A 72,089-nucleotide genomic window follows, 5' to 3' on the forward strand; every position below is an offset into this window, starting at 1 on the left:
ATGTTCTATATTATTTTCCAATATATTCTAGACTTTCATATTCATCAATGAGACCTAGAATGATTTACTGGATGGTGGTAGCATTAGACATCGACATGGAATCACTTGAGTAGAGTTTAGAGACACCTTACTTCATCCTTCTCCCATTATATTCATTTCAAGAATGGGAATACATCCTGCATACCATCTTGGTTTTGTCTCTTCCTAAGGGTGAGAACATTGTTTGATAAGATTGGATCATCTTCAACATTTAGTTTCAAAAATCTAACATTATCTCAAGAGACTTGACATTGAGGAGAGTGCATGATCCCTCTTCTACTCTATATGGGTGAACTTTTTTTCTTACATGGGACTTTTTCCATCTCATAGTTCATTGAGAGCATTTTGTTTTTGTCTCTCTTATGAGGATGATTTTGTCACATTGGGTTTTCTCCTTTTCTCTATCTGTGAGAGATTATATTGCATTGCATGTGTACATGGGTACCTAACATGGCCTAGTAGTCGGGAACCATCCTGCATTATTTGCATTTGTGTAAGTTCTTACTAAGTTTTACTTAAGTGGGGGGTATCGATGTTAAATGGGTGTTTTCCCTAGCTAGTTCGTCAGTTAGGTCCTCTTTGTTAGTGTAAACAGAGTTGCTATATAACTAACTAGCTAATAACATTTCTAGGATCAACCATACTTAGTTTAATTTTACTTAGTATTTTTCATGATTTTTAGTCACTTCATATCATGGAGACATGTATCCTCATCACTTGAGACACCTATTATATGCATACTTTCCACATTCTCACACACTTGTCAAGTGAGCTCACAAGTGTTGCATTATAGGAGGGGTAGTCAAAGTTTCACTCCTACCTTATCACCTCTGCATGATTGCCTATATATACATTGTTGATCATTGTATCATATGCTCTTCATTTTTAAATGATATACATATTATTGTGCTTATTTTTCTTCATTTGCAAAACGTTATCAATTCATGCTTTAAGATCTTGGCTAATCCCAACATGGTATCAAAGTCATGAACACACATTCCTTCCCATATTGTGACTATTACACATACTCTAGCATTTAAGCATCAAGGAACCAAATGAACTATGTCATTGTGTCCATAAGGCTCAAGAAACGAAAAAATACCTTCTATTTTATTAAATTTAATTTTTTTTTTTCAATTTTTTTATCACTCACCTATGTATGGAAAAGAATAATTTATGAAAATTGGTTTGAATCACCCTCTATCCATCTTTCATTTTTGGTGGACAAATTGTTTCTATGTATATTGGGCCTACATTGGCCTATTTTCAAGGTATAACAATATTGATTTGTTCAACTTTTGGCCCTAATCTAGTTGTTGTCAACACTTCCCCACCATGATAATTTCACCAGAAGGGAAGGTTCACAACTAGTTGATTGTCACTCCCACCAACAATGGCTCCTTTGGAATTTTTTGCAAGAATGGTTGTTGAAGAAGAAGAAATGCTACCTTGACTCCACCAACGACATAGTCAAGGCAAGGAAAAGCACAAGAGGACAATTGAAATAGCAATGCACCTCCTCCTCTCGGCCTTGTGCAATGAGTTCATGGTTGGTTATTTTTAAATGAATACCAAAGGTGGATTTGCATTTGTGGCTTGAAATTTTTATTAATCTCTATAGAATGTGTTTCACGGGTAGCAACCAACACATAGAAGGTCTTGGGTTTTTCATCCTACAGAAAAATTAAAGCACTAGTTTAATCCCATCATAAGATTTGTTGGTGTTGAGTTTTTCACATACCTATTTGACAAGGTGGCCTCTTTCTCCAAAACCTTTCTTGGTTATTTTGCATGCCCCATACCCCCTATTGAACTAGTCTATATTTTTTCACATTTATTTCCACATGGCCTTATCCTATAGTGAATTCCCCTATGTTGTCACTCAACTCCCGTGCCTAAGTCCACAACACCATTTTGGTAAATAGGCACCAACTCTTGTTGGACCAAGTCAATACAAATCTACAAGTGGACTTTGAATAGGCATCTTAAAATTTGTACCATTATTATCAACTACCATTTTTATGTAGAAATTTATGTAACTTGTTAACTAGCTAGTAGTTTAGTCTAACCATCTAAATTTTGTAAAAGTGTTTGCAAGGGGGATGTGGGGTTCTTTTGTTGGCATTTTTGATGTTTATGTTGTGATTGTTATTGATGGACACACACTTGCATTGAGATCTCCTTTATATGTATGAGTTAGAGCACAACCAATATTTGTTCCAACCGGTATGTTGTATTATAGTCTTTAGACTATTGGTGTTTTGCAGAATGTGTTTCCCGATCTAAAGCGGCATGTTGACCCCAAGCGGTTCATGGATCCCAAGTGGTACAAAGGATTAAAGCAGCATAACACATTTTTACTAGTCTTCATTTTTGTCAAACCGGCAACTGGCATTTTATATGAACCGGTAATACTCTGTGATGAGTTACCAACCGGCATTTTGTGATGAGTTACCATCCACCGATTGTTTGACGATGCCGACACCTAAACGGTGCTTTTTGTGTCATGGTACCAAGTATGTTCGGGCTCATTGAACCTAGGAAATTGTTATATAATCCTATTCGACCGACATGAAATCAGATTCCTTTATAAGGACATCATGTCTAGGGTTTTAGGTTGTTGATGTGGTTGTAGAAAAATTTTATGTTTTTGCTAGGGTTTAAGGTGGTTGAGGAGTTGGAGAGAATATGAATGTGTATAAGACTGAAGTAATGTTGGAGTGCATTAGGAATGAGCTATCAAGGATCTAACCAAGCACTCTGTGCTACTAGCTAGATCAAACACTTGTTGATTACTCACATCTTTGACAAGTCTGTAACCCTTAACAGAGTAGGCCCAAAAGCCTTTTGTAAATCCTCTAACAAGGTGGTTCACATCTGTGGATCTAAAATCCTCTAGTAAGGTAGTCTTTAATTGGACTTATCTCCTAATACAGATTGAGATTCCTAACAGGGTTTGTTCTGGTAAAGAACATTGTAAGACCTTAACCGGTCTAACCTTAACTGATCTGGTTCCTATTCTGCAGAATGTTACTTGTGAGTTCCATCTCACCGTGGTTTTTCCCATTTGGGTTTCAACATCAAAATCTCTTGTGTTATGGTGTTTTTGCTTCTATGGGTGAATGCATTATTAGCTATCTGGTTTGCATGTGTGTTAACCGGTTTGTCTGCTAAACTGTTTTATCGGTTTACTATCAGTCTTGCAAAGTGTTTAAGTGCAGAGATTTTTGGCATACTAATTCACCCCTCCCCCTCTTAGTATTCATCAATTACTATCAAATCCTGCCTTTCTATAAGTTTAACCACTTGAAAAGAGATATGGGGGAATAATCTATAAGGGAACTTACACATCGGCTCACTCAGTCTGAGCAAGCCTATGATGATCTTATGGTCAAATACAAGGCATCTCAAGCAAAAAGGAGAGAATATGCTGAAAAGCTGATGGAGCTATCTGAAAATAGTTCTTTAGATGAAGGAGACATGGAAGCCCTAATTGCAGAAGTAAATAAATTGAATGAATCAAACTCCAACCTGAGAAAGGAGCTGGAAGGACTGACTATCTAAATGTGTCAAGAGCTTGAGAAATGGAGGAAAGCTGAAGATCTGGTGAAAGAAAGAGATCATGAGATCTCCAAGCTAAAACAAGAGATCAGTGCCCTAACTGCTCAACTCCATGCGAGCAAAGTGGAAAAGGAAGATATGCAAGGAGAACTGAACATTACCATCTCTTAGAATGAAAACCTATTGGAAACAAATGCTGCTATTTCCAAAGAACTCTCTGAGTCAAAGGAAATACTTGCTAAGTTTAACAAGAGTACTATCAAGCTAGAGCAAAAGCTTGAATCTGCCAAACCAGTCAAGAATACCAATGGACTTGGTTATTCCGGTCATGAGGAAGGTGAGACCTCTAGTACAAATGTTGGAACGTCAAAGAAACAACTGGCATCAAAGGATAAAGATAAGCAAAAGTTTAAACCTGTTTGCTTCAACTGTCTTAAAGAAGGACATACTGCAAATGTGTGTAGGAGTAAGGCTTACAACAATTTTCCTTATTTCCTAAATGATAAGCCTAGATCCTATAGATTCAATGGTAATTATTATGCATGCAACAAGTATGGGCATAGAGCATCTGAATGCAGGTCAGTTATGAACAACATTGATAGATATCCTCAGAGGACCCAAGGATCTGGTCCTGAACCTTTTGTGAATCGGAATCACAACTGGTTTAATGCCTTCAATCATCAGCAAAGAAGCAGTGGCTATCAAGCGGCAACCGGATGGCGATCAAACTATATGGTCTATCATGGTCATGGTCACACTACTGCAACATGCAGAAGGAAGAATGGAAACATGAACAATGGATCTTGGAGAGCACCTGGATTGGTTTGCTATCACTGCAACAAACCAGGTCACATTGCCAAATTTTGTAGATCAAGAAAGAACATATCTAATGATATACCAGTCACTCCGGAATGAAACATTGATGTTGACACTGTTCAAGCGAACATGAACAAAACCTGGAAGAAGAAACCAGCAGTGTTACAAGAGGAACCGGTTTCTGCACCTAGTGTGGAAATCATAGAACCGGCAAACTAAGCTTGAGAAAAAGCTTAAGGGGAGCAAACGGTGAAATGTTTCAAATTCCCAGTTTATATCGATAAAAGACCTTAACCAGTATGTGATACCTTTCGTTTGGCAGAAGACTGGAAACGGTAAAAAAGTAAATTAGGGTTTACGCCCTAATGGAGGAGCATTAATGATGGTAGGTGAGGAATATGCTTAAAAGCATTTTTCAAATCATTTCTCACTATTAGTTTTTGAGTGAAGAAAATTTTTCAAAGAGAAGAGCGACGAAAAGGCAATTTGAGCTGAGATTTTGAGAAATTGAGAAACCATGAAGGAGATTCAAATTCAAACTGCAAATGGTCAAGTAGAGAACACAAAGCAATGATTTAGCAACTGATGGAGTGTGAAGTGAAGGAGAATCTACAAGCCCTAAATTCATGTGTTTCAAAAGGTATTTCTTGAGTTCTTAAAATTTCTATCATGGCTTCCGCATCTCATACCAGTTCTAGTGCATCTATCGAGTCTGCAAGTTTTATTCAATGAAAGTCTACGTGTAATGCCCTATCACAAGTTCCAGATGGTGTGATAGTAGAAGAGGGAATTTCTAACTACATAGATTGCAAGATTGAAGACCTAGGGTCTCTAGCTATCCACTCCCAGTTAGGTTTATTTTGTGGAAAGGATAAGAAGATCAAACTGGAGTATAATATTTTGGAGAAGAAGAAGCTCCACAATGTTGTTTACTTCCTAGAGGATTTCACATAGGATCATATAAGGATCATTCTGAGCAGAGTCCATGGTAACAAGATGTACCTGGAAAGAACACATGATATCACGCCGCAGGCAATTCATGCAGTCATCGGTTTCTACAACACAAGGGAAGTGCCAACCCTAAGGACAGTAAGCAAAACTGAAATGTCCAAGCTCATCAGTTTAGTGAGCGACTCACGAGGCATGATAATCAATTCTATCAAGGATGATCTAGTTAAGTATGCCTGCATGGTGATAGGCTACCGGGCATTCTCTGCCAGCAGAATTAACTTTGTATCTGCTACAGCAGTAAATGCCACTTACCAGATGATAAAGGAGGATGCATCATTTGACCTATGCACCGGTATGCAGAGACAACTTTTGTTGAATCTGAAGTTGATCAAACAAGATAATGCACTAAGGTTCAAGTTTGGACAACTACTGGTTGGGTTGTTCTTCTATTTCCAAGGCTACTTTCCAAAAGTAGGAGATGTCTAGTGGTCTTCTGACCAGCCGGTGACCAAGCGAATCAAGAAAAGCATTCAAGCAATTAGAATCGGTTACCCTGATGTTCTAAACAAGTATTTTGATGAGTTTAGACAAAAAATGAGCCAAATAATGAGGATATCAAGTGACATTATCAAGAAACATGAAGACGATATCTATTTCACCATCCAAGTGGATAAATGCATAATGGAGGTTGTTGAGCCCAGATAGGAAGAAGTGGAGCCAATGGGCTATGAGGTGATGTATGATATGCTGGAAGGGTATGCATCTACCCTTATTGTCTCACCTCTTGACCCTAAGGCAAAGAGGACTGGAACCTATTTGGAAAGGGTTACACCGGTCAAGGAACCCTCTACAAAGAAAGGAAAAGAACATGCAGTGAAGATGCCAAAGGCAGTGCCTGCAGCATCAGCATCGGTTACAACAGCAAGTCCAAAAAAGACCAAATGGTCACCGGCCAAGAAGAAACCATAAGCAGCACCGGCTAAGGTCTTTGAGAGGAAAAGGAAGACAAAAAGAAATACACTGGACTTAGAGGAAACTATGTCTGAGGAGCAGCCCAAGAAGGCGAGACAGACAAGAAAGAAGACAAAGAATGAACCGGCATCATCTGCACCGGCAAATATTGATATCTCCTCCTATAAACCTTTGACACATTGTCAAAGAACAATAAAGAATATTAGGAGAAAATTGCTACATTATTTAATTAAGTATTTTGATGACTTTAATGATGATGAAAAGGAAGCAGTAAAAAAGGAAATAATTCAGTATTTATGTGTTAATGACCAGTCGCCTTCACAAATTAGATCTAAAATACTGGATTCTTTGTATAAATCCTTAGACAATAAATGGCACATTTCCATAGAGCAAGAATAGGAAATGAGAGAAAAAAAAATTTGCTGAACATTTTCCTGATGTATCAAATTCGGAACTGTTCGATGTAATGAACAAATACAAAGGTCTTTTCTTCATGAGAAGAAGAAGACTCCTATTACTGGAAGGGAAGGGTAAGGAAGTTCTCAAGGAAACACACACTTGTGCTCTTGAAGCTCTGAAGATGCATCAAGTGGCTAAAGCCAACCAGCAAGCTGGAAAAGAACCGGTTATATCCAAACTGAATGAAGTACTTGATGATGAAGGAAATCTGGTTGATGAATTGGTCGACACTATTGATGTCGATGCCTTGGACATAGAAGATGTTACTCAGGAAACACCATCTGAGGAAACAGGACAGGAGCAACAGGCTGAACAGGTTGATAAACAAGCCGAGGACAGACAGGAAGCAGCAAAGGAACAGGCCGAGCAGAGGAAAAAGGATGAAGAAGAGAAGAAGAAAAAGGATGAAGAAGAGAAGAAGAAAAAGAATGAAGATGAGAAGAAGAAGAAGAAAGATGAAGAGGAGAAGAAGAAGGATGAAGAAGAGAAAAAGAAGCAAGAAGATGAAAAGAAAAGGAAAGAAGAGGAAGACAAGGAAGAGGAGAAGAGGAAGGAAGTAGAGAAGAAGAAGAAGATGGAAGAGGAAGAAAAAGAAGAGGAGAAGAGGAGAGAAGCAGAGAAAAGGAAGAAGGAAGAGGAGGACAAAGAAGAGGAGAAAAGGAAAGAAGCAGAGAAGAAAAAATCAGAGGAGGATAAGGAAGTGGAGAAGAGGAGAGAAGCAGAGAAGAAGAAAGCGAAAGAGGACAAGGTAGGAGAAGCAGAAAAGAGCACCCAGATGGAGACTCCAAAGGCAACCGGGAGTCAAGCCAAACCAGTTGATCTCACCAGTCCTATCGATCTCCAGTCTGCAAGTGAAATGGAGCTAATGCAGAGCATCAAGGTTTCTCAAGAGCTTGAAATTATTCAAAGGAAGAAGGAGAAGGACGTAATTCAAGCAGCTATGGACACTCTTACCGGTTTGATACCCGGTACAAATCTTCCAAACACCGATTCATCACTAGCTAAACTTAAGCTCCTATGCACAGTAGTGGATGATCAAGTGCAGAGCCTAGAAGAGGTAGCAGAGGCAAATGTCAAGAAGGAGCATCAAAAAGCTCTTAATATAGCTCTGGTGAAGAAGTTGAATGAGCTCCGATCTGAACTGAAGAAAGAACAAAAGGATATAAGGGACGCTCTAGATGAGGGGAATCTACTACTCAGCAAGATTTGCCAACCCCATTTATTTTATGATGATGTGCTTGTTGGTATTTTGGTATGGTTTTGTCATTGTTGTCAAAACCTACTTAATACACCTACTTTGGAGATCCAGCAACATTCATCGGCAAGCAATAATCTGTGCAACAGTTACTAGTATATGGTTAACCGGTAGAATATAATGTTCACTGGTACCTAGAATGACATGGAAGACACTTGGTAATATCGAAGACATCATGTGGACACTTTATTTTGAATAAATAATCATTGGTATATTCATATTTGTATATTTTCTTTTACCGGCTAATAGGTCCAAGATTATCTAGGGTTACACCGGCAGGTTTATCTTTTCCAGATCAGCATGGCATGCTATAGAGATGATTTATTATTGTTGTAAATGAATTAAGTTGACATGTTTAATCAGTTATTGCATCGGATATTATATTATTTGTAAAATGTTTTTATTGTAATATCTTGTAGAGCTGACCTACTAAAATTGGTCTTAGGGTATGGTATAAATGTAAGATCTTATTTGTAAGATCAAGTGTGGAATGAGAAAAAGATTTGAGTAAAGGTATATGTGAGATCAAGCAGAGGCATACATGAAGACATCATTTGAAGGTGAAGTTAGGTTTTTGTAGAAGCATATCAGCATTACACCGGTACTGAATCCAACATATGAAGATGATATTTTGAGTAGTACATTCTTATTGGATTTAACCATTCAACTGTAGTCAGTGTGACTCCCATTTATGATTGAGCAGTGAGCTCTAGGCTGTTGGCCTTTCTGCATGTGCAGACCCCTCTTTATACACTTACTATTTGCAGTAGTATCATCTGATTGTGGGTAAGGTTTCCCGCCGTGGTTTTTCCCCTTACAAGGTTTCCACGTACAAATATTGGTGTCATGAGTTGTGGATGAGTTTATGTTTATGTTTCATGCATTAAATATTACTGGTATAGCAATTTACTGTAAACATTGTCTACCGGCATACTTAACTAGTTTACCGGTATTAAGCATTAAGTTGGTTAATAAGTTTTTGGTTTGAATTTATTATACAACTGATTCACCCTCCCCCTCTCAGTTGTATCCAGGACCTAACAATTGGTATCAGAGCTTAGTCCTCTTTTGCAGAAGTTTAACAACTTGAGGAGATCCAATGACTACTAATTATTTTAGGAAGGACAATCCTAAACTTGATGGAACCAACTATGGGATATGGAAGATCAAAATGGAGACACATCTGAATTGCATCGGTAAAGACAACTGGGAAGTTACTAAGAATGGTTATACTGTTGTTGTAGCTAGTCAAACTGCTCCAACTACCTTATCCAAAGATGAAGAAAATGATTGCAAAGTAAGAGAAGCACTCTTGAGCGCATTATCAGATCAACAAATCATGGGATTATCTGATAGGTCTACTGCTAAAGCTATTTGGGATCATTTGGAAACACTAAATGAAGGAGATTCCACAATCAAAATTGCAAAACTTGAAAGCTTCCGAGTCAGGTATGAACATATGAAAATGGAAGAAGATGAAAGGATTTCTGCTTTTATGGAAAGAGTAAATGAAATTGTTTTAGGTATCAAATGTTATGGAGGAACCTTGAGTGAGGATGAAATTGTTTCAAAAATCTTAAGAGGTTTGCCACAGGCATATAAAATGAAGGTTACTGCTATAAATGAGTTGAGAGCAATGCCTAATGCATTAGTAACTAGGGATACATTGATTGGAAAACTTTCAGCTTTTGAAATTGAGGAATTTGGTCTTGTTGCTACTATAAAGACTAATTTGGCCTTTAAAGCATCAACATCATCTACTCCATCATTTGACAAATCAGACTGGAGAGCCTTTTATGCAAAAGAACTTGAAGAAACCAGAAAGGAGAATGAAGAGCTTGAAGAACTTAAAGCACTATTTGCAAGGAAAATGCCAAAAGGTCCAATTGGAAGTAAGTATGAAGGTAAAGCACCCTTTAAATGTTTTAACTGAAATAAGATTGGTCATATGGCTTCAAGATGCCCTGATAGACATGCTAGACTAAGAGAAGAAGCTAGAAGAACATACAAGCCTAATCCTGAATATCAGAGATACAGATTTAAGAAGAACAAAGATAAATCTTGTTACATTGTGGACGAAGGTGTGACTGATGATTCTGATGAGGATCCAGTAGACAATGGATGGATTATTGTTGCTATAACAGAAGATCAACCGACACCTATTGCTCAATCGATAGAACAAGCCCTAGCAGCTAAAGTTGAATCAAAGGATGAATGGATTATTGACTCAGGATGTTCACATCACATGACTGGAGACAAAGGTAAATTCTTGAACTTTCAAGAATACAATGGAGGTTTAGTAAGATTTGGAGATGACAAAGCCTATTCAATCAAAGGTAAGGGTTCAATATCTCTTGATGGTAAACATAACATTGACAATGTCTACTATGTTGAAGGATTAAAACATAATCTTCTAAGTGTTGGTCAATTAGTTGAGAAGGGTTTTCAGTTACAATTTAAAAATGGAAAATGCAAAATCATGAATAGAACTAGTTTGGAAATTGCAAACGGTAATCAGACTAGAGGTAATATCTTTCATTTGAATAACAGTGAAAAGGCATGCTTAATTGCACATATAGATGAAAGTTGGTTATGGCATAAAAGACTATGTCATGTAAATTTTGATTGCATGGTAAAAATCAGTACTTCTAAGGCAGTTAGAGATCTACCTAAAATTGTGAAACCCCAAAATACAATTTGCAAGGAATGTCAATTTGGAAAACAAGTTGGAGCTAGTTTCAAAAGTATTCCAGAAAAATCCAATAATGCTCTTGATTTAATTCACACTGATTTATGTGGTCCAGTTAGAACTAAAAGCTTACAAGGTGATAGATATTTCATGCTAATTATTGATGATTATTGTAGAATGTGTTGGGTTACTTTTCTCAGAGAAAAATCAGAAGCACTTGGGAAGTTCAAACTATTCAAAGCAATGGTTGAAAATGAAACCGGTAAGAAAATTAAATGTTTAAGATCAGATCAAGGAAGAGAATTCACATCTAAAGATTTTAATACATTCTGTGAAGTGAATGGAATCAAAAGACAATTATCAGCACCTCGGACACCACAGCAGAATGGAGTTGTTGAAAGGAAAAATAGAACTATCTTGGATGCAGCAAGAAGTATGTTATCAGAAGCAAATCTACCACATGTATATTGGAGAGAGGCAGTAAGCACTGCTGTCTATACATTCAACAAAGTTCACATCAAAGGTGAAACCGGTAAGACCCCTCATGAACTATGGTTTGGTAATATTCCTACTCTTAAGTATTTTAGATTTTTTGGAAGTAAATGTTATATCAAAAGAGATGAGTATATTGGCAAATTTGATCCTAGAAGTGATGAAGGAATATTTCTTGGTTATTCATCTAAGAGCAAGGCATATAGATGTTTTAATAAAAGATTGCAGAAAATTGTTGAGAGTACAAATGTAAAGATTGATGAACAATTCAGAGGAACTTCAAGGTATATAGACTCTAAACTGGCAACAAAAATTGTGACAAATGAACCTACACTGAACCCATTGGTACAAAATGAAGATCCAGTTACCCCAGTATCATCAGAGGATTCCACAGTAATTGAAGAACAATAGCAAACTAAGACACCTCGATATGTAAGACTGAATCATTCTGAAGATCAAATAATTGGAAACAAATTTAAAGGAGTTATGACAAGAGGAAGATTGGAAAATGAAGAGGTATGTCTTATTTCTCAAATTGAACCATTATCTATCAATGAGGCATGTGAAGATAAATTTTGGATTAAAGCTATGGAAGAAGAATTAGGACAAATTGAGAAAAATAATACTTGGACATTAGTTCCCCGGCCTAAAGATAAAAATGTAATTGGAACCAAATGGGTATTTAGAAACAAACCTAATGAAGATGGTAAGGTTGTCAGAAATAAAGCAAGACTAGTGTGTAAGGGATATTCTCAGAAAGAAGGAGTTGATTACAATGAAACCTTTGCACCAGTAGCCAGAATTAAGGCAGTTAGATTATTCTTGGCCTTTGCAGCTCACAAGGATTACAAAGTTTATCAAATGGATATTAAATGTGCATTTTTGAATGGAGATCTTGAAGAGGAAGTTTATATTGAACAACCTGATGGATTTTCTTTGACAGATGACAATGACATGGTTTGCAGGTTAAGAAAAGCACTGTATGGATTAAAACAAGCCCCTAGAGCTTGGTATGCAAGATTGGATAAGTATCTTTTAAAGATTGGTTTTACTAAAAGAAATGCAGATAGCAATTTATATTACAAAGTAACTAATGATGACATCTTGATTATTGAAGTATTTGTTGATGATATAATCTTTGGAGGAGAAGATGGATTATGTAAAGAATTTTCTCTTGAAATGCAGCAAGAATTTGAAATGTCTATGATTGGAGAAATAAAATTCTTTTTAGGATTATAGATTTTACAGACTGACAAAGGTATATTTTTTAGTCAATCTAAGTACTTGAAAGAACTACTAAAGAAATTTGGGATGGAGAACTCTAAACCGGTAAGCACACCTATGACTACAAATGACAAATTATCTCAAAGGGATGAATCTACACCTGTTAATCCAACTAGATAAAAATCTATGATAGGAGGTTTACTGTATTTGACACAAACCAGACCTGATATTATGAATGTAGTATGTATAGTTTCTAGATTTCAGAGTAATCCTAGGGAAAATCATGAATCAGCAGTGAAAAGGATTTTTTGGTACTTACAAGGCACAACAAATCTTGGATTATGGTATCCTAAAGATGAAAATTTTGATCTATGTGCATACACAGATGCAAATTGGGTAGGAGATGTGGATGATAGAAAAAGCACCACTGGAGGAGCATTTTTTCTTGGAAAGAGATTAGTTTCTTGGTTGAGTAAGAAACAGAGTTGTACATCCTTATCAACAGCAGAATCAGAATATGTTGCAGCAGCAACAAACTATACACAGGTACTTTGGCTTAAGCAAATGTTGAAAGACATAAAGGTAAAATGCAAGGAACCTATTACTATATACTGTGATAACACTGCAGCAATTGATATATCTAAAAATCCAGTATTACATTCTAAAACAAAACATGTTTCTATCAAACTAAATTTTCTAAGGGAAAAAGTTGAAGAAAAAGAGATAAAATTGGCTTATGTGAATACTAAAGAACAACTTGCAGATATTTTCACAAAACCTTTGCCTAAGGAGACTTTTGAGTATCTCAGAGATCAGCTTGGAGTCATACCATCACCGGTAGAGACTTAGACAATTGTCATCAACCGAAAAAATTAAATGGACAAATCTTTTATCCCGATATTTGATGAGGAAGCTACTTCTCAGGGGGAGTAGTTGGTATATTGAATTGGTTGGTATTTTGTATGAACTTGACCTTTTGTGACTTTGGCATTTGATGTCAAAGGGGGAGAGATATATGGAAAAACACATTATCTTTTTGGTAAGAAAAAGAGATTTTAAGGGAGAGATTTTGAAAAACACATTTAAAAAAAATTGGTATGAGAAATTGGTATTGTTACTCCCAGGGGGAGAAATGAAGATTGTTGGTTTTTGTATTTGGCATTTCTATTTTGGCACTTTGATGGTTTTTCCATCTTGTGTTGCCATCAATGCCAAAGGGGGAGATTGTTGGTATTTTGGTATGGTTTTTTCATTTATGTCAAGACCTACTGAATACACCTACTTTGGAGATCCAACAACATTCACCAGCAAGCAGTAATCTGTGCAACAGTTACTGGTATATGGTTAACCAGCAGGATATAATGTTCATCAATACCTGGAATGACATGGAAGACACTTGGTAATATCGAAGACATCATGTGGACACTTTATTTTGAATAAATAATCATTGGTATATTCATATTTGTATATTTGCTTTTACCGACAAATAGGTCCAGGATTATCTACGATTACACCGGTAGGTTTATCTTTTCCAGATCAGCATGGCACGCTATAGAGATGATTTATTATTGTTGTAAATGCATTAAGCCAACATGTTTAATCGATTATTGCATCGGATATTATATTATTTGTAAAATGTTTTTATTGTAATATCTTGTAGAGCCAACCTACTAAAATTGGTCTTAGGGTATGGTATAAATGTAAGATCTTATTTGTAAGATCAAGTGTGGAATGTGAAAAAGATTTGAGTAAAGGTATATGCGAGATCAAGCAGATGCATACACGAAGACATCATTTGAAGGTGAAGTTAGGTTTTTGTAGAAGCATATCAGCATTACACCGGTACTGAATCCAGCATATGAAGATGCTATTTTGAGCAGTACATTCTTATTGGATTTAACCATCCAACTATAATCAGTGTGACTCCCATTTGTGATTGAGTAGTGAGCTCTAGGCTATTGGCCTTTCTGCATGTGCAGACCCCTCTTTGTACACTTACTATCTACAGTAGTATCATCTGATTGTGGGTAAGGTTTCCCACCGTGGTTTTTCCCCTTACAAGGTTTCCACGTACAAATATTGGTGTCATGAGTTGTGGATGAGTTTATGTTTATGTTTCATGCATTAAATATTACCGGTATAGCAATTTACTATTAACACTGTCTACCAGCATACTTAACTAGTTTACCGGTATTAAGCATTAAGTTGGTTAATAAGTTTTTGGTTTGAATTTATTATACAACTGATTCACCCCCCCCCCCTCTCAATTGTATTTGGGACCTAACAGTGCTAGCTCAGAAGCAAAAGCTTCAAACAGACTTGCAGTCCTACATGAGCACATTCAAGCCACCTTATGATTCCTTTACAACTTATGGGCAAACCGTTCACTAGTTTCACATCCAGTCAGCAAAAATGGAACAAGAGATCAGCACTCGGTCTAGAGATTTGCAGGAGCTACAACTGGTTCTACTCCCATGATTGCAAATTCTTTAGAAGTGCTATCTAAACCTGGATGCCTTAACATTTACATAGGAGATGAGCACAATTGATGCCATGGAAGAACAGGTCTCCCAGATGCAGACAGAAAAAGAAGTAGCCACCTCCCTACTTGAGTCCTGGTCTTTGTCGATGAAACAATTCTTGCGGGACTTTAAATCTATTTTTGACAAGTATTATTCCTTATTGTCATAAACTTTTATTATTTTAATATCAAATGAAAACAGGGTTGGTCAGCTATACTTTGTCATTGTTGGCAAAGGGGGAGAAGAATTATATTTGGGAGAAGTATCTGGTAATCAAAATTTTGATATATGCTCTAAATATCTCAATGTTTATGCTCTATATGCAAAAGTGTTATACATTGTATTGTTGAAGGGATAGTGTATATGCTTAGGGGGAGCAATTTTGCTAATGGCATGATTTTGTTGTAAAACACTTAGATGTCAAAATTTTATTTTCCTAAGTGTTTCCATCAATGCCAAAGGGGGAGATTGTTGGCATTTTTTATGTTTATGTTGTGATTGCCATTGATGGAAAAACACTTGCATTGAGATCTCCTTTATATGTATGAGTTAGAGCACAACCGTTATTTGTTCCAACCAGTATATTGTATTATAGTCTTTAGACTATTAGTGTTTTTCAGAATGTGTTTCTTGATCTGAAGCAGCATGTTGACCCCAAGGGGTTCGTGGATCCCAAGCGGTACGAGGGATTAAAGCAGCATAACATATTTTTACCAGTCTTCATTTTTGTCAAACCGGCAACTGGCATTTTATATGAACCGGTAATACTCTGTGATGAGTTACCAACCGGCATTTTGTGATGAGTTACCATCCACCGATTGTTTGACGGTGCGGACACCTAAACGATGCTTTTTGTGTCGTGGTACCAAGTATGTCCAGGTTTCTTTGAACCTAGGAAATTGTTATGTAATCCTATTGGACCGACATGAAATTAGATTCCTTTATAAGGACATCATATCTAGGTTTTTAGGTTGTTGATGTGGTTGTAGAAAAAGTTTATGTTGTTGCTAGGGTTTAAGGTGGTTGAGGAGTTGGAGAGAATATGAATGTGTATAAGACTGAAGTAATGTTGGAGTGCATTAGGAACGAGCTATCAAGGATCTAACCGAGTAGTTTGTGCTACTAGCTAGATCAAACACTTGTTGATTACTCACATCTTTGACAAGTTTGTAGCCCTTAACCGGGTAGGCCCAAAAGCCTTTTGTAAATCCTCTAACAAGGTGGTTCACATCTGTGGATCTAAAATCCTCTAGCAAGGTAGTCTTTAATCGGACTTATCTCCTAATAGAGACTAAGATTCCTAATAGGATCTATTCTGGTAAACAACATTATAAGACCTTAACTGGTCTAACCTTAACCAGTCCGGTTCCTATTATGTAGATAGTTACTTGTGAGTTCCATCTCATCATGGTTTTTCCCATTTGGGTTTCCACGTCAAAATCTCTTGTGTTATGGTGTTTTTGCTTCTGTGGGTGAATGCATTATTAGCTATTTGGTTTGCATGTGTGTTAACTGGTTTGTCTGCTAAACTGTTTTACCGGTTTACTATTAGTCTTGCAAAGTGTTTAAGTGAAGAGATTTTTGGCATACGAATTCACCCCCCCCCCCTCCTCTTAGTATTCATCATCTTTGGTACAGGAGCACCTAGGACTTAGAATATTTAGTTTTCTCAATTTTGGCTTGTACTAACCCTAGCCAAGTTATAAGTGAATAAGGACTCTAGGAGGGTTCAAGAGTTAGTGTTTTGAGTCATTGTAGGCCTAGGTTGAGTTCATTCTTCTTAGGTTTGCATTTTGTTCATAAATTGTGGTTTTAGGTCGTTGACCTTCTTGATGGTCAAAAGTGTCAAAACTTGGTATAGGAATTAGGGAGGGTTAAATTAGTCTTAGACATGTTTTAAAATTCATATGTGATGACTTAGAATAGGTCTCATAGGTTCGGAATACCAAAAAGTGAAAAAGTGCAAAGTTGCAAAAAGTTGCATGACAACTTTTGAAAGTTGTCATGATAACTTTTGTCCTGAATTGGTTAGCGATGGAGTTAGGGATTGTCCAATGCCCTAGGATGACTCCAAAAATGGTAAAAGCTATAAGTACCCTCTCTTTCATGGTTACCAAGGTTGGAGAATGTGCTTTGTAAGTTCAACAAACTGAAACTACTCATTTTCAGACTTGTTGGCAACATTTTGGTTTGATTTCACTCATTTTGTAATTGAAAGTGGTTTGAATCCATTGATCCATAAATGGATTGAGTTTCTCTAGTGTGTTATAGTATTTTTGGTTCAATTTCAAGCTTTGTAGATAGTTTGTATTAGTGTTTTCTTGTTTTCGTTTGCAAACAGCCAATTTTGGCTTGTATATAACAATTTTATGTAAAAATGGTTGCCCCATGAATTCCACATGTGCTACCATCACGGCCTATTGGTACATAAAGTGAAACCACTTCTCTAGTGTACATACACAGGGACAAGTTTTGGAGGTGACATTCAATGTGACCGTCACCTTGTTCTAGGCGAATCTAGGAGCAACCCAACTAGAGGAAATAAGGTGAAATTGAAGTGCTAAGTGCAGGGGTGTATGCCAAACTGCCATCTAAGATTTTGGAGGGGTCCATGGAGTTAGAAAAAATTTTACAATGCAAGGAGGAGCCTTGACTAAGTCATTTATTTCCCAAACCCGAACTTGACCAGTCATTGTCGGCTAGAAGGCCTAAAAACCCTTCAAAACCCTCATTTTGGGGTTAACATATTGTACGGTGGAGTAAGGAGCCAAAACCACAAAAATCACTTGAGGTTAGATGAACCATTGAAGTAAATTAGAACTTTTTAAGGGGTATTTTGGACCGTTTTCACTCAAGCCCTAAAAAAGTGAATTTTGGAGGCCTAATTGGGGCTCATTCCTTATAGCCCTTTTCTAGGCAAGCTTTTGAAATCGGTAAGAAATCTAATGATTGCTAACCTCAAATGGACCCTAAATGCATAAAAAACATGTTATAAGACACCTCCACACCTTTGCATCAACTCATGACAGTAGGAGGTCAATTTGACAAGATGAAGCCAAGAAGCCATAATTGAGCACATGGGAAGGAATGTGAATTGGTAGGGTTCCTAGCCAAAACACTTGAATAAAACACCTTGGAATTGTCAAGAGTCAAGCCCTAGAAGAGACTGAGAAGGACTTGGAGGTTTAGAGAGAAACTAGGCTGGTGAGTTGGTGGAATTGAGCAACACCAACTAGGTGAAGTGTTAAGCAAACTAGGTGATCCCCATCAAATTGGTATCAGAGCCTATAAGATTTGAGCTAGAAGAGTTGATGTCCTTAGTGGAATCTGTAGGAGAGAATAGCATGGTGACCAATGCAGAATTGGCAAGGAAAGTGCATGATCGGGAGGAAGAGAGTAGACTCCTAAAAGAAAAGTTGGTTGAATTGGAGAGTAAGCTCGGTGCAGTTGAAACCAAGGCAAATGAAGTGTTGGTAAAGGTTGAAGGAGAAGAAGGGAAGGGTAAAGAAGTGTTAGCGATAGAAAAATTTCCTAAACCTGATCCTGTCCTAGAGAAAGAACCTTTCCTAAAGGCATTGAAAGCATTGACTGGTAAATCACTAGAAGGGTTGTCATTGTTCACTGGTAAGATGGAGGCAGAAGTGGTCCTAGAATGGATAGAAGGAATGGAGAAACATTTTGAATGTGAAGGCATAACTGAGGCCCAAAGAGTCAAGGTAGCCAAGTCTAGGATGAGAGGAGTTTCTCTCACATGGTGGAAATTTGTGCAAGATGAGAGGAAGAAAATGGGCAAAGCACCCATCTCTTCTTGTAAAGGGATGTTAGTCAAAATCAAAGAAGTCTATCTCCCTGATGACTATGAAGTGCAAATTCATAGGAATAGGCAAAACTTAAGACAAAAAGACCTTGATGTCAGTAGCTATATAGAGGAGTTTCATAAACTTAGCCTTAGATCTCATGTGGTGGAAGAAGAGAGTCTCAAGGTTGCTAGGTACCTAAATGGTCTACGGTGGAACTTCCAAGAAGAAATCATTTTAATGAGCCCAAAAATAGTCCATCAAACCTATCAACTTGCCCTTAAGGTGGAGGAAAAATTGAAAAGAAGACATTACTCAAGCAGTAATAGGGGTGGGGGTAGAGGAAAAGACAATAGAGGCCATAGGGGAGGCTTTGGAGGAAGAAGTTTTGAACAAAGAACACAAGGAGATTCTAAACTCACTAAGCAGCAAGAGAGTGGCATTAATAGAGGAGGATTCAAAAGAGGAAGAGGATCAAACAGCAGTTTCAGAGGAAGATCTAGTGGCCAAGGTAGAGTTTCCTCATATTTTGCAACAATGAAGTGTTACCATTGTAACCAACTTGGTCATCTAGCATATAGGTGTCAAATTTGCCATTAGATAGAAAGAGCAGCATGATTTTCCATTAGAGGTGCAAGATTTTTTGAAGAAATTCAAAGGCATAGTAAGTGAAGGAAAGCCGGCCACCTTACCTCCTAAAAGAACCATAAGCCATCAAATAGACTTCATTCTCGGAGCATCCTTACCTAATAAGGAAGCTTATAAAATGACTCCCCAACAAAATGTTGAGATTGCCAAGCAAATCCAAGAGCTCTTAGACCAAGGCCTAATTAGGAAAAGAATTAGCCCTTGTGTTGTCCCTGTCGTGCTAGCACCAAAGAAAGGTGGTACTTGGAGATTGTGTACTAATTATAGAGCTATAAATAGGATCACCATTAGATATAGGCTCCCTATTCCTAGAATAGAAGACCTAATGGATTGTTTAGGAGAAGCAAAGTAGTTTACCGAGATTGACCTTAAAAGTGGATATCACCAAATTAGGATTAAGGAGGGTGATGAATGGAAAACTGTCTTTAAGACAACAATTTGGCTTATCCAATGCTCCAAGAACCTTCATGAGACTCATGAATGAGGTGATGAAGGACTTCATAGGTAAATTTGTGGTGGCATATCTAGATGAGATTCTCATTTTTAGTAAGGATAGGGCAGACCATATTAATCATTTACAAGATGTATTACAAAGATTGTATGATGAAAAGCTAACCATGAACTTGGATAAGTGTGAATTTTTTAAGTAGGAGTTGGTTTACCTTGGGTTTGTGTTATCTCAATGAAACGTCAAGATGGATCCCAGCAAAGTTGAAGCCATTGTAAATTGGCCTAATCCTAAGTCAACAACCGAGGTGAGAAGCTTCCATGAACTAGCTCAGTACTATAGGAAGTTCATTAGGCAATTTAGTGAAATATGTGCACCAATGTTAGACATCATTAGAGGTGTAATAAAGGCAAATTTTTAGTGGAATGAACAAGCAAACAAAGGTTTTGAAACTTTGAAGGAGAAGATAGCTACTCAATCGGTGCTAGTGTTGCCTAGTTTTGAGAAACTTTTCATAGTGAAATGTGATGCAAGCAATGTTGTAGTAGGTGTTGTCCTAAGCCAAGAAGAAATACCAGTAGCCTTCTATAGTGAGAAGCTAAGTGATGCCAAGAGGAAATACTCCTCTTATGATCTTGAGTTATATGCTTTAGTGCAGGCTTTGAGGAAGTGGAGACACTATCTCCTTCCTAGGAAATTTGTAGTCTATATAGACAACCAAGCATTAAGTTTCTTAAAATCACAAGACAAACTCAGTCATAAACACATGAAATGGGCGAAGTACATGCAAGCCTACACATTCACCATTAAACACAAGAAAGGGCAGTTAAACCGGGTAGTTGATGCATTAAGTAGGAGACTTTTGACAGTCTAAGAAATCCAATTGAGGAACATAGGTGTTGACAGTTTTAAAGTCTTGTACCCAGAGGATGAAGACTTCTCAAATGCCTACCAGGTGTGTAAGGAGTATCAAAATCACTTTCATTGTGAGTATTCTGATTTTACTTTGCAAAATGGACTATTGTTTAGAGGTGGACAGCTTTGTGTGCCTAGAGGCTCAATGAGAGAAAACCTCATTCAAGAGAAGCATAACAGCAGCCTTGGTGGACATTTTGGAGTCAATAAGACTCAAGAGTCAGTTCAAAGGTATTACTATTGGCCAAAGATGAATCAAGATGTGAAAAAGTATGTGGAGACTTGCATAGTTTGCCAAAAGGCCAAGGGTACTTTGTCAGTTTATACCAACCTCTTCCCATACCAAATAGACCTTGGGAATGCATTAGTTTGGACTTTGTAGTAGGTTTACCAAGGACAAAGCAAAGATGTGACAGCATTTATGTCATTGTTGTGAGGCCCTACCCCAACCCATCATAGCATTTCAGTGATTTCCATGTTGGAACTATTATGGATGCTTTATTTTTATGCATTATGGATATAGAACTTTATATGATCCCAAGATGGGATAACATTGATATATTGATGCTTCATTTCTATGAATTATGGATATATAATTTTATATGATTCTAGGATAGGATAACATTGAGATGGCGTATGTAATTATTTGAATTGCAGGACTTTATTATGATGGTAGAAATATGATTGCATATCTTATGAATGGATTAAATTTATGAGGATTATGATAAATTGCTTATGTGAATTGCTTTGATATATGGTATATTGATGTGTATGATGTAAATTCTATGCAAAGTGATTGATTTGTATTCTCATTTATGTGTTTAATATTATATGAGGCTATTTGGGAATTACTAATGTGTAATTGAGATGCGCAGGAAAATTATCCATGTGACCATGGAAACATTATGGAGAATCAAGCCTAGACCTATGTACGTTCGTAAAACCAGGGGTTGTCTATTTGGAGAGACAACACCCCATATGTATCATATTTTATTCATAAACGTAAATGTTTGCATGTGTGTTAAATTGTATTTATTAATTTGTTTAAATCATACATGAGACAATTGCCTTGTGTGTATTTGTGATGTGGAATTCCTTTTGTAGTGTCACTTGACACATATGTTGTATGTTAAGTTAGCATTGTCATGTCACCTTTTGTGAAATTTTTTTTTTACCAATGATATATATTTCCAAATTATCCTTAAGGTCCCAAGTAAATCTAGGATAGTGAGCCATTAGGAGGGTCAACTCAGAGTTGACCCGTAGGTAAACTTTAGGTGGACTTTCAAAGGGTTAACCAACTCCTAGAGTCAGTTTTGGAGCATTTTAAATGGGCCTCATGGGGTACCTATGGGTGAAGGCCAAATTTGGCCATGTGTCCACCCCCTAGGACTTGTTTAACCTCCCCAAAAATTGGATTTCCCATGATGGCCGAATTTCATCTTTAGGAGTGTCATCCTTGGTTAGATAACCTTCTTGGTATGTGTCATTCCTCTTCCCCATTCCATTCCTCTTCTTGAGGTGCCTTGGTTAGGGAGTGTGTAAAACCTAAGGAAGACCAACCAATGGGAGCCTCTCACTCTATCCAAGAAGTTGGAAATAGTGAGAGAAGCCTTCTTAGGCAAGAGATTAAGACTTAAGAAGGGAATTGCCCACTCTCCATCTTTGGAGATAAGATCTTGCAGTTTTGAAACCGGTTTAGAATAAAATTTTGGCTAAGTGTTGAAGAAAAGAAGTGTGGATTTGAGCTACTCTTCTCCAACTATCCCTAGTAAACCCTTGGCAGATTCAAGGTTGGTTCATTTCCTTTCTTTGCATGTTGAAAATTTGTTTTTAAAAGATTGCTTGAATGTAGATGCTTCCTTCCCTTGTATTTTATTTTATGAAAATATTTATGAGATTCTTCTCCCATTTTTTGTTATTCATTTTCTTCTGTTTTGGGAGTATCCAAGGCCATCTTACCCTTGGGAGGGTAGAATGGTCTTGGAGGTGGAAGGTTGTTTGAGAGCCTTAGAGTGAGAGGCTCTCTTCAAGAGAGTGGTCTCAAGGGTTTGTTTATGTGACACTTGTTGTATAGTTCTATTTATGCATTTGGGGGTCATAAGGGGAGATATATGGCATGTATGCCTTGGGGGTCACAAGGATGTTGGGTCAAGATGGATTTTGTGATGTGTTCTTGGTTGCCATGAGATGGCTTGTGATCTACTATCTTGCAGTTTTCCTCAAGGTACTTGGTCCACTTCCACCCATGTAAAAATTACGTTATGTGATGAAGTTCAGCCTTGGGTTGGGAATGTGTTTGTTTTGAGTTTTTCCTTGCTTGTTTGTGTATTGTTTGAGTGTAACCCATCTAGGTCTTGGCTCTCCAAGCTCGGGGGTGGCTTCTAGTAAGCCTAGGCTGGGAGGTGAGCTCTCCATGGTCAGAGCCTTAAGATTTTGTATTGCAAGTTGCTTTAGGAAGGGATTGAAGGAAAAGATTGGATATGGTCTTGCTGATTCTATTTTAGTTGCAGAAAAAGAATAGGGAAAATAATATTGTATTTCAGTTGCAGAAATGAAAGAGAAGAGTTTTATGTTGTATTTATTTTGAAAAAGAAATGTATTTATTTATTAAAGTCCTCATTTATTAGGAATGAGAGACTAGTTGGGTATTTCACCCATTTGTAAAAGTTGACAAATTGTATTCAAATTATTCTTATAAGAAATGCATCTTTTTAAGTTGATATTGCAAAAGATGGTTAAATGGATATTAGAGGAATAATAGTTTTGCATTTTTTTAAATATTTCTAAGTGTTTTTCTGGACTATATTAGACTGTTGTCATTTATTTATCTCAGTCATTTATTCAAAAAAAAAATGCAGAAAGTATAATGGAAATATTATGAAGTAGAAAAGCAAAAATGTTAGTAAAATGAAAATAATTATTTGGCTCCTAGTTATTTATTTATTCCAATTGCAAATATGGTTAAATAGACTTTAGAAGAATAATAGTTCTACATTGTACAAAATGATAATGTAATTAAGTGCTTTCTAGACTATATAAATGTTGTTGTAATTTTATTTATTTCTATCATTTATCTATTTCAAAAAAAAATGTACAAAGTTAAGGTAGACAAATTGATCTTTTCGTATAGTTAACTATTAGAAGTTTAAAATGAAAAGAAATGCAATTAGTTAATTATGTTAGTTTTAGAAAGTTTGTTGTTATGCGATAAAAGAAAAATATTCAGGTTCAGACTTAGTAGAGAAATCTAGAAATACAGGTAGATAAGAAATGAAAGAAAAAGATAACTATTGTGTTTTTGTTCTATTTTTGCTTTCTGTCAGTCATTTTGCTTAGGTTATAAATCTGAAAATAGAAATAGATTATGCCCTAAGTGAAAACAAAATAAAAGATTTACTCCTATTTCTGTTAATAGAAAATAGTTTGCTAAAACTATTGTAGTCCATATTTTTTTTACCTTAGAAAGTCATTATATATATATATATATATATATATATATATATATATATATATATATATATATATATATATATATATATTTGATGCATTAAAAAAAAATCAATACATATGCATTGATAGAATATGGGTAAACTGGAAAACTTTTTAAAAAAAGAATCTTACATTGTATTCTGGTTGTTTTTCAAAAAAATAATGCATGTATTATAAGATCTCTCTCTCTCTCTCTCTCTCTCTCTCTCTCTCTCTCTCTCTCTCTCTATATATATATATATATATATTTCATAAAAATAAATAAATAAACTATTAAAGGAGGGGTATACCGTGATACGGCGGGGGCCGAGCCACTATGTTTAAACACAATGGACGACACGGGGGGTGTCGCCACTGTGGGTATCCACAATGGTGCCCGGGCAGCCTCCCCGCCCTACGAATTCGGTCTCTCTCTTCACCCTCTTTCCTTTGGCCGCCGCCATGGTATTGGTCGCTACCGCCTCCATCAAAACCTTGCACACACAAAACACACTCACAAAAAAAACCCTAACAAAAAAAAGGAAAGAAAGAATTAAGTTTGATGAAAATATGCAACCCTAACCCAATTTCGGGTTAGGGTTAGCATTTAAGTAATAGAAGTAAATTAGTTATGCAACCCTAGCCAATATTCGGGTTAGGGTTAGCAATTAGAAAAGAAATGAATTAATAACATTGTTTTTAAAATAGAGTAAAAAGGGGTGACTCAAACCTAATTAGGACTCACGATTAAATTATTAATTAAAATAAGAAGAGGGGGGAAATTCTTTTTAAAATTTGAAAAAGAATCCCCCCATTTAATATTGCTAAATGTGAAATTAATTTTAAACTCCTAATTTTGGACCAGGGAGAAAATTAATTTTAATATAGACTTTTATCCAGGCATAATTAAATTGGGGGATTAATTTTATATAGATTTATTATTGCAATTATTGACATAGTTTTATTAATCAAGGATTATTAATGAGGATATTTTTTAGATAATTTTCATAATTAAATTAAATGTGGATGTTAGGTTAAATTTAATTTGGGGAATTTTATTAATAAAAATTATTAAAAAAATTATGCAAATTCTAGCCTATGAGGTCAATATTGGCCAAATTAATTAATAGTCGAAATTTGAAGGTTTTGGGAATTTAAAATTAACCATATTATAAAATATGTTTATTTGGCAAATATCGTTATTGAATTGTTAACCTTATTGGTTATATTTAAAGAAAGTGAAATTGCATGCACCCAATTAATTAACTTTAAATTAAGATAACATTATCATTATTTTAATTAGCCTAAAATAATTTTAATACAATCGAGACATTTAAATATCTCTCGACTTTAATTAGCAACAAATTAATTAGGTTGATTAAATTAACTAATTAAATTGTGATGACCCTCCTAGTGAATAATTAGTCTTCATTAATTATTGTCGTGTTATTGATTGAGTTAATTCTTCCAACTTTAGTAAACAATTTTATTTACATCTTAGTTAAGACAAAACTTAATTGATTTCATTCTAAATGTAGATTATTTTATGAGTTTATGCTGTCAAAAAAAAATTGTTGTTCCATTTTTTGCCCAAAAGTTTGGGCACAACAATTGTGGACAGATTTAGCAAAATGGCTCATTTTGTGCCTTGCAAGACTACTCATGATGCATGCCAAATAGCTCAATTGTTCTTCAAAGAGGTAGTGAGGATACATGTTTTACCCATGAGCATAGTTTCAGATAGGGACTCAAAGTTCATGAGTCATTTTTGGAAGACACTTTGGCAAAATCTTGGCAGTAACCTCTCTTTTGGATCAGCCTACCATCCTCAAACAGATGGGCAGACCAAAGTGGTGAATAGAGCTTGGGAAACTTATTAAGGTGTCTTACTAAGGAATATGGTCAGAGTACTCTCACAAGCTGAATATGCATATAATGACACCATGAATTGGACTACCAGTAAGAGCCCTTTTGAAGTGGTCTATGGTGTGCACCCAAGAGGCATTTTGGAGTTGAGAGACTTAGGAAGTGTAGCAGTAAGAAGTGGATATGCAGAAGACTGTTCTCAATCAATGAAGGAGGTCCATGAATCAATCAAGCAAGCATTAATAGAAAACACAAGCAAAATCAAGCAAAAAGTTGATGAAAAGAGAAAAAAACCTACAATTTCAAGTGGGAGATCTTATCATGGTGCACCTAAACAAAGAAAGGCTACAGCAAGGAGTTCCCAACAAGTTGCAAATGAGAAGGATAGGTCCATGTGCCATTCTAGCCAACTATGGAGAAAATGCTTACAAGGTGGATCTACCTAGTGACATAGGATTGTCACCGGTTTTGAACATAGAAGACTTAGTTGCATACAAGGGACCATTTCAAGGTTCGGATTGTAGTCACTCAGAGGTATCAGAAGATGTGAACAACCTTCAGTTACCAGCCAAACCAAATCCAAAGGCCAAGAAGACAAGGCATCAAACCTATTTGGAGCACCTAATAAAATGGAAGGGTATGGATGATTCTGAAGATACATGGGTTCTTGAGACAGAGTTTAAGAAGCTTGGAATTTATCAAAATCTGATTCCCAAGGAGGTGACATGATTTTCTTTTGTTTGGGAGAATGGTGCAGGAGCACCTAGGACTTAGAATATTTAGTTTTCTCAATTTTGGCTTGTACTAACCCTAGCCAAGTCAGTAGTGAATAAGGACTCTAGGAGGGTCAAAGAGTTATTTTTTTGATTCAATGTAAGCCTAGGTTGAGTTCATTCTTCTTAGGTTTGCATTTTGTGCATAAATTGTGGTTTGAGTAGGTAGTTGACCTTCTTGATGGTCAAAAGTGTCAAAAATTGGTATAGGAATTAGGGAGGGTTAAATTAGTCTTTGACATGTTTTAAAAGTCATATGTGATGACTTATAATAGGTCTCATAGGTTGGGAAGACCAAAAATTGAAAAAGTGCAAAGTTGCAAAAAGCTGCATGACAGCTTTTGAAAGTTGTCATGACAACTTTTGTCCTGAATTGGTTAGCGATGGAGTTAGGGATTCTCCAACACCCTAGGATGAATCCACACATGGGAAAAGATATAATTAACCTCTCTTTCATGGTTACCAAGGTTGGAGAATGTTTTTTGTAAGTTCGACAAACAGAAACTAATCATTTTCAGACTTCTTGGCAGCATTTTGGTTTGATTTCACTCATTTTGTAATCGAAAATGTATTGAATCCAGTGATCCAGAAATGGATTGAGTTTATATAGTGTGTTATATTATTATTGGTTCCATTTCAAGATTTTTAGAAATTTTGTATTAGTGTTTTCTTGTTTTTGTTTGCAAACAGCCAATTTTGGCTTGTATATAGCAGTTTTATGTAAAAATGGTTGCCCCATGAATTCCACAAATGTTACCATCATGGCCTATAGGGAAATGAAGTGAAACTACTTGTAAAATGTACATATGTAGGGACAAGTTCTGGAGATGACACGTAATGTGATTGTCACCTTGTTCTAGGCGAGTCTAGGAGCAACCCGGCTAGAGGAAATAAGGTGAAATTGAAGTGCTAAGTGCAGGGGTGTATGCCAAACTGCCATCTAAGATTTTGGATGGGTCCATGGAGTTGGGAGAAAGTTTACAATGCAATTAGGAGCCTTGAATAAGTCATTTATTTCCCAAACCCCAACTTGACCAATCATTGCAGACTAGAAGGCCTAAAAACCCTTCAAAACCCTCATTTTGGGGTTAACATATTGTATGATGGAGTAAGGAGCCAAAACCACAAAAATAACTTGATTTTAGATGAACCATTGAAGGAAATCCAAAATTTTTAGGGGGTCTTTTGGACCGTTTTCACTCAAGCCCTAAAAAATCAGATTTTGGAGGCCTAATTGGGGCTCATTCCTTGTAGCCCTTTTCTAGGCAAGATTTTGAAATCGGTAAGAAACCTAATGATTGCTAACCTCAAATAGACCCTAAATGCATTAAAAAAATTTAGAAGTCACCTCCACACCTCTGCATCAACTCATGATAGTAGGAGGTCAATTTGACGAGATGAAGCCAAGAAGCCATAATTGAGCACATGGGAAGCACTGTGAATTGGTAGGGTTCCTAGCCAAAACACTTGAAGAAAACACCTATGAATGGTCAAGAGTCAAACCCTATAAGAGACTGAGAAGGACTTGGAGGTCTAGAGAGCAACTAGGCCTGGTGAGTTGGTGGAACTAAGCAATACCAACTAGGTGAAATGTTAAGCAAACTAGGTGATCCCCATCATTCTTATACTATAAATTGCAAATAGAGAATTATAATTTCAAGTGTGAATAGTTGACAAGAACTTGGTTCCATGTCCAACACTTTGGCATCGATAAATTTTGAAAATTGTGTTGTTTTGAAGTACTTTTTGGCGTCTAAAGTCATTTTTATAAGTGAATTTTGATGGGGCATAAATTTCACCCTATTCTTATCAAAATTTTATAAACTTTTTTTCATGAATATCGAAATTTCGCAAGGAATTCATTTTTTCTCTTGATTTTCAAATTTGGACTGTATGTTTTCAAATAATCATAAAAATCACCATGTATTCATTATAAATGGTTGATTTGACATCCAATCTTTAAATAACTTGTAATTTATCTTGCACATCTTTTTAAAGGTGCTACAATCAACACTAATAATTTTGGTGTGAATCTCTAATGAACGAGGAAATCTCGATGTTTCTGCTTTTAAGTTTGTTGGTTAATGTAATCATATCTCTTACACAAAATCCCATCCACTTGAGTATTATTTGTAGTACTCATAATAAAAGAAAATTCAAGTGTGAACATTGTGGGAAGAAAAGGCATACAATAGAAGACTATATCTGATGTAAAATTGAAGAAATTGAGAAAATTCTTCTCAATAATGATATTGCCTTACTTGATCCTCTAGTTCCAACACCTACATAACATCATCCAATCTCACTTTGACATCTTGTGAGAAACATAATTTTGGAGATGAACAATGTTGTCGCATGGTTTACATTGAAGAATCATCTCCTATATCACTTGTTCCTACATCTCAATCTAGTGATAAAGCATTCATGAGTTACAATGATTATATGCACTAGAACATTGTTATAATTTTTCTAGGTTTTCCATATCAATATGTGTATCTAACAAAAATTATATCTTTGTTTGTAGATTCTCACTTTGCTATTTCCGATGACAGTATTGAGGACATTCATCTTCTATTTTATGTTTCACCATTTTTATATTTGGATCTTACTCTTGCCTTGCCTACATCAGCTTGTATAGTGACAAATTATGTATATATTGATGAGTTGACCAATCTGGCTCGAACATCATCTATATTGATATCATCAACAATAGTATTTGATTTAAGTCAATCTAGTTATCACCATACATCCATGGTACTTGTTCTTGAATATTCTATGGTACCCGATCATAACAGTATTTTTCATAGTCTAGCATTGGCTTGAAGATCTTTGAGTATCCATATTGGCTATCATATCAGTCTTTATATTGTATGCAAAATTCAAAGACATTCATCTTACTTCCAAAATGCTCCTATTAAGAATGATAATTTATTTTTAATAAATTTGTGGTGTTGTTTCTTCACATGGCGAGAAATATTTTTCATTTTTTGTGGATCATCTTTAGCATCTAGTGTCAAGCATCAACCAACACTACAAGCATTATCTTGAAAGGTTTTATGGTTTCTCTTCCCATTTCAATTTTGTGTGGAAGTATATATTTGCATGGAATTTACTCCTCACTTTGTGGTCAGTTCACATGACCTTCTCTTATTTTTCTCCTATGGAGGAAACATTATTGTATATTATTCTAGAAGTGGTCCTTAGGGGATCAATGTGAGTCCTTATATCAATTATCTTCTTCAGACATTGATTTCATTGCATTACATCATTTCTCTTTTGGAGATAATTTTTGTTATCATTGGGTTTCTTTTTTTCCACTTTATGAGAAACTTGTACATGAGTACCTAACATGGGCTAGTAGTAGAGGCTCATCATATTCCATACATTACTCCCTAAGTTTCACTTAAGTCGGTTGCTAGTTTAAATAGAGTCATTATACAACTAATCAACTAATCACCTTTCTAGGATTGACCGCACTTAGCTTAATTTTACTTAATATTTTTCATGATTTTGTCTCACTTCATAGAAATCAGATATGTGTCCTCATCACCTAAGATACCCATTGCATGCATACTTGTCACTTGCTTACACACTTGTCAAGTGAGCTCACAAGTGTTGAACCTTTAGATTGGTAGTCAATGTTTCACTCTCACCTCCTCATCCTTTCCTACATATGCAAGTTTGATCATCATATTATATTGTCTTCATTTTTGTTGGATTTTGCCAAGATCAAGGGCACAATGAAAAGCATAAAAGAGACAATAGAATGACAAGAACAAACTGTATTCTCATCAATATAAAAATGATCAACTGGATTAACCAATACAATGAATAGAGGCCTGCTTATATAGGCAAGGCCATATGGATGTATGAGCACACAAATATGACAAGTGGCTCAATGAGAAACAAGGGTAGGTAGGAAATAGGTGTGGGTAGGTAGGAGAAATAATATAATATTCCACATGAGGTGGATCACCCACCGAAGGTGGAATTATCACTCCACAATAAGTGGATATGATAGTGTAATAACAAGATCAACACCATAAGAGGTGGAATTTCTCCTACACACTATCCCAATGTGGCACAAACACCCAAGTGTCCCATATCCAAACTACTATGAAATGCATTATCCTAAGTAAACTTAAGTAAGTGTAATAATATCCATGATGAATAATTATTTACACCAACACCCCCCCTTAAGTGCAACTTAGGGGAAGGCACTTAAGTCTACAATGCAACTAAGCAATGCAAGATGGGTCCCGGCTACGAGGCCATGTTAGGTACCCATGCACAAATGCAAATGCATGCAAACCAATGCAATGCAATCTCTCACAAATGGAGAAAGGGAGAAAACCCAATGGGAAAAAAACTCCCCCCCAAAAGAGAGATGAATGTACAAAAGAATCTCAAAGAAGAAGGACAAAACCTCAAGGAGGAAAAAGTCCCCCCCCATAAGAGAGGAAGGAGAAGTCAACTGACCCCCCCTAATGACACATCCCGCACCCCCAAGAGAGCTCGCAACTGCTGGAACTTACTCTCAGTGAAAGGTTTGGTGAATATGTCAGCAACCTGCTCTGTTGTAGAACAATACTGCAAATCAATGACCTGCTCCTGGATGAGCTCTCGGATATAGTGCATATGAATCTCGATGTGTTTGGTCCGCTGGTGCTAGACCGGGTTCTTCGAGATGGCAATGGCACTCTGATTGTCACAATGTAGGACTGTCAGCCATGGAGTAGGGAATCCAAACTCTGTGAGAATCTGCTGGAGCCAAATGGTCTCAGTCGCTGCGTTAACAGCGCCTCGATACTCAGCCTCAGTCGAAGAGAGAGCAATAGCATGTTGCTTCTTGCTCTGCCAACAAATGGGGCCCGAACCAAGGTGAAAACTGTAACCAGAAGTAGATTTACGATCAACTAGAACGCCAGCCCAATCAGAGTCTGTGTAACCAACCAAGCGAAGTCCTGTGCCTGCTGCATAGTGAATCCCATAGTGATGTGTACCCTGGATGTAATGTAGAATGCGTTTGGCAGCTTTCCAATGAAGCTCATGTGGGTCTTGCATGAAGCGGGAAACCATGCCAACTGCAAATGAAATATCAGGGCGTGTATGAGTCAAGTAGATGAGACTACCCACAAGTTGACGATACAAAGTGGCATCAACTAGTGGAGAAGAACACTGAGCCTCAAGCTTGACTCCTGAAAGAAAGGGAGTCGGGGCAGGCTTACAATCAGCCATATGAAAGCGTGCAAGTAGATCAAGAGCATACTTGGGCTGCGATAGAGTAATCCTGGAAGGTGACTGTGAAATCTCTATCCCAAGAAAGTAGTGCAAAAGACCCAAGTCAGTCATAGAAAATCTGTCATGCAAAGCAGATTTGACCCTGCTAATGATGGATGAAGTACTCCCTGTAATGATCAAGTCATCAACATAGAGCACAAGTATCAAGTGAGAGTCATCCTGTCGCAAAATGTAGACATTCGGATCGGAATGACACCTGGTGAAACCTGCGGAGAGAAGAAAGGAATCCATCTTGGCATACCAAGCCCTGGGGGCCTGCTTAAGGCCATAGATAGATTTCCTTAGTCGGCAAACCAAGGAAGTATCCTGGATGAAACCCTGTGGCTGCTCCATATAAATCTCCTCATCAAGGTCACTATGAAGAAAAGCACTCTTCACATCCATCTGATGTACAGCCCAACCATGAGCTACAGCAATAGCAAGTGTCAAATGAATGGAGTTCATCTTAGCTATGGGTGCAAAGGTCTCAGTATAGTCAACACCTGCAACCTGCGAGAAACCTTTTGCAACAAGCCGAGCCTTATACTTATCCACACTACCATCTGCTGCAAACTTGGTCCGATAGATCCACTTACATCGAACCATCTTTCTCCCCTTAGGGAGATGGACTAGATCCCATGTGTTGTTCCTCATCAAGGAACTATACTCTTCCTCCATAGCTTGGTCCCACTCAGGAACCCATGATGCTTCCCTAAATGTCTGTGGATCGGAAGCGATAGCAATAAATGCATGTGGAAGATCCTGATGTTGTGATCGAGTTCTCCGTGTATCCGAAGGATCCCCAACAAGAGAACCTGCGGACTCAAGTGTCTGTCGAGCCCAACGAGGTCTAGGTGGAGGTGGAGAATGAGGCACCTCAACTGCAAGTGGACCCTGCGGAGGTGTAACCCTGCGAGTCGGAGTTGAGGGAGTCTCATCATCTGAATCACTAACATCACTATCCATAATGGAGGAAGGTGGAGGAGGTAGAGAGGCTAAGCTAGGAGAGCTTTCCTCAAAGTGAACACTCCTCTCAATGAATACCTCATGTGTCTCTGGATCCATCAATATGTATGCTTTAACACCCTCAGGATATCCAACAAATATGCAAGGCCGACTCTGTGGTTCCAATGCCTTGCGTTTCTGTGAAGGTATGCGAGCCCATGCTGGACACCCAAAGACTCTGAAATGTCTCAAAATCGGTTTCCTACCAGCCCAAGCTTCAAAAGGAGTAATACCTTGTAAAGCTTTGTGAGGAACCCGATTTTGGATGTGTGTGGCACAACTGATAGCCTCTGCCCAAAAGGCGGGATCAAGAGAACGTGCATGAATCATACAGCTAGCCATTTCTTTGAGAGTTCGATTCTTGCGTTCTGCAACCCCGTTCTGCTATGGAGTGTATGCAACAGAATTCTGAAGATCAATCCCCTCAAATGTACAAAAATCCTCAAGTCTCTTGTTCACATATTCCCTACCATTATCTGTATGAAGAATCTTGACCACTTTCCCTGATTGCTTCTCCACACGAGTCTTGAAGTCCTGAAATCTGTCAAATACTTCACTCTTATGAATGAGAAAGTAGACCCAAGTGAAGCGGGAGTAGTCATCAATGAAGGTAAGAACATAGCGGGCCTTACTAAATGAAGGTGCTGGAAATGGACCTGCTACATCACTGTGAACAAGTTGAAGAACTTCCAAAGCTCTCCAAGTTTTCTCTTTATCAAATTTCTCTTCGGGATGCTTGCCCATGGAACAACCTGAACATACACCCTCTGAAAAGCTGATTCGAGGAAGACCTGTGACCATGTCTTTAGTGCTGAGCTGCTGAAGATAGCGGTAGTTGAGGTGACCAAACCGCTCATGCCATAGCTTACTTTCTGAATTTGAATGAGTAAGCAAGGCCCTAGAAGGTGAACGTGGCACAAAGTGGGAAAATGAATAAAGCCTTGAGTTGTCATTGACTTGTCCCACTGCTACCAAGGCATCATCATCAAGTTCCTTTACCACAATTGAATCTGGTGTAAACTCAACCTTTTTCCCATTCCCATAGTGAGTGATTTGGTAGATGGAGAGAAGGTTGGTAGACAAGTTAGGAACATAGAGAACATTCTCAAATGTTCCATCATCCATGTCAACTGAACCTTTCCCTTCAACCTCTACTTGTGTATCATCACCTATGTAAATGTGAGGTACCTTAGATGGCTCTAATGAAGAAAACTGCTCCTTTGTAGAACCCATGTGATATGAGGCACCCGAGTCAAGTATCCTTTGCTGTGAAGAACCTGTTGTAGCCACAAATGCTTGCCCTTTTCCCTTAGACTGTGAGGAAGAAGAAGAAGATGAATCCTTATTTGTTTAGGCGGATGGCAAGTTGATGTTGTTTTTCTTGAGAAGATTGGTTAACTCATCAACTTGCTCTGCGTGGCATCGATGCTCATCATGACCATACTTTTTGCAATATGCACAAGTTGGTTTATCCTTCTTAGGTGGTGTCCCCTTCTTGGAAGAGGATTGAAGATTGCCTTGTGATGGAGAGGATGATTGTCCTTTTTCCTATTGTGGTTGAGACTTAGATTGCTTCTTCTTCTTGTTGGAATTTTTGCCTTGACTTCCTTGATTTCCTTGATTTGCTACCAAAGCCTTGGACTTTGAAGACTTGAGAAACCCCATGTTCAACAACTTAGATTGTTCCAATATCAACATTTCTGTGAAAGCATCAAAAGAAGGCATAACATAAGAACTCCCCACTGTCAAACGATGAGTTTGGAAGCTAGATACAAATGTTGCATATTCTGGTGCAAGCTTGTCCAACAAGTTGAATATCAATTGAGCATCCTTTTTGTCAATTCCACAATCCTTTAGCTTTGCTCTTAGCTCATTTGCTTTGGTTACATAATCTTGGATTGTATCAAAATTCTTGGGATCTAGGTTGGTGAGCTCATTATCAATCTGATGGCCTCTGATTTCATCAACTTGTCCATATAATTTCTAAAACATATCCCAAGCCTCTTTAATTGTTTTACACTTCTCAATGTGGAAAATGAGGTCATCTAATACATACTTGCGTAAGGTTCCAAGAGCCATGCAATTCTTTGTGAGCCATTCTAATTGAGCATTTGGATCAGCCTTAGGATCAGGTGGTGCTGTTATTGTTCCATCTATGTAGTGTGTGAGACCCTTTTCCATTAGTTTACTCCATACTTTAATTTTCCATGATGCATAATTATGTGGAGTTAATGGTGGAAACTTATTAGGACTCATTGCAACAAGAATGGAAAGAGCACAAAGAGAGGCACAATCACACAAGACACCCCCCCAAATTCACTCAATCAAAGAACCCCCCCCAAATGTGATGATTTTGGCACTTTATAAGTAGTGTGTATACAATGGGCCACTTGCAAAAAATGGCAAAGTGGACTTCTGATTTACAATTTTACAACTGCCTCAAGAAGGCCAAAAGAGACTCAAATTGATAATGCAAGAGATCTAACTGAGATCCAAGCAATTTACAAGTACCTAATAGGCTAAATAAGACCAATATCTGAAAGTAAAATTTTCACTCAAAATCTCTGAAATCTGATCATAGATTCTGAAAGTAGACGAAAAAATAAGCACTTTCAAAAAAAACGGCACCTGAAAAGGAGGTCGTATGAGCTCAAACGAGGCCTTTGAAGTTGCAGAATTGAGGATTGGACAGGTACAGCTGAGAGAATCCAAAAATTCCAAAAAACCCTGTGCATCAAAATCAGAAAATAACCACACCACTGCGAAGATCATGAAATTTTAGCCCATTTCAAAAAAAATTGCACCAAAAAAGGAGCAAAAATGAGCAAGATATGGCCTTCCAAAGTTGAACTGCAAAACTGAAAAGCCCAATGGAGAGGGGTTAAAAAAATTTCAAAAAATGCTGATGTGGTGCTGACATCAGCAAAACACTATGTTAAATTTGACGACCGTATGACCATCACGAAAACTTCGCCTCTCTGCTGACTGGGCGTCCGTACTGTACGGACTATATGTCTGACTGTGCAGGTCGTACGGATGACATGGCACTGTACGGATGCGTGAGTGGATCTGTGGCTGGGTAGACCATATGGTCAATGTGGCACAATACGTGGCGTATGAAGATCTATTTCGGTCCACGTGGCGTATTCCGGTTGGTTGTTTGTCGCCGGTGTTGGAGGCGGATACCGGCGGTTTCCTACGCGTTGCCGGGGCGGGAGGATGCCGGAGCCGGGGGGCGGTGGCGGCCGGGAGCTGCCGGAAACGATGGAGTTCTCGACGCGGGAGAGGACGTGGCTCGGGCGGGAGACGGCGCTGCTCGGGCGGGAGACGATGCTGCTCGGGTGGGAGAGGACGCTGAGGACAGTCTGCGGCGTAACAGGTACGGGCGCTGCAGAACAGAGTACGGGCCTGCGGGGACAGAGTACGGGTCTGCGGGTACCTGCACAATCCTGCACCGAGGGTATTGTATACGGGGGGGTCTGCAGACCCCCAAACAAAAATTTTCCTTTTTTTTTTATTTTTTTTTATTTTTCTCCCCTTTTTTCGATTTCGGATTTTTTCGAAAAAAAAAAATTTTGATTTTTCTAATTTTTTGAAAAATATTTTTCAGCAAAAAAAGAAAAAAAAAAATAATAAATCCGAAAATCCGTACTATGTAGTAAAATTGGGGAAAAAAATTTTCCTCACCAAAATAGGTCGACTTTATAGTCGAAATTTATGGAAATGGCCTCCCGGATTCAACGGTGATGTCCAAATTGTTGTATGATGCCTCCAAAAAATGAAGATCCCCAAATCCAAAAATAGAAGCCTTCCACGATGTCTCCAAAAACTGATCAACGAAGCCCCAATAGCTCTGATACCATGTTGGATTTTGCCAAGATCAAGGGCACAATGAAAAGCATAAAAGAGACAATAGAATGACAAGAACAAATTGTATTCTCATCAATATAAAAATGATCAACTGGATTAACCAATACAATGAATAGAGGCCTGCTTATATAGGCAAGGCCATATGGATGTATGAGCACACAAATATGACAAGTGGCTCAATGAGAAACAAGGGTAGGTAGGAAATAGGTGTGGGTAGGTAAGAGAAATAATATAATATTCCACATGAGGTGGATCACCCACCGAAGGTGAAATTATCACTCCACAATAAGTGGATATGATAGTGTAATAACAAGATCAACACCATAAGAGGTGGAATTTCTCCTACACACTATCCCAATGTGGCACAAACACCCAAGTGTCTCATATCCAAACTACTATGAAATGCATAATCCTAAGTAAACTTAAGTAAGTGTAATAATATCCATGATGAATAATTATTTACACCAACAATTTTTATATGATATGCATATTAGTGTGCTCAGTTTTGTTCACTTGTGGAAGTATATCAATTCAAACTTTCAAATATTGGCTAACCCCAACACTCTTCACTTGTGTTACTTAAGTTTACTTAGGTTACACATAAGATATATTAAGAATATTTTTAGAAGTCTTAGTTGACATGTGATCTTACCTTATCGCATTTACTTGTTTTGATTAGACAAGCATAAGAAGATTTTGTACCCATTTTAGTTCAATTATTAAGACAAATGAAGTGAATCTCAAAAGACATGAGATCAGGAAAATAAACAACTAACTAGAGACTACAAATCTTTTGACCAAAGCAAAGAACTAGTGGGAAACAAGGGTCTTGATCCTACACTAATTACTTCTCTTTTGCATCACATGAAAGAGGAAGAAGAGAATAAGAAGAGACTCTCCTCCTATAGAAAATAGTCCAAGCAATACAATCATCCAAAACCCTATTGCAATGGGAAATAATAGGTGAATCCCTCTCTAGGTAATCAGCATCAACCAAAGGGGGAATAACAAGTCTAGTTGAGAGACAACTATCAATCGCAGGAGAAGACTAAGTATAAGAGAAAGAAAGTGGAAGAGTATGAGTCGAACACTTATCAAAAGGATCCATAGTGGGTGAAATCAAACACAAATTATGAGGATCCATAGTGGGTTAAATCAAACACAAAGTAGGAGGATCCATAGTATGAGCATGACGAGATGATGAGGTTGAGCTAGATGCAAAGCACATAGTATAATCTTAGGAGGAGCTATCCTCTAAAGAGGTAGGAACCTCAATAGTCAAGTGATATTCATTAGCATTCTTTCACTAGATGGTAAATCTTTTCCAATGTGAAAGAGAGTAGTTTAAAGCCAATTAATCGGTAGCAAAGCAGCAACATATGAAGAGGAGGCCCTCATAATCTAGTGACTACGACCAAGGCCTCTCTCCAACTAGTAAAACTACCTTGCCATGAAGGGGTAAAGAGATGTCAATATCATCAAGATGCGAGAAAAGGTGGAGTGACTAATGTGAGAAGTTGAAGCATGAACCAATAAGAAGATAACAATTGAGTTACCAATGGCCTCATAATAGAAACCCTCCCAAATTTGGAGGAGTAGATTTGTAATTCTAACCCAAAATGACCTCATATAAATAGGTTTTACAAGAATGTTAAAGGAATAATTCCAGGGTTTGATAGAGAGAGTGAGGGTTTGATAGAGAGAGTGATCTCCCCAAACCCAAAGCTGATTAGTTATTGATAAAGAGAGTGTGTTGTCACATTTTCTTGTTATTTCTTAGGTCATTTAATATTCATCATGTTATCTCAATTTATAAGATTAAGACACATGTAATAATCTTATGCAATCCTATATTCACCTTTCCCTATATAACCAATAGGTCCCCTTTGAAACCCATTGTAATCTATCATTTACATCATTTGAAAGAATAGCATTATTCATTTATTACAGATCTCTCATGTGCTTTCATGAAGTGCCAACATCTTAGGTGGCTATAATCTGCATCCAATATTGTATGGTATAGAGAGCTCTATACCAAAACTTATAAAAGTCTAACAAACACATAAAACATAAGGGAGGACACAATAAATCACCCAAACTTAGGCTTTTAATATATTTTTACAACCTTTAACATAAAGAGAAGCCTATTGGAATATTATTTTGTCATATCATTTTGCTTGAGTTTCATCCTTTTGTATGCCTATGAAGTATGACCCTATGTTAATAATTAATTTGAGAAAATCCTCATGTCAAAGTGTGTTCTTGGATGTGCGCCTCCCCCCATGTCATTAGTTAGCTACTCAAACTCAAAAAATATCAAAAATTGGTTGTCTTGAAAGTTCTTGATGGAGATGAAACTACCAACAAAAGAAGAAAAGTTAAGAACTTGAGTTGAAACCTTTTAAAGGTTCCTATAACCACCCTCGGCATCGACAAGGTTCTTAGTGGGGTAGGAACCCCTAAAAATGCAAAATTAAGGCATGAAGAAACAAATGGTACAAAAGAAAGTGTCAATGATTCTAGTGGTTCTTGAAACTAGGGGAACCTTCAACTTGTTCCTATGTGTTTCCCTTTCACTTTTTTGTATCACTTTTTGTAGTCGTGCCCTATAAGACATCATTAACACCCATCAACTTCCTACTTATTCCTATAATTGACTATAGCTCACAATATTGACATTAGCCTAGCCTACCAACCAAAATTAAGTGCAAACTTCCTCCTTCAATCTAGATCATCAATTTTGTGATGGAAACATCTTTAACCTTTAGTTTTGAATTAGTTTTGGTCATGAGGTATATGTTTTTTTCTTAGTCTCATTTTGAAAGGAGGTCACCTTTTTTGTGGTGACTATAGGCTACACAAGTGCAAGGATTTGTGTAGGGTTTTAAAAATGTTATGTCTAGTTGTAAAAGGTAAATGGATCTATGAGGCATGTAAAGAATAATGTGTAGAGGATTTTCTCCGTGTTTGTGTTTCTTCAAGTAAATATATATTGATGTAATTGTTTTCTCTTGTCACGCTCGCTAACATGAATGTAATGAATGTTTAATAATGCTACAACATTATAAAATATTACAAGCACTATAATTTCAACTACAAAAAGTGATACAATTTAGATTAGTAAGCATGCTCTTTGTGTAATGATTGTAGTTTGATGGCATATGTACCTAGGTCAACTCTTGTATATTTTATTTCATTGTTTCCTTTCTTGCTATTTGTAACTCTATAAACTATTGTATAGGTATTGGTCTTTAGCCAACGTGACCAATCTTTGATCATTCAAGATAAACAAAATGTAAACCAATAATATATGAGTAGGAGTAACTTTTGCACATTCATAACCTTGTGATATAACATAGGATATATCTTAAATAGGCCTCAAATGAATTCATTTCATATGGGTTATGATTGTATATTTTTAGATTAGCTATATATAGTTTTTAAGGAAACCAGTTGTTACAAGTTCAATGATAGTCTTTGGGAACAAAACATCAAGCTAGGTTTGGTTGTCATTATTTTAATTTATTCATTTGATGTGATTTCAATGCTTGTTAATGTATAATCCATGAATACCCTCCCAAGTCAAAGTTGAGCTTGAATCATCGGAGATATAACCCACTCTTGTTGGTTTGGTCTACAATGCTCCATGATCTATTAATGAGCTCATTTAACTTGCATGATGATAATCTTGACCTTATGAGTGAAATTTGGTTCTAGGAAATGGAGCAACAATTTTATCATTAGAAAATTTTCAATTCTATCCAATAAATTAACATCAAAGACTTAGTCTCAAATTATAACATCAGTGGATGAGATACAAGACTTGGACTAATATAATATGAAAATCTAAATTTTGTATGCAAATCTAAAAATTGAGTTACCTTAATGTGAAATAGTCATGATTAGATACATCTTCTTTATGGTGCTAAAAATCAACTTACATAACAGGCTTAATAAAACCATCTTATGTGAACTTATAACAACAGTATATAAAGAATAACATCACCATGAGATAGTAGCAAAGAGACACAAATTAGCAACATCAAGGCACCACATAACACAATATTTAAATGGAGAAAACTTGTCGAGAAAAACTCCACCAAGAAAAAAGGTCAAGTAAACATTATCTTTGAAACAATATATAAATTTGTCACACACTTTCACCCTCCTCTTTTTCTCCAACATGGAAAAACATCTGTACCTATGAACAACCTCCTTATTCTCCAACCTATCCTTGATCCTACATAGTAAATCTACATCCAATTATTCATCATATCCAAATAGCCCCAAACATGGCACCCAAAGATGACTCCTCATTTCCAACATCATAAATATTTTATTCTTCGGAAGGTGAAAGGATGGTGATTTTGGCTTTAGTACTTCCTCTCCAACTTGGGCACACAAACATGGAAATAAAACATTATATTAAATGTCACGAAAGGTGGAATACCAAGATACACATGCTGCCTCTTTTGAATGACCCACTTGGAGAATCACAATAGTCACTCATTTGTCCTCTTCACTTTTATTTTACTATCCTATTCTAGGCATCTATATGTGGAAGAGATATTAATTAAATATTTATATCCACAAGTCACCTTTATCATTTCTACTGGAACCCATCATCTCTTGTAAAAATTATTTTCCCAATACACCCTAAGTACCAAGGTACACTTTCCAAGGATCTTGGAACCTTACAATATGGTTTTAGATTTACAAGGTAGATGGAACCCTAATCCTAACATGTTCCCACTTGACATTGTACATTATAAATACATCCATTGGAATCACAAACAAGGGATGAACATTGCTTACCCAATCATGTATCACTTGAATCTTCACCATGCATGCTCTCATGCTCCAACAAGATACCTACAAAAGAAGACATGATAACCACCATCAAGAAAAATTACTCACGACCTTCAACATGCCACCTATGGAAGAAAAAGGAACATGTCAAGGTGAAACATATCAACTGCTATTGAAAACTACACCAATATTTACATGAACAAAAGCATAAAATATAAATGATATAAAGTGCTTTGAGTAGATGTTGTATTCATACCAATATGGAATAGCAACTACAACAAGTTGTTAACACCTCCAATCTCACGATACCTTAAAAAAGGGTAAACCATCTTAGATAGAACTTCATGCCATCAACATGTCAACCCAAAATTGCAATCAAGTCTCCATATATCCATACACATATCTCAAATGCAACATATTGTAATAACCCTTAAGAGATATTTTAAACCATATTTAACATTCTTTAAAACCCTTTGATTCTTTGCTAAAAACTAAAACTACACCCAAAACTATTAAGGAATTTGCTTCGAAACATAAGGAAAAGAGGTAAAAACACATAGAACTCGATATATTTCCAAATAACCATATTTGCATAAATAACAGAGTTTCATATGAATTTCATAACTATTTGCAAAGCAAACCGGTTCTTCAATATTAATTACAAACTGGAAAAATAAAACATAGCTTTGGCAAGCACTGTTGAACAACACAACTTACATGAAACTTCGCACAGTTCGTAATATATTTATAAAATGATAGTATATCAATCTTCGACAAGAAATAATAGTGATAAAAAACCACTATTATGTTATCAAATGCTACCAAAAATATGGAAATTCAATCTCTACAAAAACCCAACAAAATGCATGAATAAAACTATTAGATCTAAACCTTCAACAAAATGGCAATCTCTATATGAGACTACAACATAGTTAACCTTTGACTCTCATCCTTAGTCCACCTAGAAACCCTCAAACATCCCATTATTGAGCCTCCTCGAGTTTGACAACCTTTGAAGAATAGAAAATAGATTAGCAAAATAACAAGTGAATGAATGATAAAATGGTACCAAAACCCTCTAAATAATAAGCATATTCAAAACCCACAACCAAGAGGGGAGATTATTTTCATTTCCAATAATGTAACTCTTCCTCCACTTGTCTTTCATCTCCCAAATTTCCTGGTTGCATGACTTGTCACTTTCCCATTTTGTCAAACGTTACCAAATGTTATTTAACATTCTATTACTCCCGTATTTTATATTTGTTACCCCTATGTAAGTTTTATTCCCTAGCAGACTTTATATTGTTTTAAAGTTTCCTATAGTTGTAGTCAAAATCATCTTTGTCTTTCAGCCCCATTTCGTAAGTCATGCAATTTAAAGTTGAACTTTTTATTCATTGAACCAATCTGTTAAGTTCAAAGGTTCATAGGTACATTGGTTCAATGAAGTCATTAGTTGGTCAAGTTTGTTTGGGATCTGAATCTCTTAGTCCTTTGTATTGTCCAATTAAGCCTTGAACCAATGAACCTTTATGGTTCAACAGTTCAGCAATTCCATGGTTTGATGTTCTCAGCCGCTAGGCCCAAAGATCAAGCAAGACATGATGTAAGAAGATGGGCATCATTGTTCCATAAAGGAATATTTCGAGCACTTGAAGTGCTTTTCTGAGCAGGTCGTAACTTTTCAAAATAGAAAGTAATCATTACTTTAATAGGTAATTTCATGAAGTGATGTGTAATTAATGCATGTGTTAGAAATTATCTTTTCAAAGTTATCTTGCATGCATAAGTAGTATGGGGATTGTGTCACCGAATTTCATGCTAATCATATCAAAGTACTTTAAAACCTGTTTGAAAAGCCAAATTAGAAAACAAACAATTCAGTGAAGGAAAGATAATTCTTTGCTTCTCAAGCTCGAAAGTGGCTCAGTTTATGACAAGTGAGTTCAGTTTATGACAAGCAAGAAAGTAATCATTACTTTGATAGGTAATTTCACGAAGTGATGCGTAATTAATGCATGTGTCAGGAATTGTCTTTTCAAAGTTATCTTGCACGTATAAGTAGTATGGGGATCGTGTCACCGAATTTCATGCTAATCATATCAAAGTACTTTAAAACTTGTTTGAAAAGCCAAATTAGAAAACAAACAATTCAGTGAAGGAAAGGTAATTCTTTGCTTCTCAAGCTCGAAAGCGGCTCAGTTTATGACAAGTGAGTTTAGTCTTGGCCATCTATTTCATTTCACATATAGAAAAGAATATTTTTTTAGGTTTCCTGTTGTGATGGTTCTGGGTTTATTTGTTTTCTGTAGTTTAGTCTTGAAGTGGTTGAAATGTCAAAATAAGGTCGGTACCTCCCAAAATGGTTATCAAAGCCAATCTCATTACTTCTCTCCTAGAGTTTGGTGATACATCTCTAGCTTGTGTTGACCTTGAGGAGTTTATGGAAAGAGATAGAAACCCTGCCAATTCTCCCATGATACAAAGGATTGTGGATAGTGATCTTATAGCAGTTGTTGTCTTCCTGCCTACTCTACTGTGTCCAGAATTGGTTTTGGAGTGTATGAATGGGTATGATGCGGTGGATAGGTGCATTAGGGATGCCAATGGTGGATTATTATTAAATTTGAATAGAGAAACCATTATGGTTGTGTTTAAAATTCATGCCCGAGAAGCCTACGAAAATTGGACCATCACCTCTTCCTATGGCTATTAAAGCGAGAAGAAACCCCAATATAGAAGGAATTGGTTGTTGAAATTTCAAAAGGTAGGTTCCAAGCTTCCAAAACCTTTAACTCAGGAACATATGATAAAGGAGGTTAGGGACATTGTGATTTTGTTGCATAGGGTTAAAGGTAGCCAACAGGCCTTCTTTTGGGAGGATTGGATGTATTTCTTTATCCAAGTAATTTTAGACCAAAATAGGTACATTGAGTAGGCAAGCATGATTGCAGATGGACTTCATGAAGGTTTGAGTAATATTCTGGGAAGCAAGAATTTATACATGTCTTCATACTTGTTTTATTGTTTAGCCCACATTAGGCCATGGCTTGGGTTATATCATGAAACTTTTGTTGATGATATGATAATTTATGATTATTACTGGCATTTACAAGTGAAGAGGTGTCATGAAAATTTTAGGCGGGTTCATGATGTGTTTATTGGCAGGTTGATTGTTGAGTTGCAGGAGAATGTGAACCAGCGTATGTTTGAGGAAGCAAAACAATTGGTTAGCTCCTATGGGAGTTATTTCATTCAATTTCCTTGGTTCACATATGTTAGGGTTGGCAGTTTTGAGGGTGAACCCATGAGGCTTCCCAAGTATGCATGGATCAATTTGTGTTAACAGAAATCAGTCAGCAATTAGCTCATATTGACAAAACGAATGTAGAAAAGAAGGATTATGGAGTTGTATTTCTAGTGGAGCTAGGCCACTATATTTGCAAAACATTGTCGAACGCACTAAATCTAGAGGTTGATCTCAAGAAGTTAAATCTTAAATACTATGTTCCCTGACAAAACTTTGATAGTAAGGGATATGCACGAGAGAATTTGGTTCTTAGAGATGGGTTCAGTCATATTCCTGAACTAGAGGATTTTTGGGCAATTTGTGCCGATGAATTTGAAGTACATAGGAGAATGTTCTCTCAGTTCACTATGCATTAGATAAGTTATTTTGGATTGCAGATAAACATCTCGGAAGTTGAAGATACAAGGGAAGACTTGGTGGACCCCCACTATACACAGGTTGTATAGGGGACTTCGTTTCTAAAATTGATTAGAATCAAGATGAGTAAGATCAAATAAGAGTCACATCCTTCCTAGTCATACGCGGGACTGAACAATGGTTAAGGTGGCAGAGACTTGGAAAATTAACCATCAGAAGAAACCTTGTTCTAGTCCAAAAATTTTTATCTAACCAACGTACTGGGCTTTATCTTGCAGGCGATTCAAGGGTTAAGATAGAAGCTAGTAGTGCCAAGGTCTCATTGGAAGAGCGGTCAACCCCAAGGATTACAAGATCCAAAACTAGAGGGAAAGGCAAGAAGAAACCTAAGCTGATTATAGACTTAGCCTCGTCCCTTGAATTTGAGAAAACAATGGCAAAGAGGGAGCTCCAAATAACCGATTTGGAAGCAAGTAATACAGAAGGCTTGGAAGCAGAGGAGATTGATATGTCAAACTACATGATGGTACCCACTTCTGGTCCAGCGAAAGATCAGACTAAAAAATAAACTAGTAGTGAGCACCCTCATTGGTTAGACGCTACCTTGATTAGCAAGAAGAGGAACATAGTTCATGTCTTGGTACCAATAGATGATATGGTCAACAAAATTCTGGGAAGAACTCCAAAGACTAAGAGATTAAAGACCATGTCAAAAATAGACTTTGATGAAGATACTAAGAATTGGACAGTAGAAATTGCTCGTCCTAACATAGATGCAGCTACAGGAAGTCCATCAAAAGAATTTTCCATCAAAAAAGTAAACCTTGGAGCGGGAACAAGGGTAGCAGATGTCTATCATTCAGAGGCATCGACCAAAAGAATTGTCACTCAGACCTAGAAAGATGAGAAAGCTAAGCAGGAACTGAAAGAGACATTGAGACATGTGATAGAGTACATAGAAGCAATCAATGGTTCATATCTACAACCCCTGTCTCAAATACCATATTCCTTCAACCCTAAATCATCGACAAATCAGAACGCCCTTGAGCAGATTCAAAAATGCAGAATGATTACTGAAGTTTTCATGGATTGGCTTGAGGGAGTTCGTAAGTCAGGAACATAATAGTTCATTAACTAGAGAAAGGTATATTAAAACACTTAGTTGGTTATGAAGGAATTGGAGATAGAAATCATAGGTTGGAAAAAGAAGGAATCTAAATGGGCAGCAGTAGCAGTGCATATGCAAGAGGTGTAGACACATGGGGTGATGAAATTATTGAATGAAAAACTTGTGCCAAGTGTTGATGATAATATTCTTTATGTCTGTAAAAAGAATATAGAATGGAGAAATTACGTAATACAACAGGCATATGGTGAATTGGCTAAGTTGATGAATCACCTTGCTAAATTGATCACATCAATGCAGAATGACCTCAAATGCATCGGAATTAAGTGCTTAAAAGAAGATGGAAAGACCATCAAAATAATTGAAGTAATAATAGAATCATTTGAGGATAAGATCAATTATATGAGGGAGGCGAAAGCATTGGTTTCAAGTGATCTATCAGTCACAACCAAAATTGAATCCATGTTATTCCTCTACATCAAACACTTGGTAAATCACGCTAATCAGATGGAGCAAGTCCGCAGAGAAAAAGAAGTGTGGAAACAAAGGATCGCCCATATCGATCTCGCACACTCTACGCTTATTTGGAAGTTCTCTGCAACTCATGTAGATTGGAAGAAAGCCACCACTGCCACGTCTCTTGAAGCCAATAAAAGTGCCTCTCAGCTTGGCCAGATGTCTTCTTAATATTTATTCTTGGCTTTTTCCCATTGGGAATACTGGGTTTAGTTTTTTCTATTTTAAAAACTACTTTGAAACTATGGGGCGGAAAGTAAAAATTTTGTGTTTCCCTCATTAATTGTTGGCTAGGTTGTGGCTATATATGCATTTTCATAAGACTTTGGAAGGGTCTGAAACTAGAAGACTATGTTTCTTTTGACATGTTATGGATTCTCAATGAAGACAATTTATCTGTGAATGAAATGATATGGTTTCTACTGTTTTCAAATTTGTGTGTTTAAATTTGGAAAGTGAATCTCTATTGGGATTCATGTTTTTTACCTTCTTGATTATCCATTTATCAATATGAATGAATGTTTGTGAATGAGTCTAATGAATAGAATCCATTATTAGCTCTTTGCTTGGATATTCTGATCCCCCTTGTTCTTTGAGGCATGAGGAGACTGGATCAGAGTCCATGATATTTTGATTTTATTAACAAGGGTAGTTTTGTGAAGTGGAAATGATTTGATTGTAAGTTTGTGGGATTTGCATATATAGTATTTATCTTTGTAGCATTCATATGGTGTTGACAAATGAATGTGGAAAGCATTTCTTGCATTCTGGTTAAAAGTGAAGTTAATGTTAGTTTATGTTTAAAAATTCATTGAATATCATACGGGAACTCGCACCCTTATGCAGAGGGTAAACCAATAATCAGTTCACCCAACTGTTGGTTTCATTTACCTTTCAAAATGGACATACATGAGTCATTCACTGTTAAATTAAGGAAGGGAAAATATGTTAACCAACAGATTTTTGGTGACTCTGTTGCGGAGTCAAACATCAAGAATAGTCACCTGATTACAAGATCTATAGGTTGTCTTGTGAATTATCTATGTTTTGTTCTTCTTTACAGAAATTGTGAATTATGAACTGACTGGAGCCAAGAAGATACACTAGGTCTCAGAGGTGTGAGGGAGTATTTGACCCAGTTTTCCAAGAATTGCAAAATCTGAACTTTCAAGCTTCCTTTACACCTAGAAGATGAACCAGAAGTAGACCTCCTTTCCCTTCTTCTCCATCACCTATATCTCCCATTTATCAAACCCTAATATTAGATGGTGTTTCTTTACCTGGAATAATTAGCCCCATACCTCTTAATATCATTATTCCAATGGTCGTTAACAATCCTTGGGGACCTACAGTAGGACCGCTAAATCTTGGTCTTAATTTGAATGTTTTACCTAAAGCAACAAGGGATCATTTGCCCAAGTTTAGTGGTGGTGGGAAGGTCTCAACTGATGAGAATTTAAATGCATTTAATTTTTCATGTGGTGTGATATCCATTTATCATGAAGATGTGGCAATGAGACTATTTGTGCAGACATTAACCAAGATAGTGGTGGATTGGTTCTACCACTTGCCAAATGCTGCAACCACAAATTGGCAAGATTTGAAAACTAGGTTTTTGAGGCTAGTTTTAAGGTGGTTGAAGATGAACATTCTCTTTTATCCCATTTGGCCCAATTAAAGAAAGAAACTCCTGATTCTATGAGAGATTTTGTGGCTGGTTTGATAAAATTGTCCATAAATTTCCTACAAATCAGAAGCCTTTAGATGACAATCTGAAATGTTTCTTCATAAATTCCATGCCTTCATAAATAAGCTTCTTAATTCGGAGACAAAGACTAGCAACTCTATCCAATGTCAAAATGTTGGTTGTTGAGTTACAAGATGACCTAATTAATACTGGAAAATGGAAGAGAGAAGCTCAAGTAGCTAGCACACAACCCTCTACTTCTTCAAACCCTGTAGTACAAAGATTAATGAATGATTTCATAGCTCCCAAAATACAATTTCCAAAGGCTAGCACTTCTTAACCATGGCCTTATCAAGATATTCCAAGAATAATTACTAATCAAAACAAGGCCTTACAATTGCCTCTAGCTCAGTAGAGATTTGTAATTGAAGCTCCACAACCTAAAGGTAACATGTGTGTTTTCCACCTAATCGATGATCATGATGGTAATTCTTATCTAGAAATGGTGCAACATGCATAAATGATGAATACAAGAGGAGTAATAAGTGAGATTGGTCAGGAAGAGGAGATCTTCGGGCAACCTAGCGACTCTGAAATAAACTTCTTGGAGTACAAGTCAGATTCAAAAAGAGGAGGAGATATATTGGTGACCCTTGAAGATCCTTCTTGTGCAATCCCTACTAGAAATTAGTGTCAACCTAAAAATGCAGGCAATTCAACATTTCCTGAAACCTTAGCCAAAGATAAAGAACTAGTGAACCGAAACTTTGAAAGTGGTTCAAGAGTTCAAGAGGTTCAGATACTAAAGCACCCTGATCCTGATACTTCTTTTGATATTGTTGAATTTTTTAAGACTTCTAAAATTCAGATACCCCCCGCTGAATACCTTAGGTGGAAGCCTAAAGAGCTAGATAAATTAGTTAAATATGTGTAGGTGGAAACCTCTCAGTTGCAACCTAATCAGTCATTGTTAGCCAATCCTGAGTCCTCACAGGTTAGGAAGTCTACTGAACCTGCAGAATCATCTGAAAGGATTCCAGAGGTATTAGCTAATGAACTAGATGAACCACCTTTAGCATTAGATCAAAAGCTTGAAGCTTTCTATATATCTTTGTTTATTAAAGGTTATAAACTCAACAATTGTATCATTGATTCAGGAGCATCAGATAACATCATGCCTTCTTCAGTTGCTAAATCATTAGGCTTTTCCCTCACTAAAACCTTTAGAATGTGTTATTCAATGGACTCAAAGCAAGTCCCTTTGCTTGGCCAAATCAAAGATGCTCAAGTTGCTCTAGTGGTACATTCTAGCAAAATAGTGAAATTGACTATTCTAGTAGTTGTTATTCCTGCAAATTATGGCATGCTGCTAAGTAGAACTTTTTGTAAGGATCTGGGAGGAGAAATCAAGATGGATTGGTCTCAAGCATTAATTCCCATTGGTAAACAAAAACTTGCCCTTCAACCGGAGCCAAAATCTCAAATATTGTATCAAGAATGTGATTTTGGCAATTATTTGCTTATCTCCGATGACATGAAGAAAACATCGAAGGATGTGTTAGACCCTATTGTTGGTGTACGGGTGATGGAATTTGATGGAAGTTGTGCATCAGCTAGATCTGATGTTGGAGTGGTGCTCATTTCTCCAAAAGGTGAAAAGATTCCTTTTTCATTTAAGTAGGAATTCAAAAACACTAATAATACTATAGAATACGAGGCCTTATTGTTGGGACTCAAACAGGCTAAGAAAAGAGGAATCAAGTTTTTTGAGCATCAAAGGTGATGCAGAATTAATTGTCAAGCAAGTACAAAATCTCTTCTCAGTAAAGAATGAAAAGCTTAGACATTATAGGAATAGGGTATGGGATGAGATGGAATATTTTGATGCTTTCTCAATTGAGGCAATTCCCAAAAACCAAAATTCTCATGCAAACTCCTTGGCAGTTTCAGCTTCTTTATTACTCCCACACCCAGACTTTGGTGCAGATGTTAATAGGATTGAAGTGGTATCGCCCCAATGTTCCGGCTAATTCTAATTTCTGGTCGATGTTTGAGAGTGATAAACATATCAATAATTTCTTGCAAAATGTTGAGATGTTTGCCTCATCCTTCTTTGAAGGGTCTGAGAATGAATGTAATGAATTTTGCTCAGATTCAGGAGAAGGTTCTAAAAAGGAAGTTATGCAGTCGAAGGCAAATCGAATTTCAAAAGGTCTGGTATCCTTAGAAAGCCTCTTTGATTGCAATGACAGGTATGTTAAAAAATCTAGTTCTCAAAGTACCTGTAACTCAGGAGACTATGAAAAAGTAAATATAGGTGATGAAACTAACCCAAAGTTGGTTAATTTAGGCAAGTGTTGTACCGACAAGGAAAGATGTTTGTTCATTAAATTGTTATAGAAACTCCTAGATGTTTTTGCATGGTCTTATGAGGATTTGAAATATTTTAGAAGTGGCTAGTTTCAACATCATATTCCTCTCAAACCTGGGTGGCTCCTTTCAAATAGAAGTTGAGAAATTATAATCCCAAGGTTGCAGATGCAATTTTCAAAGAAATGGATAAGATGCTTCAGGCAAGGATTATCTATCCCATTCATCATTCAACCTGGGTGGAAAACATTGTCTAGATTCGCAAGAAAAATGGAAAGATAAGGATCTGTGTGGATTTATGGAACTTGAACCAGGCTAGTTTAAAAGACAATTACATGTTACCAACAATGGATCATATTCTTCAAATTGTTGCTAGATCAAAAATGATGTCAATGCTCGACGATTTTTTGGCTACAACCAGATAAGCATGGCGGAAGTAGACCAACACAAAACAACCTTCAAGACACCTTGGGGAACTTTCACCTATAACCGCATGCCATTCGGTCTAATAAACGTTGGAGCAACTTTCCAAAGGGCAATGAACCTCTCATTTGGTCACCTCATTGGTAAGACTATAGTTATCTATCTAGATGATTTGATAGTATTTTCTAAGAGGAGGATAAATCACCTAAAAGATTTGGAGACTGTGTTGCAAAGGTTTAGAGATCATGGTATCTCTCTGAATCCAAAGAAATCAGTTTTTTGCATTACAGAGGGGAGGCTATTAGGGCATATAGTCTCACAAGATGGAATTAAAATTGATCTTGATCGAGTAAAATCTATTCAACGATTGATTTTTTCATCAAACAGAAGCAATATCAAATCATTCTTTGGACAGGTGATTTTTCTTAGGAGATATGTGTCATATTTCACCGAAGTCACCAAACACATTGTAGCTATGATGAGTGAAAAGAAAGTTTTCAAATGGAAGGAAGAAGCAAATAAATCCTTTGAGGAGGTAAAGGAGGCAATTTCTCGGGCTAAAACTCTAATTAATCTTGATTTCAAAAAGGATTTCATCATGTATTTCTATGCCTCAGAACACGCAATATCTTAGAACACACAATGTTTGGCATTCTTTTGCAAAAGAATGAGTTAAATGAAGAAGTCCATATCACGTTCATGAGCATCCTGCTCAAGAAGCATGAATTGAATTATTCATTAATTGAAAAGTGGGCCTTTGCGGTGTTTAAATTTGTCAAGCACTTTAGGTATTATATTTTGCATATTCATTCAATTATTTTTGTGTCAAATCCTATGGTGAAAGGTATTTTGACCCAGCAGGAGGTGGGGATAAACAATAGAATAGCCTAGGTTTCAAAGGTTCAAGAATTTAACTTGGATATTAAGCCAACCAAATTAATTTGAGGGCAAGGATTATGTCATTTGATAGCTAAAAATAAAGATGAAAAAGAAGAACTGCCTCTAACCCTATTTTTTAGCTTGCAAAATGAATGGTTCACTGATGTGGCCTATTACCTAACTTATGGAGAATACCTTGAGCATTTAGGTCCTAAAGAAAAGAGAAATCTTGGAATGAAGGCAACTAAATATTTGATCATTGATGATATTTTGTATAAGAAAGGCTTGGATGGAGCATTCTTGAGGTGTGTTGACAAGGAGCAGTAGGAAAAGCTTCTAAAAGATTTCCACAGTGAAGCATGTGGAGGACACTATTCATCAACAACAACAGCTTTTAAAATCCTCGGGAGTTGTTACTACTGGCCAGGCATGTTTAAAGATGCATACAGATGGGTCGCAAGATGCGAAAAATGTAAGTTGTTCTCAAGAAAGCCCTAATTAGATGTGTTGTCATTAAGGCCGGTGATCATAGATGAACCCTTTAAGCAATGGGGTTTAGATTTTATTGGCCCATTGAACCCCCCATCAAGTGTCAGTCACACTCATATTCTCATAGCTACAAATTATTTTACAATGTGGATGGAAGCAGTTCCTGTTAACAAGACTACTTCAGAAATTGTTTGTAACTTCCTTAAAGAGAATATCCTGACTAGGTTTGGTATTCCCCAAAAAACTATAACTAATAATGCCACAATTTTTTCCTCGGAAGAACTAAGCATGTTTTTTTATGATCATGGTATTCTTTTGTCCCATTCTTCAGATTATTATTCACAGGGAAATGGTCAGGCTGAATCTAGCAATAAGAATTTGATCTCTATAATGTGGAAATTGGTGACCAAAAATGCGAAGGATTGGCATAAAAGGCTATATGAAGCATTATGGACAGATAGGACCTCACCAAAAAGGGCCATAGGTATGACGCCATTTGAACTGGTATACGGGGTTGACGCTCAATTGTCTTTGCCTCTCGAATTGTCTACAACTAGATTGCAGAAGGTAATTGAAGATGAATTTTTTCAAAGTGCTCTAGAGAAGTGAATTATGTACCTTCCAAAAATTGAGGAAGAGAGGCAGGAGTTGGTTGACCATATCACTGCACATCAAGTTAGGGTAAAGAAATTTTTTGATCACAGAGCTAGACCATGAAAGTTCATGCTAGGAGATCAGGTTTTTCTCTCGAACATATGCAAAGAACCAAAGGGGGCGCATGGGAAGTTTGATTATCTTTAGAAGGGACAATTCATGATTAATCAGGTATTGGGCCCTAACTCATTTAAACTTGAATATCCTGATGGAACTACCCTTCCCCTGTCCTATAATGGGGAGGATTTAAAGATTTATTAGTTGTAAGCAGGCATCCTCCTGCTTTGTACATAGAATTTTGGTGTGTTGTTTGTTTGGTAGTGGTTTGTTGTAGTTTTGTCTTTGTTTTGTTAGTTGGTCTATGAAACTAAAGATGTTAGGTTCATTCCTTAGTCCCTCATGGTCCTGGTCCCCAGTCAGAGCCAATTGTTACTCCTATATTTTGCATCTATTTCCCCTATGTAATTTTTATTCCCTTGCAAACTTTTTATTGTTTGAAAGTTTCCCGTGGTTGTAGTCAAAATCGTCTTAACTATATATATGTGTATTGGCAACAACAATGAAGGAAAACTGAGAGAGGGGTGAATCAATTTTCATCGAATTGACAAACTTAACCACAATCACAAATCTGATAAACTGCAACAATAATAAAGATAAGCAAATTGATAGCACAACACACAACACCAAGATTTTGATGTGGAAAACCTGATTAAGGGAAAAACCATGGTGGGAACATACCCACAATAAGATGATACTCTGCAGTAGTATGTGTAAATATTACAACGGGGAATGCACTTGCATTCAGGTACACTGCCTAGAGCTTACAGCTCAAGATACAATAACCTAGAAGGCTACAACCCTCAGGGAAGGTTCACTACCTTACAAGGAAGTCTCACTAACTTACAAAATATTTTGGCAACAATCCGGAATCAAATGAACTACAATAACAGCATCTGTTAATGCTTGATGACAGTTCTGGTTAAACTCATATGTCTGCTCTGCAACACCAATCTCAGCTCAATACACCACACCGAAGGATGAATCCCTTGTTCACACATACATCACTCTTTGATAATGCATACACAACCTTGATTCCTAAATATCATGACTATACCACCTATTTATACAATTCATCAACCTTAACAACAAGGTCTGCTAAACCCTCAACTCACAATTACAAAATTACATCACACGATACAAATATCGACCACCAGACCAATATAATGATATACATGACATAACATGGACCTAAATCCAATCTCCAAATTCTCATCACCACTGCATATCATGCCAAGATCAACCACAACATGCTACACCACCAAGAATACTGCATAACACAAAGAACATCACCGGTTCAACAAAATCGCCAAGATCTCACCCAGTAATCAATGCTAATCATCAAAACAAATAGGAAATGATTAGGAAACACCAAAAAACACATTAGAATCATCAGTAACAGTTGCACCAACACCACTTATCAAATCTTCATCAATCAACATCTAAACCTCTCAAACATCGGTAACTGACATGAAGAAAGATAACTTGTGGAGCACCAAATCATGAACTATCTAAAATGAATATACACAAGACCATCCCAAACAATTTCCCAAAAACTCAGCTCAAGATCTGATCACACTGAAATATACCGAAGGGAATACTGAACTCTTCAAAGCACTAATCAAAAAAAAAATTGTCAACCGAATCATATGATATGATCAAATAAGTTTTTTGCATCACCAAAACCAATATAGAAAGATATAATGATACTAGAAATACTCCATACACCAAACCATGATCCCAATAAACCAATCTACAATCACCGAAGCAATAAATCATAGGAATGTGTTGACATCAATGACAACAACATATCCTAGCAGTAGCAATGCCCAACAATCTCCCCCTTTGGTATTGATGTCAACATATTAGTGTGAAAAATAATCAATGCAAAGAAAGAAAACATCTCCAACAAACTCCCCCTAAGATCAAGCAAATAAAATAGTTTTTCACATGCTTCTCTCCCCCTTTGACAGGAATGTCAAATATGCTCAAAACATAAAACCAAACTTACTCTCCCCCATTGATAAAAAAATCATGATTCTCTCCCCCAAATACACATAACCAATCCAACCTCAAACAAAATACTCCACCAGAGGAGCAGCATAAATTAATCAATCCGAAAAAAAGATAAGCTTGTGAAGTCCACCAGATTTATGCAACTCATTGCATTGAGTTCTCATCAAGAGGGGTAGATACCCCTAACTTGTCTCTCAAATAGACAAATTTATCTACAAGCAAAGGCTTGGTAAATATCAGCAATTTGTTCCTTTGTAAATACATATTCTAGCTTCACTTCTTCTTCACTGACTTTTTCCCGAGCACGAAATGATATTTGATTGACAGAGGTTTAGTCTTTGAATGTTGCAGCAGGTTATTTGACATATTAATAGCACTAGAATTATCAAAATATATGACAGGTTTATCATAGATAACTCTGATATCCTTCAACATTTGCTTCATTCAAACTACCTGAGTGCAGTTACTAGCAGCAGCAATGTACTCAGCTTCAACAGTAGATAAGGACATTGAATCTTGTTTCTTACTCACCCATGAAACCAATTTCTTACCCAAAAAGAAAGAACCACTGGAGGTACTCTTCCGGTCATCAACATCACCAGCCCAATCAACATCAGTGTAAGCACGCAGCATAAATCATCATTCCTTGGATACCACAAACCATAATCCACAATTCCTTTCAAGTATATGAATATCCTTTTTATAGCAGTGACATGACTCTCCTTCAAATTAGCTTGATATCTAGCAGTCATGCACATAGCATGCATAATGTCTGGTCTAGTCTAAGTAAGATATAACAATCCACAAACCATAGATATGTATAAAGATTGATTATCTTTCGGAGATTCATCATTTTTAGATAATTTGCAACCAGTCATCATAGGAGTTCCAACCGGTTTGGAGTCTTCTAGCCAAAATTTCTTCAGCAATTCCTTCACATATTTAGTTTGAGATATAAAAATACCTTTTCGAGTCTATGAAATCTGCAAACCTAAGAAAAATTTCATCTCTCCTATCAGAGACATCTCAAATTCTTTATGCATATCACTAGAAAACTTCATACTCAAGTTATCATCTCCTCCAAAGATAATATCATCAACAAAGACTTCAACAATTAAGATGTTATCATTCTCAATCTTGAAATATAGATTACTATTAGCAGTACCTTTATTAAATCCCAATTTCAGCAAATACTTATCCAATCTAGCATACCATGCTCTAGAGGCTTGTTTCAATCCATAAAAAGATTTCTTCAATTTGCATACCATGTCACCATCATCTAATAATGAAAATCAATCAGGTTGCTCAATGTAGACTTCTTCCTCAAGATCACCATTCAAAAAGGTTGACTTGACATCCATCTGATACACCTTGAAATCCCTATAGGGAGCATATGCAAGCAACAGTCTAACAACTTCAAGGCTAGCTACCGGAGCAAAAGTCTCCTCATAATCAATTCCTTCTTTCTGTGAATATCCTTTGCATACCAGTCTTGCTTTATTTCTGACAACTTCACCAGCTTCATTCAATTTGTTCCTGAATACCCATTTAGTACCAATCACATTCTTATCTTTAGGTCTAGGCACAATCTCCCATGTGTTGTTCTTTTCAGTCTGATCTAATTCTTCTTCCATAGCCTTTATCCAATTTTCATCTTTGCAAACTTCAATAACATCTTTAGGTTCAATTTTAGAAATCAAACATACATCTTCAGCTACTAGCCACCTTCTAGTCATCACACCTTTATTTTTATCACCAATAATTTGGTTTTCAAAATGATTCAATCTTACATACCTCGGGGTCTTCTAATTACTCTGATTTTCAGGTTCCTGCACCTCTCCACCAGCAAACAACAATATCTAGTTTAATTGTCTCTATTGGATCATTTCGCTTCAATTCTTCAATCTGAATAGGTGTTAGAATAATATGTTGGCCATCATCATATTTGCATGCTCTGATCTCTTTTCCATAGTTCAAATCAACCTTCACATTTGCACTTTCCACTATCTTCCTCGATCTCTTATTGTAGCACCAGTAGGCTTTGCTCTTTTTGAATATCCCAAGAAAAATCTTTCATCACTTCTTGCATCAAACTTTCCTATATCCTCATCTCTCTTGATATAACACTTGCTACCAAAAATTTTGAAATATCTCACAGTAGGAACATGACCAAACCATAGCTCATAAGAAGTCTTATTGGTCTCACCTTTTATATGAACATGGTTGAATGTGTAAACAGCAGTGCTAACAGCTTCTCTCCAATAGATCTTCAGAACATTCCCTTCAATCAACATAGTCCTTGCAGCATCCAAGACAGTCTTGTTCTTCCTTTTAACAACTCCATTCTGTTATGGGGTTCTAGGAGTAGATATTTATCTTCTAATCCCATGCTTCTCACAGAATGAATCAAACTCACCGAAACAAAATTATCCTCCTCTGTCATATCTTAGACATTTCACCTTCAATCTTGTCTTAGTTTCAACCTTTGCTTTGAATATCTTGAATTTATCTAATGCTTCTGATTTCTCCTTCAAAAAGACAACCCACATCATTCTAGAATAATCATCAATCAGCAACATAAAATATATGTCATTGCGCACACTTCTAATGTTTGTAGGTCCACATACATCTGTATGCACAAGACCTAACAATCCATCAGATGTATACTGCTTACTCTTGAAATAGATTCTTGTTTGCTTTCCCATTTGATATTCCTTACATACCTGATTAGCAGGCTTAACAATTTTAGGCAAATCTCTAACAGCTTGAGTAGAATTGATCTTAATCATTGAATCAAAATTAACATGACACATTCTCCTATGCCACAACCAACTTTCATCAATCTGAGCAATCAAACAACTTTACTCACCAGCATTCAAATAAAAGATATTATCTTCAGTCTTAGTTCCTGATACAATCTCTATACCAGAGGCATTAAGGATCTTGCATTTTTCATTCTTGAATTGCAAATCATAACCTTTGTCTACCATCTGTCCAACACTTAAAAAATTATGCTTCAAACCTTCAACATACAAGACATCATTAGTGTTATGCTTACCATCAAAGGAAATAGAAACTCTACCATGAATTACACGGGCTTTGCCATCTCCAAATCTTACTATTCCACCATCATATCTTTTCATATTCACAAATTTTATTTTATCACCGGTCATATTATGTGAACAACTGTTGTCAATCACCCATTCATCTTTCCCTTCAACTTTAGTAGCTAGATCTTTCTCCTCAATAGTGCTGCTTGTAGAATCAACAAGTACTGGTCCATCTTCTTTGATAGAAATAAACACAACTTCATCTCCTTCTAATTCTTCATCTATAACACCTTTATCAGTAGCATAATAACAGTTCTTTAGATGCTTATACTTCCAGTTAGGCTTGTAAGGTTTATCATACTTTGTGTGCTTCTCATATCTATCATTTCTATCATGCTTATCAAATTTATCATGCCTATCATATTTATACATTCTCTCTGGGCATATAGAAGAAAAATGTCCTATATTATTGCAAGAGAAACATTTCAAAGGCAATTTTCCATCATACTTACCAGCTCCCTTAGGCAATCTCTGAGCAATCAATGCTTCAAGCTCCTCTGATTCTCTTTCTTGCTCTTTCATTTCTCTTCTCTCTCTTTCATATTCCTATATATTATGCATTCATTGGGAACATAATTCTGCTTTTCGGATACAGATGCTCTAAATGTTGTTTCAAACTTTCCATGTGATTCACCAAATTTGCTCAGTTCAAATGCAGCGATCTTTCCAACCAACATATCTCTTGTCACAGTAGTCACACTCTGGATCTCTTCAATAGCAGCTACCTTATGCTTGTAAGCAAGAGGCAATGATCTCAGCACCTTACCAAAAATTTCATCTTCTTCAAGGGTTCCACCAGCACATCTGATACCTAAGACAAGTTCATTCACCTTAGCCATAAAGGAGTTTATGTTCTCATCTTCTCCCATCCTCAACATCTCATACTTCCCTTTCAAACTCTGCAACTTAGCAACTTTGACTTGTTTATCTCCTTCATACAAGGTCTCAAGTTTCTCCCAGATCTCATGTGCAGTCTGAAGTCCCATCACATCAGTCATTTCAGAATCTGTCAAGGCACTCAACAATGCTTCCTTTGCTCTAATGTTATTTTCAGCTTCCTTGATCTCATCAGCAATAACGAGTCCATTCATAGGAACTTAATAGGCATTATTTGTAATCTTCCAATAATCTTCTCCAAGACATCTCAAGTGCACCTCCATTCGGTTCTTTCATATAGCATAGTTACTTCCATCAAATTTCGGACTCTCCTTCTTAAAGATAACACTTCCACTTCTAGTTGCCATCTCAAATCTCTTCAAGCGGTTAAGCTTCTTTTGAGAGTATCTATCTCTTATACCAATTTTTGGCAACAACAACGAAGGAAAACTGAGAGGGGGGGTGAATCAGTTTTCACCAGATTGACAAACTTAACCACAATCACAAATCTGATAAACTGCAACAACAACAAAGATAAGAAAATTGATAGCACAACCCACAACACCAAGATTTTGATGTGGAAAACCTAGTTAAGGGAAAACCACAGTGGGAACCTACCCACAATAAGATGATACTCTACAGTAGTATGTGTAAATATTACAATGGGGAATGCATTTGCATTCAGGCACACTGCCTAGAGCTTACAGCTCAAGATACAATAACCTAGAAGGCTACAACCCTCAAGGAAGGTTCACTACCTTACAAGGAAGTCTCACTAACTTACAAAATGTTCAACAACAATCCAAAATCAAATGAACTGCAATAATAGCATCTACTAATCCCTGATGATAGTTCTGATTAAGCTCATATGCTTGCTCTACAACACCAATCTCAACTCAATACACCACATCGAAGGATGAATCCCTTGTTTGCACATACATCACTCTTTGATAATGCAAACACAACCTTGATGCCTAAATTACATGAATATACCACCTATTTATACAATTCATCAACCTTAACAACCAGGTTGGCTAAACCCTCAACTCACAATTACAAAATTACATCACACGATACAAAGATCGACCATGGAACCAATATAATGATATGCATGACATAACATGGACCTAAATAAAATCTCCAAATGCTCATCACCATTGGATATCACACCAAGATCAACCACAACATGCTACACCACCAGGTATAATGCATAACACGAAGAACATCACCGGTTTAGCAAAATCATCAAGAACTCGCACAACGATCAATGTGGGTCATCAAAACAAATAGGACACAATTAGGAAACACCAGAAAACACGTTAGAATCATCAGTAACAACTGCACCAACACCACTTATCAAATCTTCATCGATCAACATCTAAACCTCTCAAACAGCAGTAACTAACATGAAGAAAGATAAATTGTGGACCATCAAATCACAATCCATCTGAAATGAAGATACACAAGACCATCCCAAACAATCTCCCAAAAACTTGGGTCAAGATCTAATCACACCGGAATATACCGGAGGAAATACTAAACTTTGCAAAGCACTGATTAGAAAAACAAACTACCAATCGGATCATATGATATGATCAATTAAGCTTTCCAGATCACCAAAACCAATACAGAAAGATATAATGATACTAGAAATACTCCATACACCAAACCATGATCCCAATAAATCAATCTATAATCACCGAAGCAATAAATCACAGGAATATGTTGACATCAATGGAAACAACATATCCTAGCAACAGCAATGCCCAACAATGTGTATGTGTGTGTGTGTGTGTGATTTCACTCATATATTTGTCAGTAATATTGCATGAATAATTTACTTTTACATGTGTTTGTAAGTAATTTCATGAGTAATATATTAAGTAAATTGTGAGTAATGTAGTATGAATAAAATTACTTTTACATAAAATAATTTATATTATATTATCTAATTATATATTTTACATATAAAATGTAACATGTATGTATAATATTATCATGCAAACTAACATACATATATTAAATAATAATATATATAAAATATGTCAAGAGATATCCTTCTCAATGCACCTATTCCACCTTACAATTTAATCAAAATGGGCACCTCGGGAAGGATATCTCTTGATATATTTTATATACTATTTAATATATGTATGCTAGTAGCAATCACGACGCAACATCAAAGACATTTAATATAACAATATGATAATTTGTAATCTTTAATCTTTAATAAAAAAATATATTTAATATAATACTATAGTAATTGTAGACACCTAAAATTGTCCAGTCTAATTAAATAAATATTTTATTTATTTAATTATTTTAGCCTAATTCTTCTATTAATTAAATAAATCTTTATTTATTTAATTAATTCATTTATCCTCTTCTAGCCTTATTTCTCATTTAAATAAATATATTTATTTATTTAAATTATCCTTTTCCTAAATTAAATAAATACTTTTATTTATTTAATTGATCCCACTTCTTCTATTAATTAAATAAATCTTTATTTATTTTATTAATTCATTAACCTTTTCTACCCATGACACATGTCATTCATCTCTTAATTCATACACTACCTACCCCTTTCATTATTTTATTATTTCCTCTACCTACCCTCTAATCATAGCCGGCCATTTATCTTTTACACCTCTCAATCTTATCCCTCCATTTCATATAGTGTCTTCTATATAAGGAGATGCTTCCTTCATTATCAAACCCTACCTGGCTAATTCAATTATGCATTTGACTACACTACGCTTTTGATATGTGATCCTACTTACAACCATATTTCCGTTCTTTGTTGAGCTCTTGTGCACACATAAAATCTGAGAGCAAATATATCAAGCAAGATCAATGGAGATAGGAAGAATGGAGATTCAAACCCTATTGGACATGTGATGGTATAATCTTTGTGATTTCATTTGATTTGCATTGTCTTAGGTAATCTTCATATGTTATGGTGGATCTTTGTTGTTGTTAGGCTAGGGTTTTTGTGGTTGAATTCATTTAGTCTTCCAACATTATTATTGTTGTATCCATTTCACTGTAAACATTTTGGCACGCCCGGTGGGACTCTTGTCCCTTTTGCATTTAACATCCTTGTTGCAGATATTGTATTTTGAAGTTGCAGATCTGACATTTTTGATGGTATTTTGGTATTTTCACGTCCGCGTACTTTCGGATCGAGTTTTTGGTTTTCTGCCACGTTTGCGACATCTTGTATTGCGTCTACATCCTCGACAGTATTTTATTTTTTTGCAGATTCCAAAAACCGCGTCTGTGTTCCTTAGTCGCGTTTGTGGTGTTTTTAGGCGTGTCTGTGTCCAGAAGCTATGTCTGCGTTCTAAAATCGCGTCTGTGTTTCATAGAAGCGCGTCTGCATCAGAGAGTCACGTCTATGTTTGGGGTATCCGCATCTGTGTGCATTGATTTCATTTTTGGAGTTTTATTGATTCGGTTTTTAGTCATTCAATTTTATTTTTTTGATCTGGATTACTTTGAGCTAACATTTGCAAATCTAGCTAACGAAATTGGTGCAGCTTGTCTTGAAAGCAAAATCGTTTTGTTGAAGGCCCCTATTTTCACAAAGTCTTTTGGATCTAAAATTTACCTAACTTGTGTGCTTGCAGGAAGGGGTGATCATTTGAAACAATCCAAACTACTAATAAATCTTTGTTGTAGGTCCTTGGCAAGGGTTTTTGGATTTTTATTGTGTGCCTTGTTTTTCATAGATTAGCAAACACTTCAATTGGTGCGCTAAAATTGAACCATTGTCTTTTGTGTCTTGAGCAATAGGCTTTTTTTGTTTAAATCTTTAGAGGGCCTGTCTTCCCGTGTGGTCATTAGGACTACTAGTGAGAAGAGAACGACCCAAGTGGTAGCAAAAGAAAAGCCAGCTTCTTCCAAACCACTATAAATAACTGTATTCATGGTGAAAACTATGGATAACGTGTGCTGATTAGTTCATACCGACACTATGTCTCCCCATAAACCCGTTTGATCAAATTTATTTGATCAGTTGTAGGGTGCAACCCCTACCGGCTGGGAGCCTTCTGTATTTACAGAGCTGAAAGTGCCGCATGTATGGCCACACGAGCGGATGCCCTTACTAGCACTTTTTTTTTTTAGAAGCCCAAATCCTTCTAGTTGTTGGGGTAGGAGGTCGGACCTTTGGTAGCGGCCCACACACATACGGTTCTTAGTAGAGATACAAAGTTTGCCACGGAGAGTTTTCATGGGGACTAATGCTTGGCTGACCCGAGAAGTGAGTGCCGAGGGTGGAGCCAGTGAGGTCAAGTATCTAAGTATCTGCTCTGAATAGTGTAGCCTCGGGGGTAAAACCCCATGTGGGATCAACAACTATTGTCTTGGCTAGCCATAAGAATTGTGCTTGACTTATTTTAAACATTCAAAACATTCAAGACCAAATAGCAAAACCTTGTGTCTTTTGTGTCTTCAAGTGTATGCAAAACAATTTTACATCAAACAACACACTTTTCTTTAAGTCATTTTGTCTAGACACTTGCAAACATTGAGTCCTCATCAACACTATGTCCTTTTGTCACGAAAAAAAGTCAAACATTCAGATTTGGTCACAAAATAACTTCACAGATTGGAAAAAATTGCACAAATTTTGCAGAAAAGCATCTGTGTCTGATATAACCGCGTCTGTGTTGTATAGCCACGTCTGTGAAAGGCAGCAACGCATCTGTGTTCTCAGTATAAACATTGCATTTACAAAGTCTCAGAATCGCGTTTGGGTTAAGCAGAACCACGTCTATGTCAGGAAATCGCATCTGTGTAGTATATAGGCACGTCTGTGTCCAGAATTGAAAAAATTTTACAGTCCAGCAAACAAACACAGTCAGTTTCAGAATTATTGAGCTTCCTAGGTATCTCTCTAGGTTTTCATCTAGCAATCAACCTGTCTTTGGGTCTCACAAAGTCCATCATTTCTTTACACCTTGCATTACATACACAGTTGTCTAAACTTGAGTCAAAAGGTCACTTGCTTGTCCTCATCATACTTTGTCAACATACTACATACAACAACATTTTGCTAAGTGGTCCCTCATCAAGGTCTATCACCTTTGGGTCTCATTTGGTCTTACTTAGATTCAAGGTCAACTTACCTCATCAAGAGAAACTATCCTCTCTTTGGAAGCCACACCTACTCTACTACATACATACTTGGTCTTACACTTTGGACATTGCAAGTACACCTTAGATTCATTTACATTCCATCCAACTCTTGGTCTTCCATACTCTTTCCATTTTCATCTAGTCTCACACATCTTGGTCAATACCTAGTTCATGGTTGAAACCCGTTCCCAAAAATCTAGGAGAGAAGCTAAAGAGGCTCAAAAGTCCGCAAACATGAGCTCCTATGAGTATGACAATGATATCTTTTTAAATTCTGATCAAACTACATTACCTGACATGGGTGCCTATAGAAACATTCCAAATGTTGAGAACATGGACACTACAAACAACAATGATACACACAATGACAATATAGACAACTTTTTCGTACATTCAGCAGAAGTGGAAGACACCATTATGAATCCCCATTTCAATCGATTGGTTGAGGAAATAATGAAGAGGGATAGACAATATTTCTTACAAGTGATGGCACAAATTGGAGCCAAGATACCTCATGATTTTGACATGTCTCAAATAATGGAAAATCGACCTTTGCCACAAACTCACTCCAACATGGATCAAAGGAGGCCTAATAGTGGAGGCAATAGAGGACCACATATGGTGCCTGAATCACCATCATCTTTGTTTCAAAAACCAGAGGTCCCATACACACAGGGTCAAGCATATGATACTCACCTTCGCAGACCATTATGGAAGTCTTATACAGAAAAATATGTTCAATCACATATCAATGCTAAGGATCAACCACCAAAGTAATTGGATATTCAAAGGCATGCTCAAAATTTGGACACAAGGAAACCCCATGTCAAATTTGGGGACAACACACTAGAACAAATTCATGACATGCCTGTAGAGTATGGTATACATGGACAAAGCAGATATTTCGTTCCTCAACATGAATCTATACCAAGTGGTCCATATACGCAGCATCATTATAGACCTCCTCCATATGAACATGTGTATGATCAATGTCATCCATATATGCAACATGCTCCTCCAATTGGTGCCTCAAGCATGGGGTATGGTCCAAGAAGTCGATCTCCACCTAAGAGCAATTTGGAGCAACAAATCAGGGACTTACAAAAGAAAATGGAGGACATAAATACACTGAAGCCAACATACACAATGAGAGATATATGTCCTTATCCATTTGACAAAAGCATTCCAGTGCCTCCATTTCCTACACACTTTGTGACACCTAAGTTTGATAAGTATAGAGGAAAAGGAGATCCTAAGGCACACATAAGACAGTTTTTCACAGCTTGCATTGAGGTAGCAGCAGAAGAGATATATTTGATGAGATTATTCCCACAAAGCTTAGGTGATCAAGCTATGGAATGGTTCTCCCAACTTCCACCTGGTATTAAGTCATGGGGTGACTTAGCAAAGGCATTTATCCAACATTTCTCCTACAACATAGAGAAAGACATATCAGTCGCTACTTTGTGGAACACCAAGCAAAAAGAGGGAGAGTCTTTTGCATCATTTTTACAAAGATGGAGGAATCTAGCCAGCAGATGGTCTTGTGAAATTCCACAAAAACAAATGGTAGAGATGTTCACCCAAAATGTTAACAAAGACATTGGCTATGATCTAAGGAAAGCTTGTTTTTCCACCTTCAAGGACGTCATTGAAAAAGGCTTAGCAACAGAGAAGGTCCTAATTGAACAAGGAGTCATTAAGATATTCAATGAAAACAAAAATGACTTTAAAGGAAAAGATAAGCCAAGATTTTGGAATAAAAACAAGAACACAGTCAATGATGGTGTTGTAGATGCCAATACAGTGTGACCCAAATTCATTTTTTCCGAATCAAGTTCTACAAACAATCAAGTGCATACTCAAACAACTTCCAAATCACGGAGGAGGTACACTCCATTGGGAGAACCACTTGAGTCAGTTTTCAAAAAGCTAGTGGCAAACAAGGTAATCACAATTCTAGATTTTCCTCCATATGAGCCAAAGGTAAAACCAAATTGGTGGAATGATGATGAGTATTGTGAATTCCATAAGAGCAAGGGTCATAAAACAGGAAATTGTCATCGACTGAAGAACATCATACAAGATCTCATTGATAGAGGTGACATTGAGATTGAAGGACACTCATCCAATCAAGAACATGAGATGTTTAAGGAACCATTCCCAAAGCATGACAAGGGAAAAGCTACAACCATAGATGATCAGACCAACTATACCAGAGCATCCTATAACTATGATTCAACTATCAATCACGTCTCAATGGACAATTATGTCTCTACAATTATCATCAAGGACAAAACCCCTGAGAATTCTACCCAGAGACCCAAGATCGTTTTGAAAGGAATTGGATCTTCTTCCGAACCTACCTCTGAATGTCATGTTACAACCCGTCGAGGTAAATTCACTTTGCAAGGTGCTTCAGCCAAAAACACTGCTTCCTCATCGACCAAGCCTGAGTACGACCTTGTAGAACATTTAAGGAAGACACATGCGCTCATCTCCATCCTTCAGCTCCTAAGCATATCCCCTGCACATAAAGCTATTCTTGACAAAACTTTGAGAGACACTTCCGTCCCTACCAATCTGAACGTGGACTGGTTTCAAGCCATGGTGGGATACCTTTCCATTCCACACTCCCTTACATTCACAGAAGCCGATGACGCCTCCATAAGTCAGCCACATAATGCACCATTACACATTGAAGCCTTCATACACAAACATCGAATAAAACGAGTCCTGATAGATGGAGGAGCAAGTCTAAACATTTGTACATTGAGCACTATTAAACAATTGGGATATTCAGACAAAGTTGTGAATGCTGCAAACAAAATTACCATCAAAGCATATGATGATGAAGAGCGTTCATCCAAAGGCACAATCACCTTACCTCTCAGAGTTGGGCTGGTTAGCAAGGATGTGGTTTGTCAAGTCCTAGACCTGGATCTCACATACAATATCTTACTGGGACGTCCTTGGATTCATGAAATGAGCGCAATCCCTTCTACATATCATCGATGTATCAAGTTTCCACACAATGGAGTTGAAGTGACTGTCAAAGCTGATCCTAAGCCATTCATATATTACAACAATCTACAGTCAAGATCAGAAATAAAAATTCCAATCAATCAAGAAGTTGTTCCATCTTCAGCATGTGTGGATCCAGAATCATTGAAAGCTTCTACATCAAAACAAACAGAGCTCAAAGAAAAATTCAAGGTTAAAGACCTGGGATGTGGTGAGTATATCTTTCATGTTGAGAAACTCCCACTGTCTCCTAAGGTATTAAGTCGATAGGAACAATCTATAAACAATTTGCAAGGAATTAGGTGTGAACCACCTAGTGTTGTGGCTGCTAAGTCCGAATGCAAATCTCCTCTAGTGGTGCAAGCAACTCTTGATATCAATAGTCCTAAGAGTGGTTCCAACAAAGAATCTATTGAGCATATCGCTAGCCCTCTTGATAACTCACATAGCTTTACCATATCATCCACTCCTTCCATTTCCATTCCTTTCCCGGACTTGGATCAACAAGAATTACAAAAGCCCTTACTAATTGGGGATGAAAAATCAAGCTATGAACATAAAAAACTAAAAGTGAAAACTAAGGAAAAGTACTTCAGTCCAAATCAAAATCAAAAGCTACTGGACTTCGCAAAAATCAAAGTCAAGGATAAAAATCCCATGAAGAAAAAAGAACAAGAGATGATCTCCCCTAATATCAAAATAACTAGGGGCAAAAGTTCTACAATTTTAAGTCAAAAATCATACTTGTTGATCATAAGTCTCCATCATGCCATCCTACTTTCACTTCTTTTCGCAATCATAAGCCTTCATCACTCATCCACTTGTTCTGCACATCCTTTCCCTTCTGGCAATACATCATGGACCTTTAATGGAGCTTCCTTGAGGGACTTTGTTATCAAGGATGCCCAAACTTCTTTAGGTGACATGCATATGGGCTTGTGTAGTCCACACCCTAGCAATTCTATCTTAGTTCCTCTATCAAGGAAGACATTCACTCAAGCTACACATCATTCGCTCAAGGAACAATGTATTTACAATCATAAGGTAAAACCTCATACATTTGAGGTAGGTGACTTAGTTCTCAGAGAAAATCTTAAAAATCAGCAAGACAGAGAGAAGAAGGGCAAGTTCGAACCAAACTGGCTTGGTCCTTACATCATCATAATAGCCTATGGATCAGGTGCATATCAGCTCTCAACCACAGAGGGTGAACCTTTGGAGGATCCTATCAATAGCATGCACCTTCGTCGGTTTTACACATAACTCTTCGGAATATCCTAATTCAAAAATACAAAAAAAATCGTTACTTGGTGAAAACCTGGCAAACAGACGCCTTGTGACACAAAAAAAAAAACATTTCATCCGACGATGAAAATCACTTCGGTGGTGCCCTGGGCAAGTACCATGGTGAAAACTGGGTCACCAGCACCATGTGTAGAGACATTGCTCCTCCGTCCTTCAGGATTCCATTTCATCCTTTCACTTTGCACACACTCACAACCTATTCATCCATAATAAACTTACCCATTCCTATCATGGCTTGTCATTGATCTACCCAAGATTGGTTTGCCATTCATAATAACATTCATTTTCATCCCTTTCCATCCATAATAAATCAGCTCCTATCTGTGGCTAAGGAAAATCCTACGTCTAGTATGGGTGTGGATCTAAGAGCATCATACATTCTGAGGAGTACAGTTTTCTTCAGTCTATCCGCACACAATCCACAATAAAGCAGGACTTGCATCGCCAAATCTGCAATAAAGTTCCATCTTCTCCACAATAAAGTATCAGTTTCATGGATTCAGTTAGTTTCAGATGAGACACAGCAGTAACAATGGGCTTCAACAAATCAAATCTTTCAGCAGATTCAGACAACATATGGTTCAGTGCTATCTATCCTTTTTGTGAAAGTAAACATTGTGACCACAATCAAATAAGACTTATCAAGTGACAAGAGACACTAAACTTGAGGACTACGGTGGATGTTGGTGTTCAGTCTTGGTTTTCTTTTGATTTGTATCTTTTGGTGACATGTCTTTTAGCTTTTCCAGGATGTCTTTGACTAGAGATTCTATCTCCACGATGTCTTTGACTAGAAAGGCGAGGATGGGGTATCATCACCTATTTTTCTTTTGTTGTATTTAGATTGTCTCTTAGTAATGCTATGACTTGTCCAAGGATATGAGGACACTGTGAGTCTAGTATGAACTGGGGCATTCCTTGTTTGTGACTATCTTATCTCCACGCAAACGGGTATAATGACTTTCTGGGTCAAACATATGCCTTGATTGTCATAACCTACTTGCCATAATAAAGCTCAATGATGATAACGCACAAGAAGCTCTTTCACTTTCATATCTTCTATCTTCCATCCCCATTTCTTGATTGACCTCCATCGTCCTTCTCAAGTCCGAGTAGCCTACTATCACATGACTAAGTATAATGACACACCAAAAATATTTGCATTTCATGTAGTTGCAGCTACATTACCACATATAAGAATTTCATACATACATATAGATATCACAATTGCATCACATCCTGCACACAACACATGTTAGCACATCTTCCATTTTTATCATGTATATAGTCATTTGCATTATCATATTCATCTACATTTCATACATTCATAAGTGCATGCATAACACATTCAAAACATAAAAGAACAAAAATATTGCATTTCATCATGTATATATTTGCATCCATATCATAAGCATTCATCACATAAGAAAAGGCACCATGAAACATCTCATCACATAGGTACACATGCATATAGCTACCGCAAAGATGAATCATCTCATATATATATATAAAAAGTGTCATGATACAATGATGTCAAAATCATATGGCTACAATCACCCACAGGTGTCTACATCATCATACAAAAATGGTACAATACTGATACATAGGGAACCCTCTACGGCTATGATGAACTCCCTCCCTCGGAGCCGCCTGGCCTCGATGGAGTTTGAGCCCTAGAAGGACCCGCTCCAGGATCATCCCTCATGTCCCCTCTATCTGGTGGTGGTGGAGGACCCATAACCCCACTGCTAGATGTCTGTCTCCTCTGGCTTCCTCTTGTAGTTGTCGCTGTCCGCGATGGTCTATGGAAGCTCCTCGCCCGCTGATCTGGTGGCACTGCACCATAATGTAGATCCTACCAGTAGCCTATCTCCTCTCCTGCCCGTAGCACATAGGCATATCCAGCCCCTGTATCCTTTGTCGCCTACCTCCTAGCCCTTAGTGTTGTCTCAGCCTCTGTGTAGCGTTGAATGGCCTGGTCCCACTCCCACTCAGTATCTCTGAGTTGTCTCCTCAGTCTATCCCTCTCCCTCTCCAGCTCCTGAATCTCATCTACCTGACCCTAGCAGATCTCCCTCAGCTCAACCAACTCATCCTCCTCCACCTTGGCCCCCTGTACAGGTGCCTATCCATGTTCCTGTACCTGTACCTGCCTCTGTCCCTATCCTTGCACCTGTCTGGGACCCTGTGCTGCTGGCACCTATAGTGGTAATCCACCGTGACCCCTCACAATCTGAGCCTATCTGTCCTCTCCACCCTCCCTCTGCAGCGCCACCCTCCTCTCTCCAACTACACCCCACCTCCTCCGTCAGCTTTTACCCCCATCATCTCCATCATCATCACCATCCCCACCACCATCTCCATCTAGCGGCTCTCCTGGATCTGTCAGGCGTGGGAATGGATGCTTGGCCCAATACGCTGTGTACTCTGCATCCATGTCGGAATCCTCGATCTCTAGCCACATATCCCAGGGTAAGGGCATCATCTCCACTAGCTGCGTAACTAACTGATCATATGACAATAATGGCCCAAAATGTGCCTGATCCCTGACTGTTTGCGCGTACTTGCTTGAACCCTGTGGCATCTACTGGATCCTGCCAAACTGCCTACCCACCCTGTCAACCAGCTGCCTCTCCAGTACATAGGGCGTCCGCCCAATCGGATACCTGCTTCAGAAGGTGTAGGGTAGCTCTACTGCATCATCCTCTCACTACTCACATCTCAGGTACGGCCTCCATATAACCATATCAATCTCATCTATAGTCTGCCGCCAGTACTCCAACCTGCCAATCCGTGGCTGCGAGGTAATCATATCATACAAATGCATGAAACTGCGTCCATGACCTCTACCCCTAAATTGTATCAGTCGTGTCACCAGCA

The sequence above is a fragment of the Cryptomeria japonica genome, chromosome 1 (genome assembly GCF_030272615.1).
Source record: "Cryptomeria japonica chromosome 1, Sugi_1.0, whole genome shotgun sequence".
In the NCBI taxonomy this organism is placed as follows: domain Eukaryota; kingdom Viridiplantae; phylum Streptophyta; class Pinopsida; order Cupressales; family Cupressaceae; genus Cryptomeria; species Cryptomeria japonica.